The following is a 63,919-nucleotide window of genomic DNA, read 5'->3' as shown; positions in this document are numbered from 1 at the left end:
AAAAGTCTCTCACTTGCCATGCTTGTTGGTGGAGCACCAAGATAAATTCTCGCAGCTGCAGACAGCAAAGGAAGTCTGCCATGATTAGACTGCCACCAGGAAACTGGGTCTTCGCTTCATCTGATACAGTCCTTGTTGACATAAATTGCACACTACTGTTCAAATGGCGCAGGAGTACACTGCTTTGCATTAGATAAATAATGCAAACAGTCCCAGTATGATAAATCGAGGGTGCAAAACAGCTGAAACAACATACAGTGGATTTTTATGTGCACTACTGAAACGTTCAAGAGACTCTAATAGTTCTTTAATTTGCTTGATGCCACCAGTTGACGTTAAGTTTGACAGGTAATGTTTCAGTGTCTTACATGTTGGAAGTACAACAGAGATGCAGACACAGTCACTAGACACATGACGTGTCAGTTCCTCAAATGGTTGCAGAACTGATGCAATGTTCTGCATTAATTCCCACCAAGATGGAGTGACTGCAAATTTTTGGTTGATTGCTCCTCGCTCATGTACAGGACAATGCCACGCTTCTGCTCTAAAATGTTGAATTCCACCTTGTGACAACATCTTGAAGCAGTTTATGATCTGGCAATTTCACCTGCTGCTGCTATATCTGGGCAAGTCTGGCCGTGGCACTAGTGGAACGTTTGAAGTACACGACAATCTTCCTGGCAACAGAAATGAGACTGCTTACTGAATTCTCCACAAACAGAGAATCATGGAAGCACAGCAACTATGGGCATAACAACCAACACTTGCAAATTTAGCATCAGTCATAGCCTTTTAATTTTTTTTTGCATTGTATCGGAGACAAACATGGACTTGTTCTTTATGTATACCCCAGCGCTCTAACATCTCTGAAACTGTGCCTGCCAGTATTGTCAGCAGTATGTCTACCTGTAAGATTTTCACAGTGCAGTACAGCAAATTTGTAGCAGAAGTTTTCATCCAGCCAATGTCCTGTTAAGCTCATGAATGATTGTGTATTACATGGGGATGTCCAGGTGTCTGTCGTTAACGAAATACTCACAGCTCCTTGCAGCTGTTCTTCCTGGCAGACATCATTATACATATTAAGGATAACAGTCTCGGCAAGTATTTGCATGATGGAAGTTGGTATCGTGGTTCTAATGTAGCAATTGTTTGTTTGTGTCTTTCGGCTTTTCCCGGTTAGGGATCGCCACAGCGGAACTCTGGTCTGCTAATGATTGGTAGTGGATTTTTACGTACCGGGTTACCAGCCCTGACGCACAATCTTCAACGAAGGAATGCCCCATTCACGTATGCCTCCACACAGAAGACGCTCTAGCTGAGAATCGAACGGGACAACGTCTTGCTATGAGGCGACAACGCTACCGCAGCACTACCACCGCAGATGTGGTTCTAATGTAACAATAAGGTTCTTAAAGCCCTCATCTTCATCAATTGAGATTGGCTGCATTTCACAACTGCAGCGCAGACCTTTTGAGCTTCTGCACGGCCTTCCATTTTTTGGCTCTTTTTAATAACATCAAGCAGTGATGGCTGTAATAGTTTTGAACAACTTGTGAACAATGTATTTGGCAAAGCACAGCTGTCAGACGTCAACATGGCTTCTTTAACCACATTGTACTGCTCGGAATATTTATATCGCTTGTGGTTTAACAGCGCTGATGTTGTACATACCTTTGAAGATGACCCTGACCCATGAAAAATAACTGCAGAACAAATTATGCAGTCTGCCTTTGATTCATCTGCTTCATGATGTGTGAGTGAATGCATATATGACTGAGGAAGTGACTCTGTGTGTGAGAGAATGCATGTTGAGGAAGTGACTGGGTGTTTGACAGATCGAGAGAGAGAGAGAGAGTGAATACACGTATGAATGAGGAAGTGACTGTGAATCTTGATTACAGCATTTAATGGGTCCAAATCTTGGAATCACTGAACACGGAGAATCTTACCATAGCACCTTAATATGGTATATCACATGGGATATGCATCATAATTGCTGTTGCCAGGAGACACAGGGCAACCAAAGGAGACTGTGCAGCAGAAGGGGAACTGTAGAAAGGATGTCTTATATTCTGTCCAATGACAAATGTATAAAGTGTTCTTCTGTCCAATGACAAATGTATAACATGTTCTTCTATCAAACCTATAAGAGTAACTAATTTGTTTGGAGTGGTCTGGCTCTGTGGCATACAGGGATGAACCCCACTTACCGCTTGTAAGGGTGGAGATGTGCATACTTGTACGCAAATATGGAAAACACGATTTCCATGGTGGAGACTGGCTACTCTGACTAGCTACTGTGTGTGAGTGAGTGAGTGAGTGAGTGAGTGAGTGAGTGAGTGAGTGAGTGAGTGAGTGACACACACACACACACACACACACACACACACACACACACACACACACAGTGAGAGACACTTGATAATTTAAAATTCTAAAGACTAGATTACTAGAAATAAACCTCCTTTTGCACTGAAGATTTAACCATGCTTTAACAGGGGGCACTGGAGTAAATGAAGTCAAGAACTTTTTACCTGAACAAAACAGAAGGGGAGTCTCATTTGACTCTTGACCCAGCTGCGGACAATAGACTTGTCTTATCAGAGGAGACATTATGGGACTGACAGAATAAATACTGGTGTCCTCTACAGACCGCTTTATAAACATCTTCCAAGGCCAGTGGGGGAAGGGGGGGTACCTTGCTTAGCTCTGGGGTAATTCCAGACTGTTCCCAAGCAAAAACGTCACTAAATCTAGCAATTCGCTGAGGAAAAGTGAACACCTGTTTGGACTTAATTCTTTGGAAAATATACCTGAGCTCAAGACAGACTGGATTCCGTGTCAACTTGGAAACCATCATTGTCCTCATCAGATTCCTAAGCATCCAAATGGAGATGGTATCATATGTCTGGCAACAGTCTCTCTTACCACAAACTATTCCTGCACCTTAAAGGGTTTAGTGCTACCACACCGGACTTAGGTACTGGAACAGCCCTAGAAGATGCGTCTAAACTTTGTTTCACAGTGGCAGACTAAGCTACAGAGGGAGATGGAAGTGCTTTGCAGGGCAAGCAGTGTCCCCAACAAAATCACGAACCGTATGTTAAGGCATATATTTTTTTTCTTCTTTTTAGGCACAACTGTATTTCATGGGGAGTACCAGAGCTAGTATCCAACTAATCAAGGGACACCAACCGGAACAACAGTACTAGAAAATGTATCAAAATAATCACAACATTTTTAGTAATAAGTGTGCCCCCACACAATTAAACTTTGCAAAACTGTCTGAAATGTGCTTAGAATTCTTCTACAACTGACAGAAATTAAAGAATTTCCAGCACACAAAAGTCCAAACAGTAAAGCAACCAGTGTGCCAAACTAATGCTAAAAATTAGCTCCACATAGTTTAACCACAAACTGACATAAAATATTGTTCAACTGCAATTTAAATGACATTTTCTTGTAAGAGTAAAATCTCTGCAGTACACTCAAATAACTTAATTTGAGGTAAAATCATTATCCAATGTTAAAGATACGCAGAGCCATATACATAATAATTAATGTATAAATGCTGAGAAAAATCCAAGTTCTGCAAACATTTTCTTGTCACAAGAAGAAAATAAAGCACAGTAACAACAGTAAAGACAGGTGCAATTAATTTGTGGTTCTGTCTGCTGTTAGACACTAGGGGCGGTCTTGTGCATACAAACACTGCACTTCTTAGAGAATACTGAAAGTTTCCACAAGACAGAAGCCAAATAAACAGTGCTAGTGGTTACTGTCCCAGAAGTAACAGCTGGAGCAGTGACCTAAATAAAGAATGTTGTCCGTTACACATAGACCTACAGACACATGTAGAGAAATCCGGACACCCTGCAGGGATTTTATAAGATATCTTAACTTAAAGGTAGATATCTGTCATAGATCATTGGTGTTACTTCTGAGCCATCTTTTTACAGATTACAGGCAGTATTTCCAGCCACCTGGACTACTGACCAGACATGCTAATTTGCAGGTAACTCTTTATCCAAAGTGAAAACAAAGCAGCAGCAGAATGCAGAAGAGAGACCAAATAGCTAGCAATTGACAAATCACAAAACAGCTATATATAAAAAATGATTCTAGTGTTGAAACTCCTGTACCTCATAGTTACCCATATGATTCTTCCACATCCACAGTGACGATTACCCAATTAAAGCACGATACCTCTAAATACTGTCAAGCTCTTTTTTAAGCCACAGTTTTGGCAAGGTTAATGGTCAGCACCAAGAAGGCTAAAGGGACTCAGTTTGACACTGTCACTTGGGAAGGACGGTTCCAGCTCAGCAGACTTTTTTTGATTAGCAAAACCTGCAAGAACCACATGGTGAAGCCATCAGCTCTTAAGAGAGATTAGTTTGGGTTTGCATGATCACACAAGTCAATATTATAAACAGTACAAGTTCTGACATACAGGACATTGGATTCTATATCAGACTACATGGATGGCGACAGTTATGACATACATGTGAAGTCAAAATGCCACTAGAGATAACATGTCAAATGTTGCTCCATTTCTAAAACGTATATAAGGTTTGAGGAATGTGATGCTGCCTACTCATGACACAATGGCAAAAGCTCTGCCCATAGCTACATCGCATATTCAGTCTACCTGCTTGGTAGGTGGTGTTTTTTGTGTCCTTGAAATAATTAGCAACTGGCAGCATTATTTCTATCACCTATCCAAAACTTGTGCATTTCTGAAAACAGGCTGAGAAAATGTAGATGTATGTGGGTGAAGAAAGCATCGACAAGCATTGATATGAAACTACTTGGAATCCCTTAGACCCTAGTAGTATAGGCCAAGTTCTTGTGGGATACGATAGCTGTTGTCCACAAATGCATAACTAGACATGAAACAGGACCCCCACCCCAAGACAAATCAATGACTATCTCTGAATCAGGAGTTCACCTTACAAAAACTGCCTCTGGCACTAATGAAAGAAATCTCCTAAGTATAAAGGATGCAGTTCAGACTAGAGTCATATACAGAAAAGTGTAAGAGGCTTCAGCTGTAACTATGGCTGAAGTTGGAATGCTTAAGTGTGTGCCTCAATATCTGCAACATGCATACATACATAGTCTCAAATCTATTCATTTTGGTAGAAAAAGATGGTATGTCAGTTGTGGGGGGCCTCTGCCCATTTCCAAGCCCCCCTCTCCTGGCCAGAAATAAGAAGAAAAAAGACAAGACAAAATCAACTTCTGCTAAGAAGATTTTGCTTTTATGGCAATTAATGTGCTGAATACTCTGTCAGGCTTCCACTTTGAACTGCTCATTCATAGTCATGTACCTCCTCCTCCAGATGTCAGGGCACTAACAGTGCATGTACTCCATGAAATAGGTCAAAAGAAGAGATACATACCCATCAATTTCCTTGCAAAATGAAAATTAAAAAACACTGCTCCTAAGTATTGGTACAACAAAGTAGTATACAATCCAACATATTTATTGGTGTTGTAATACAGGTTTGAAAATGTGGCAGTGAGGATACCAGAATAGAGATAAAACTTATTTTGATAAAAACCCGAACATCTCGCAAAGAGTAAAAACGCTACGGTAATATTCAGGGTTCTAATCTGTCACCACAAAATTTTAATTATATATTTTTTATAGAGCAGATCATACTTTATTGCTGGCAACAGACAAAAATGTTAGTGAAAACATACAACCTGAATTTCTAGCAGATGTAGTGAAAATCTCCATTTTGCTCACTAGATATTTGCTTGAATAAATAATACCATTACAATGTTGACAAAACAACTCATCCCATCTGTCTACTGCATTTTTTGAGTACTCAGACCACCATATTTGCAAGTGGCAAAACATTCATACATTTTGGTCAGTAAAGAATACGCCATCACAGATTTAGAAAAAATGGGGTTAATCTAAGACATTACTTCATTCTAGTGGGTCAGAAAATAAGTATATGATGCATTAGATAACAAATAAAGACAAGAATACTTATAAGCATTTTCCACCATTTACTCTCATTATCAAAAATAGTTTTTCAATTCTTCTTGCAAAACAAAAACAGAACAAAAAATTAAGAACAGACAGGACAAAAACATCACATTTCTTTTTCCTATGGCTTAAAAAAACACTACCTGACGACATATTCACAGGAAATGACACCGACTATACTACAAAACTGAAGGAGGTGCCATCTGATCTGTGTAAGATTTACCTGCATTTTTACACACTAAGTGATTAACCATCATTGTACATGCTGTGTGCCAAATCAAAATGTTTTTAATAACAAGACGACAAAAGTCAGGGGCTTACTGCAGGTATTTAGATACCCCAAATATGCAACACATGACAAAATGACAAGAGACCCTTGGTCACATTCCATTTTAATTACAGTATAAAAGGTGTTCACAGACTTTTTTAGGGATAAGATGAGCACCTCAACAATTTACAGAGGTACTCCCGTCACACAATGTCCTGTGTTAGTCTGAAAAGTTAGCTGAGGGGGTTCCACAAAGTTTTACTGGATGCTTGTGTATATGCGACAAAATGGAAAATCTGAAAGTCAAACAACTGCTTAGCTTAAGGTACTTTTTTTCAGGAAAAATTGAAACTCTTCACTTATATGCCAACAAATACTTGCTTCTTTGTGTGTTCACCCATGAAAAAGAACAATATTTCTTACTGCCACAAACGGTCAACACTTTCAGATATAAATTAACAATCCTTTGAGCTCAAGGATGGCAAAATATTGAACCATACAAGAACTATATGTTGCAGATAAGTGGACTGTATCTGGGTAATATTTAATACTAAAAGTTATTATGACAGCCAAAAAATTTTTCCATCTGTAAGACCCATCTTAAGTGCTTCAACTGAGGTTAAACTAGAAAACAGTGCAAATCACATAGTCAACCCATTAATCCACTAGTTTTGCTCATATTCACTCATGTGGCACTGTACTCCCATCTATACTAGCTGCTTAATTTTAACGAACTTTCCGAGCGTTACATACATGATTCCACAGCAGACACACACACACACACACACACACACACACACACACACACACACACACACACACACACACACACACACACACCAAAAAAAAAAAAACTCTGTGCCATTCTGACAGACACATTTTACAATTAAAAAAGACAATGTAAGGGGCTTATGAAGAGAAGATGATGCATAAAAAGAGACCAACAACCTTTCAATTGTAAATTACTAACACACTTAAGAAATCTACAATAAAGACTTGTTTACTACCTCTCATTCACACCTTTATTTAACAATTTTCTGCACTCTTTTGTTTTCTGGAACCCTGACAAACTGTTTACAGTTACACTTTTATGCTTTTTCAAGTAATGGTATCACAGCAACACTCCCAAGCAAAAATGTAATACTGTACCTGTGATTTCTTTAAGCAGTCTGCTTTTCAACTAGTTATAGACTTTCTTCCATAAATTCAAAATGCTTCACAGAGTTTTCTTGCAAGACATCACATTTATAAAGACTACCATAACTGTTGTGGACCAAGAAAATAGATACCAATTCTTGTCAATCACCAATAAACATTTTGATTATGCACAAAGCATGACCAGGAAACAATGAGGTCACATTCTTTTCTGTCTTGCTAGAGATAATTCAGTTATATATCACTTGTATCGCTTCTTGCTTCCCTACCAGAATGAAACACCAGGTGCAAAATGCTCCAAGAACTTTCAAATGTTGGGCTGCAACCCATAATACAATAACCCTATCACATTCCCAAGCTGAACACAGAAAATGGTAATGAAATACTTGATACAAATGATCTATAACCAATAGTCAAAGCAATATTCTCTAAACAGAAACAAACCATAGCTGCCTGAAATAGTAGCTCTCCCTTAACAGTGAAAGAGAGGCTAAAGATCAACCTTAGCAGTCATATCTCAGATCTATAGCTTCATCCAAGTTATCATCATGTGCACTGGCAGCTAAAAATGTTACTGGTGACCCTGTCACACTGAGTACACTGGTACTTGTGCTCGCATTGCGCACTGCAATACTTGTCACATTAATGCCCAAAGTAAGCCTGGTTTGCTCCAAGGCCTTTTCTGGCACCGCAAATGCCTCTAGCTTTTTCTCACCATTGGCCATGTAAGAATTTTGGCATCCACGGCATATGCAGTCCAAACAGGCTTTGCGATTTGAGTAGCAGGGACAACGTTGGCCTCGACACGTAAGAACACTTGGATTTTGTGTTGCTCGCCCACACTTACACCCTTTCTTTTCTGGGGGCTTTTTATATACAGTTTTTGTAGGGCTTCCTGGCATAATATTATTGCTAGGAACTTTGTCCTTTATCTTATTGGTTTTCAAAGTCCCCGGTTTTGTCTTTGAGTGAGACTTTTTGACCCCATGCTCAACATTCTTTTTAATGCTTTTGCTGGGCAGAAACAGTGTTTTACTCAGTTTGGGAGTACCCCCATTTGGAACTGCAACAACAGGCTGTAGAGATACTTCAATTTCTTGTTTTTCAAGTGCAGGAACAGGTGTCAAATGTGGACTACAAAATATGCTAGAAATTGGTAAGGGCTGCACCTTTTCACTGTCACTTTCGGAGCGTGATCGTTTTCGATTAATTCGTGTTATTTTAGGTATAACCGCTGTACATGAAATTCCATGAGATGGGGCATTGCTAGAAACAAAAACACTGTTAAGAAGAAGAGGGGACAGCTTAGTATCACAGAAGGGTCCATTCTGTGCATCAGAGTCTAAATTAGACTGCAAATCAGTGACACATTCCTCAGAATTTGAAACAGTCTCTAGAGTCTGAAGAACTTCCTCAACGCTAAGTAACAATGGATCTTCTTGTTTGATGTCCCCACTAAACTGACATATATCACTGGTTGTTCTACAAGGTTCACTGGTGCAGACAGTCAATACAGGCTCGAGGCTGTTTGAAATATCTTCACTTAAGTCCTCACCAGTGCTACAGGAATCAACTGCATTTGTATTTTCAGGTGAACAAATATTTACAGAGAGGTCATCCACAGAGAGTCCATTACAATTAGGCAATCCATTAATACTAGAAGGGCCAATGTCAACATTTAATGTGCTATCAGGGATTTGAGATACACTGGTTTCCAATTCACAAACTGATTCAGATGTTGAAGGGACACAGGAATGTGCAATGTGTAATGCCGCTGTAGCTGAATGCTTCTCTCCCTCTTCATCAAAACATAGCCCCTCTTCTAGTAAAGGCAAAATATCAGAAGTGCCATCATGTGTCTTAAACAGGTGTTCCCCTAAAGGTGAGTGGGTAATATATTCACAGAGTTTTCTGTAACAGTTTACAAGAATGCTTAATTGCTTGTTTTCTTCAAAAAGGTCATAGTCCTTACACCAGCTGCACGATGGTTTCATCATCATCTTTTTGCCTTTGCAAGCTTTACAGACGTAGTGTTGACATGTTGAGTTTGTGGGAGCAATTGGATCTTGCAGCAGATTCCCTGAAATAGAGAAAGCATACACTTAAAAGACTGATAAGGCAGAAATGGTAAACAGATGAACACTCTAACCATTTATTATACACATCTAAAAATTCAAAATTCTGCTAATGTGTGGAGAGTTTTTTTTTTCCTGTTTCATTACTAGTTAGGAAACAATGTATTTTTTCACCTCACTGACACAGCATGTATTTGTATTGATGCTTAAACTATGGAGAAGTGATATGACCACCATTGGTCATAAAGAGAAACAGCAGAAATGTTAAATGCCCCAGGGGCTGGCAAATGAAAGTCGAGATAATAAACAAAAGTTACTCAATTGCTTTAGGTTTTAGGACTGCTTGGCATCTCCTGTAATCACACAATGTACTTCACTGCTCTCCCTCTTCAGATTATGAAGTTAGCAGTACTGATGTGAAAACATACATACTATATATATTATTATCTGCACACACACACACGGATATATGTATATATACGTATATACATATATATATATATATATATATATATATATATATATATATATATATATAAAATTATACGCAAGTATATGTTTATACAAGAAATTCTGTATTATAGACACGCGTGCTTACAGTCATATAGCCCATCAAAGGTAGCATATGCCCAGAAAAATGTCCTTAAGTCCCTATACTGAGCATATGCTGGGCTTTTTCAAAAAGGGAGAATATACTGATCGTCGCACATAAAAAAAATGTTTACTGGCAAACTACTGATACTGGAAAAGCTAAACAGTGAACCAGAGAGGGTAAATGACTAGGATAGTCTTGTCCAAAGGATGGAACATCAGATTCTTTGACAGACTTAAGAACAGACGCATCACCAACAAAAGCTAGAAACTCAATCAGATCTGCCCAAGCAAATAATGAGGTAAGAGAATGACTAAGATCTTTAAACTTCTGAGTGGATTTTGTAAACAGGCTAAACTATGGAAAAGCACAGTGAAGTCCAGTTTGCCACTTGTGAGCTACAACATCCCAGGGATGGGGTGATTACATCTCAGTGACGGCAGGAAGTAGAAGAAACCCCTCCACTTGGTGTTGTCAGGGAGGCAAAGAGGCCGCAGTAAGGTTACTCTCATTTTTGGAATGCATGCCCATCATCAAGAACTCACTGGGTAGGCAACTTTCTCAGCTTGTTTGCCAAAGAAATAGACTCCTCAGGAATATGAACTAGAAAAACGGCTCAGTGACATTACTCATTCTCACAGCTTCTTGGCAAAAGGGACAGGACTGACCACTCCCTGCTGACATAGCACATCACTACCATGTTATTCATGCGCTGCCAGAGCTCTCAACTGGGAGCAAGTCCCTAAAGGTTTACAAAGCTAGCATAACCGCCCTAATCTCGAGTACACTTATGTGAAGGGAACACTACAATAACAACTGGACATTCTGAACTGTTTCCTGAAAGGTCTGAGCACTATCACTGCAAGTCTTACTCTAGATTAAGTGGGTGTCCAGACTGACTAAGCATGTTGCTGATAAGATTTTGCTAGAGTCAGGAGACTTCCTTATAACACTAAGTGAACTGTTGAAAATGCAGCTAGGAAGCAACTGTCAAGATATGGGAACACTTTTCAGACTGCAGATTCAAATGTGTTGCAAAAGGCAAGCATTTGGAGAACACTCTGTGGGTTGTGGTGAGATCAAATGGCAGAGACCAGAAAGTACAGCTGTGTAAATAAACTTAGCAAAGCAGTAGATTTTCAAATATATCACTACTGCAGTATACTTAGCTGAATGGTTACAGCCTGCCAAAGATATAAAACAGCCACTCAGTCTTCCAAAACCCTGGGCTCCTTACACACATGCCCAGACTGTTGGCTGCATAAACTCCCGAGTGTAGAAAACTAGCAGCTTGGGCATGAAAAGTTTCAGGACTTTCTTGCTAGCTGAAAAAAAGACGAAGGGGCTACAGTATTGACAAGATAGGTGAAGATAGAAATAAATATACACATCCTTACCCCACCATAAACTTAAGGGGAAAGGAGGAATGGAGCAGCTAGTGGAGCAGTGATATATTTGAACATCTACTGTTAAGGCAAGTTTACTTAAACAATTGTACTATGTTCCATCACAATCAATGCTGCGGTAGCCTTAGCAGTACAGGTAGAATATCAAAGCTTATATAGTTTGAAAGAGAAAGGATGAGGATGAGGATGAGGATCAAGGGCCCCCCCCCCTAGGGAATGGTCCAAGCAAGCATAGTTCTGGACTTGGAAAAGGAATCTACACTGGACCAGGTAGCTTCCTCTAGAATGCAGCCAATGTCCAACCCTTACCAAAATGCCACAGAAGAAGCCAAAGCCCTCATAGAATGAGCCCCGACTCTCCCTAGAAGTGTCTGATTTTGGTGGAAAAAACAAAAGGAAATATCAAAGGACAACCATCTGCAAATAGTCTGTTTTGACACAGTTTGCCTTTTTTTCTTCATAAGAGATTAAACAGCTGTTCAGCTTTCCTGAAAGAATTTTGTTCTGTCAAAACACCTGAGCTGCCCATGCACACAGTATGAATACCACCTTCTCCCTGTTTTCTTAACTGCTTTAGCTTAATGTCAACGCTGAAATCGCTTTAAGCATAAGTGAGCCCTTCCTCTGTGAAACACCAGTTAGGGGTGACCCACAATAAGAGCTTGCAGCTCAAATAGCTCCGATATCTACAAGAAGATTATCAATAACACTGTTTTCCAAGTAATTAACAAAACCAGCCTGATAAGTTGGTTCAAAAGGAGGCAATGTTTCCAAGACAAAGTTAAGATTCCATGTAGATGCCGGCTATTTACCAGGTGGATGTGCATGTTAAATTCCTTTTGAAAATACCTTGACCAGAGAGTGTGATGAAAGGGGAGGATCCACGGGCAGACATGGTGAAATGGCCAAGGAATGAACCTTAGAAGACTATGAAAGGCCAAATGATAACAACTTGAACAAATGCTGCAAAACCAGATGTAAAGAAACCCCAAATGGGCTCTGGTTCTTAAGAGTTGCACCAACTAGCAAATCTTTTAAATATATCAAAAGGTTTCTTTCCTCCTTGAACACTTGCTGCTGAAAAAGGCATCTATTTTCCAGGCCTGTTTGTTAGGAATCCTGGAGCATTTTTTTTTTCAGTTGTCTGATTTGTAATGGGGAAAACAGATCTACTCGAGCGGGTACCCAAAAATGAATGGATTCCTGGAAAGATCCCCTTGTTCCATTTCCATTCATGATGGCTTATCCTGGTCCTGCTCAGCTTATCAGCCACAGCATGTATTCTTGTCTAATGTACATAGCATGCAAGGGTAAGGATTTGGTAAACCCCTGCATGTTTGTACCACATCACTGTGACACTGTAATCACCTGAGGGAGCCCTGGAAACCACAGATAATGGAGAAAATTGAGACAGCAAAAATAATAGCAAATACCTCTTTTACACTGATGTGCTTTGAACTGTTTGTTCTAAAGGTTTTGTACTTTTACCCCTTGTGGATACTGCTCCCATGCAAAAACTGTTAATGATTGAGTCAGTGTCTTCAAACAGAAGGAATGACCTGGATTCCAGGCTCTCTCCACCAAAGAAATTCTCTCTCTACTTTTTTTTAACCCAACAGTGGAATCTGAAATGTCAGGGAGTGAAGATGCTGGCACCAGAAACCACTGAACCTTAGGCATAAAAGAAGGATTGGTCCTGAGGGACACCCTGTCCGGGTAAAATATAATAAAAGGCTCCACTGCCATGAGAGCTTGTAGTTCTGAAACCCTTCTTGCTGAAGTGACTGCCAAAAGAAAAGCCGTTTTCCAAAATAAAAAATTTATATCCGCAGTAGTTGCTGGTTCAAAAGGAGGCAGGGTGAGCTTTTCCAGCACAAAATTGAGGTCACATGCAGGAGTTGGTGCTCTTCTGGGAGGCCTTACATTTTTGGCCCCTTTAAGATACCGTTTAAGCAGAGGGTGAGAAAAGAGGGGAGGCTCTGTGCTGTAATGAGCCGAGATGGCAGATGCATGGATTTTTATTGAAGAAAAAGAATGATAGGCCCTTGACAAGCATCTCAGTCAAATAGTGTAAAATCTGAGGAATATTGGGCTTTGCTGTGTCTATTCCTTGTGCTTGGTTCCAAGCACAGAATCTCTTCCATTTATCAGCATAAGATTTTCTAGTACTAGGCCTTCTGGCTTCCAAAATGACATCCATCACAGATTTACTGAGAGGTGTTGTTTGAATAATTAGTTGATTAGCCATGCTACAAGATTCAGAGTTTGGAGTTGAGTGTGCAGAATTTAATAGTTCTGCTGAGACAGCAGATGAGGTATTTGAGGCAAGTACCATGGAGGAAGGGGAGACATATTCCTTAGAAACGGGTACCAGTGCTGGTGGGGCCAGTCCGGAGCAATTAGGATCATTTTTGATTTTTCCTGTCTGACTTTCAGTAAGACCTTGGAGAGTAGAGGTAGAGGGGGAAAGGCATAGACTGATAGGTTTTTCCAACTGAAGAATAGAGCACCCACTTTCCATGCTTTTTTGTGAGGAGTTCTTGTGCAGAAGTTGTCCAACTGATAACTTTGGGGAGAGGCAAATAGATCTATGTCTGGGCTCCCCAATTTCTGTGTTAACATGCTGAAGATTTGTGGATCCAGTTTCCATTTGTGTGGGTCCATAAGATTTCTGCTTAAGTCGTCTGCCAGAGTATTTTGCTTTCCTGGCAGGAATTGAGCTTGAAGATGTATTTTGGTAAGTCAAGGCTGTGTTCCACAAAGCCATGGCAAGTCTGCAAAGGGGGTAGGAATGTGTACCCCCCTGCTTGTTTATGTACCACATAACTGTGGTGTCGTCCATCTTTATCCATCTTTATCAGTAGTTGTCCTGGGTGAAGTAAGTCAGTCCTTGAAGGCTGCCAGAGCATTCTGAACAGCTAGCTAGCATCTCTTTCTGGTTGATATGCAGATGCATTTGGTTTGGGCTCCATTGCCCTGAATGCATCTCCCTGCCAGGTGGGCCCCCCAAGCATAATCTGATGTGTCTGTAGTTAGGGTTTGGGTGGCAGGGGGTAGAGTGAATGACAGTCCCTTGTTTTGGAGACATGTCTCTGCCCACCAAAGGAACTCTTGTTGTAGGCAGGGAATGAGAAGAATCATTGTTTCCAGGCTGTGACAATGTTGACTCCATAAACTTTTTAGGTACCATTGAAGTTTCCTCATATGCAGTCTCGCATATGGAAGTAGTAGAATGCAGGATGCCATGAACCCCAAAGCCTGCAGAATTTGTCTTGCAGATAAAGTACAGTTGTGTACCTACCATAAATGTAGATGTTAGAGTGTATTCACTGTTGCAGACATTACTCTTGGGTTATCCTGCTGGCAGGCTACCCGCAGTCGGCCTAAATTCCAAAGTCCTGGTCTGGCGTTGGTTGCTGTCGCCTCTTCCCTGACGTCAGTGCGCCCAAAAGGGTAGGCTAAATATATTATGCCAATAAACATACGTGCAGTAAAGAAACATTTCCTTCATCCACAAGCAAATACACCACATAGGTTGTATAGAATAGAGATGTACAGATAAACCCCAGCAAAAGAAAGGGGGACGGAGGGAGGGTAACCTGGACTGCAACAGTGAATACACTCGAACATCTACATTTATGGGAGGTACACAACTGTACTATGTTCATCGTGTTTCACTGTTGCAGTCATTACTCCTGGGTTGAATCCCAAAGCTGAGGATGGGTGGCTGTACTAAATAGGATTAGGAGAGGCTATGAGGCCCTGCAGCACTGCAGTGGCAAAGCCTGCTCTGGATTTAGAGTAAAGAGGTAAGTGGTAGTGCTTTGCAAAAGTGTGCACTGAACTCCAAGTTGCAGCCTCTAAGATGTCTTTGGTTGGTGCTCCTCTGAGGAAGGCTGCTGAAGTGGCTGCTGCTCTGGTAGAATGAGGCCTAATGCCCTTAGGCACTGATTTGCCATGCTGAGAATAGCAGAAACGGATGCAATGACCTATCCATTTAGAAATAGTCTGCTTTGTGATAGCCCTTCCTTGAGATCCTGCAGCATATGACACTAAAAGTTGCTCAGTCTTTCTGAAAGCTTTAGTTCTGTCCAAATAGATGCGTAGCTGTCTGTGTATGTCCAAAGAATGCAGAAATTTCTCACCCTTGTTCTGTGGGTTTGGATAAAAGGTAGGCAAGTGAATGGTTTGGTTGAGGGCCACACTGGACACCACCTTAGGCATAAATGTTGGGTTTGTCCTCAGAGAAACCCTGTCTGGATGAAAAATGATAAAAGGTTCCACAGCTATGAGTGCTTGTAACTCCAAGACTCATCTTGCAGATGTTATTGCTAGGAGCAGAGCTGTTTTCCAGGATAAGAATTTTATATCAGCTGTTGAGGCTGGCTCAAAGGGAGGCAGTGTGGTGCAATCAGTATCATTTTTGGCTTCTCTTGTCTGACTTTTAGGAGTACCTTGGGAAGGAGAGGCAGTGGAGGAAAGGCATATACTGTTAGGTTTTTCCAGCTGAAGGATAGGGGGTCCACTCTCCATGCTTGTTTGTGATAAATCCTTGTGCAAAATCTCTGTAATTGGCAGTTGTGAGGGGAGGCAAATAGATCTATGTCTGGGCATCCCCATTTCCTTGTTATGCTGAAGACTTGTGGATCCAGTTTCCACTCGTGGGGATCCATGAGGTTCCTGCTTAGTTCATCTGCCAGAGTATTTGCTTTTCCTGGCAGGAATTGTGATTGCAGGTGAACTTGATAAGTCAATGATGTGTCCCACAAGGTCATTGCTTGTCTGCAGAGGGGGTAGGAATGTGTGCCTCCCTGCTTGTTTATGTACCACATGACCGTAGTACTGTCCGTCTTTATCAGTAGCTGTCCTGGATGAAGTAGGTCTTTGAAAGCTGTCAGGGCACTCTGAACAGCTAGCATCTATTTTTGCTTGATATGAAGATGCATCTGGCTTGCAAGCCATGTGCCCTGAATACAATTTTCCTGCCATATGGGTCCCCCAGGCATAATCTGATGCATCCGTTGTCAATGTCTGTCTGGCTGTGGGTAAAGTGAATGGCAGACCCTTGTTGTGGTGACAGGCGTGTTGCAGGCAGGGAATAAGGGTAATTACTGTCTCCAGGCTGTGGCACTGTTGAATCCAAACACTTTTTAGATACCATTGTAGTTTCCTCATATGCAGTCTGGCATATGGAATTAGTAGAATGCAGGATGCCATGAAGCCCAAGGCCGGCAGGATTTTCCTTGCAGATAACTGGGTCTTTGTTGCCTACTTTTTGAAGTAAGAAGTCAGTTGCCTTTGTTTGTCTGGCGTGAGATAAGCCATCTGGCCAGTTGTATTTAAGCTTGCACCCAGGAATATTATCTCTTGGGGGGGTACTAGCTTTGATTTAGTTTCGTTTACTGTGTACCCTAGGCAAATTAGTAATCTTTTTACAAACGCCAGATGCTTTAGAAGAATGTCTTTGTTCTCTGCTTGAATAAGGCAGTTGTCCAAGTAAGGATATATTTGAATTCCTCTGTCTGCAAAACACAATTACTGGTGTCAGGCATTTTGTGAAGACCCTGGGCGCAGTAGATAAGCCAAAGGGCAGTGCAGAGAATTGGTAGCGCATTGAGCCAGCTATGAATCTGAGGTATCTTCCACAAGATTGTCTGATTGGGACATGCAGGTATGCCTCTTTTGCAGGTATGCCTCTTTTAGGTCCAAAGTTATGAGCCAAGCCTTCTTGCCCAGCATGGGCAGTAGCTGCTGTAGAGTCAACATCTTGAATTTTGGGACCTCCAGAAACGTGTTTAGTACAGACAGGTCCCAGTATTGGTCTCCAGGTTTTGTCCTTTCTGGGCACCAAGAAAAGTCTTGAGTAAAATCCTTGCCCCTGCTCTTGTTGTGGTACTTGTTGAATGGCCCTCATGTCCATGAGGGCTGTAATTTGCTTTTGTGCCTCTGCCCACTGATTGTGTGGCAGGTCTGGCATACCTTTTGCCCTCGGTAGGGTGTGAAAATGGAACCTGTAGCCCTGGGACACTATGTTCAAGACCCATTTGTCTTGGGTAATCATTTGCCAATTTGGTGAAAAAAGTGCTAGTCTTCCCCCTAAGGGGGCTGCCAAAAGAAAAGTGCTTGGATCGGGCAGAGGAAAGTCATTGGGACTGTTTCCTGTAAGGTTGTGATTTGTCTTCTCCGCTTTTGGAGGTAGAAGCACCCCATTGTTTAGGCCTGTATGAGCCTTGGGGCTGAGATCTGCCTCTGGGATGTCTGTATCTGCCTCTTTGTGGCCTGTCCGACACTGGAAAGGACCAATTTTTGGAAGGCCAGTTCCTGCTAATCTGGGTGGCTGTACCTGTAAGAAATCCTCAACTGTCTGCATGGATTTCGCTTTATCCTCCATTTTCTTCAACACCTCTTCTGCTTTAGCACCAAACAAACAAAGTATCATGCTGTAATGGAGCATCTAGTAATTTTGCTTTAACATGATCAGGTAGATTCTGTTCCTTTAACCAAGCATGCCTTCTAATAACAGAACCTGTAACCACAGCCCTGCAAGAGGCCTCCAGTGAATCATAACCATATTGCAAAGTATGCTTTCCCACTTGTTCAGTTGCATGCAATAAATCCTGCATTTCCTTGTTCTCTGAACATTCAGAATTTGTCAACATTTTCTGTTTAAGCAGCGACATTAAGTATTGCTGATATTTAAGCATATGAAACTGACAATTTAAAGCCCTTACAGCCAAGGTAGCAGAAGTGTAAACTTTTTTCCCCCATCTGTCCAGTGGCCTAGAATCCCTATCAGAGGGGACAGGGTTTTTGCAGTGGAAGCTTTGACCCCTTTGGGACCCTGAGATATAGTTTCTGGGTCAGCAACGGGGTTTTTATATAGGAATTTATGAGAATCTGAGACCCTGTAGTATCTGTCAGGCTTAGCAGGTGCAGGAGGTAAAGAGTCAGGGGAGAGGCTGGACTCTGAAAATACATCATCTACAATATCTAGGACAGGTGGAATAGCAAGGGGTCTGTGCTGAGGTAATAGTAGAAAGTCCCGGAGCCTTTTCTTAGATTCTGAGTAATCTTGGCTCTCCCAGTGGAAATGCTCCCTCATGGTATGCAGCGTTTCCCCAAAAGAATAATCCTCAGGAGGAGAGGCTGAAGGAATGGATTCTTCAGCATCAGACTCCTCATAAGGAGGAATAGAATAATCCTGTTTAGAAGAGGAATCAGAGGAAATACAAACCTGGTCAGAAGAATCATATTTTGTCTCTTGCCTAGGCCTCATCAGGAGGGGGATGGGAACCCCTGATCAAAGTAATTAGGTCTTCGGCCATTTTAAGCATCTGTTTTTAGGCATGGAAGTCTTAGTAGGAGAATGCTGTACTTGTTTCTTTGTCTTTAGAGCTGCTTTAGTCTTTGTCTTTGAAGCTGAAGATGGTTTAACATACAACTGTGTAGGTCTGAAGCCACCCTCAGAAGCCGATGTCTGCTCAGCGGCTCCGGACCCATCTGAGGGAATGTTTTCCGAGTGTCCAATACCTTAAGTATCCAGAGGCCCAGTCGGCTCCACGTGGGAGTCAGAAGCGGCCTGTGGCTCTGAGGTAGCGGATGCAAGGGGCTGCGAAAGCACCTCACTGAGAACCGGCGACTGGCCTAGCAGAGGCCTCGCCGTCGGTTTTGGACCTCGGATGCCTATCCTTTTCCTTGCGTTTTTTGTAAACTCCGGTCGTCGGCTGTTCCGACGGCATTATATAAATTAAACCTTCGGCCAAAGTAATGAAATGCAAGATCGAACCGACGCTTAATAGTGCATTGGTTAAATCTAGCACAAAACCGACAGCTAGCAACGTTGTGGTCGGGGCCTAGGCAAGGAACACAGTAAGAGTGAAAATCCTTAAGAGGTATTTGCTTCCTACAAGAAATACAATTGTTAACTTTTTCTGACATCGGTCTGGAGCAGGAAAAAAAAAGTTTCCCCAACGGGGTACTTGGCTTTAATGAAGACTTCGGTTCTGAAATTCGGATTTGAAAATCTCAGGAGTCGGCCGACCGGCACTTGTGAACTGCTTTTGCTTCAGGCACCGTGCGGCAAGAAAGACTGAAGAAAATGGCATCGGCTCCATCTTTTATATCCCTGGCGCACTGACGTCAGGGAAGAGGCGACAGCAACAGACGCCGGACCAGGACTTAGGAATTCAGGCCGACTGCGGGTAGCCTGCCAGCAGGATAACCCAAGAGTAATGACTGCCACAGTGAAACACGATGAACATCTGGGTTTTTGTTGCCAGTTGTTTGAAGTATGTTGTCAGTTGCCTTTATTTGTCTGGCGTGAGGTAAGCCACCTGGGCAGTTGAATTCAAGCTTGCATTCAGGAATGTAATTATTTGTGAGGGTACCAGTTACGATTTCTTTTCGTTTATGGTATACCCCAGGCATGCTAGAAGCCTTTTTACAAATGCCAGATGTTGAAGAAGTTGTCCTTGTCCTCCGCTTGATTGAGACAATCGTCCAGATAAGGATAAATTTGAATGCTTCTTTGTCTGCAGAATGCAATTACTGGTGCCAGGCACTTTGTAAAGACCCTGGGCGCAGTAGATAAGTCAAAGGGCAGTGCAGAGAATTGGTAATGCAAAAAACCTGCTTTGAAGCGGAGGTATCTTCTGCATGATTCCCTTATTGGGATATGCAGGTATGCCTCTTAAGTCTAGAGTTTCTAACCAAGCATTCCTGCCTAGCGTAGGCAGTAGCTGTTGTAGTCAGCATTTTGAATTTTGGAATGTCCAGGAACGTGTTCAAAATCGATAAGTCCAGTATTAGACACCATGAATTGTCTTTTCTGGGTACCAGGAAAAGTCTTGAATAAAAACCTCATCCTTTTTCCTTTTCTGGTACTGGTTGAATAGCCCCCATATCCATGAGGGACCTGACTTGTTTCTGGGCCTCTGCCCACTTGTTTTGTGGCAGATCCGGCCATCCATTTGGAATTGGCAAAGTATGGAAATGAAATCTGTACCCCTGGGATACTATGTTTAATACCCACTTGTCCTGGGTAATTAACTGCCAATTTTGAGCATGAAGTGCTAGTTTGCCCCCCCAAGGGGGCTGCCAAAAGATAAGTGCTTGGTGATGGTAGAGGAAAGTCATCGAGACTGCTTACTGTAGGGTTGTGCTTTGTTTCCTCCATATTTGGAGGTGGAGGCACCCCATTGCTTTGACCTGTAAGAACCCTGCGATAGGTATCGTGAGCCTTTTGAGTGCCAGGATTTGCCCTGAGTGGCTCTGTTGGACACATGAAAGGACCAATTTTTAGCAGGCCAGTGCCTACTGAACCTGGGTGGCTGCACTTGCAAGAAATCTTTTACAGTCTGCATAGATTTAGCTTTGTCTTCCATTTTCTTTAAAACCTCTTCTGCCTTATTACAGAGTATCATGCTGCAAAGGGGCATCCAACCATTTAGCTTTAACATGATCAGGCAGATTTTGCTCCTTGAACCAGGCATGCCTTCTAATCACAGATCCAGTAACGGTGGCCCTACAAGAGGCCTCCAAGGAATCAAAACCACATTGCAAAGTATGCTTTCCAACCTGTTCTGCTGAATGCAATAATTCCTGTAACTCATTTTCCACACAATCAGAAAACATTTTCTGTTTCAGTAAGCCCATAACATGCTGTTGATATTTAAGCAAATGAAACTGGCAGTTTAAAGCTCTGATTGCCAAGGTTGCAGAAGTATAAACCTTCTTACCCAATCGATCCAGCGCCCTGGAATCTATCAGAAAGGGTAGGATTTTTGGTTTTGGCTGTAGAGGCCTTTACACCTTTGGGACCCTGAGAAATAGTTTCAGGGTCAGCAGCAGGATTTTTGAAAAGAAATTTGTGGGAGTCAGGAACCCTGTAATATCTGTCTGGCTTACTAGGAGCCGGAGGCAGGGAATCAGTAGCCATGCTCGATTCAGAGAACACATCATCAACAATGTCTAGTACAGGAGGTATTGACAAAGGCCTATGCTGAGGAAGAAGAAGGAAATCCCTAAGCCTCTTTTTTGATTCAGAGAAATCCTGACTTTCCCAGTGAAAAGAGTAATCCTCAGGAGGAGATGCAGAAGGGATGGATTCCTCTGCATCAGAATCCTCATAGGGTGGAATAGAAAATTCCTGATCAGAAGAGGAATCAGAAAAAATGGAAACCTGATCTGAAGATTCATAATCAGTACCTTGCCTAGGCCTCTTAGCAGGGGGGGGTTGGGAACCCCTGATCAAGGTAATTAAATCCTCAGCCATTTTGATAATCTGTTTTTTAGGCATGAGACCTGAGCATGTGGCTCATGCGTTGGTTTTTTTAGACACAGAAGTTGTTTTTGACCTTGTTTTTGTTGCTGGCGCTGGTTTAATATAAAAATGTTGAGGCCTGAAAACACCTTCAGAAGCCAGTGCCTGCTCAGCGGCTCCGGACCCATCCAAGGGAGAGACATCCACGGGTTCAATACTCTGAGAATGAGAATCTCACGGCATACCGGACTCCGAATGGGTCTCTGTAGAGGCCTGCGACTCAAAAGTAGCGGGTATCACGGGCTGCGAAGGCACCTCACTGAGTACCAGCGACTGGCTTAGGAGAAGCTTCGCCGGTTTTGGACCTCGACGGTCTATCTCTGTCTTTTTCTTTGCGCAGAGTGCTAACAGATGACATTTCAGGATAATTAAATCTTGCACCAAAATATTTAGAAGCAAAAATATACCAACGCTTAATAGTGCGTTGGGTTAAATCTAGCACAAAACCAACAGCAAGGCAAGTTGTGATCTGGGCCTACGCAAGGAATACAGTGCAAATGAAAATCCTTATGAGTTATTTGCTTCCCACAAGTAATGCAATTATTAACTTTTACTGACATCGGTAAGGAGCAAGAAAAAGTTTCCCCAACGGGGTACTTAGCTTTAGTTTGAAGACTTCGGTTCTGCAACACGAATATGAAAATTTCAGGAGTCGGCCGACCGGCACTTGCGAACTGCTTCTGCTTCGGGCACTGCACGGGAAGAAAGACTGAATAAAATGGCGTCAGCTGCATGTTTTATACCCCTGACGACCTGACGTCATGGAAGAGGAAACAGCAACCGACGCAGGACCCAAGACTTTGTTATTCAAGCCGACTGAAGGCAACCTGCCAGCAGACTACCCAAATGTAATGACTGCAACAGTGAAACATGAAGATCATCAGCACAAACTGTGCAGAGACAGGAGGATGAAGCAAGCTAGACTAAAACAAAAGTAAAGTAAAATTAACTAAACAATCTAACTCCTTAAAGAAATGGCATGGATGGACTACAGAACAGACTAACGTCTTTTAAGAAGGCAAACAGACATACTAAAAAAAACTGCATACCACTTAGCTTCAGAAGCAACAGAAGTTGATCACAGCTGAAAACAGGCCCTAGCCAGCTTGAACTATTGGTAAAACAAAGTGGCTGCAGGGCCCGGAAAAAGTTGTAGATGCAGACCTGACTAAATCTTGTTGCCTTTAGTCCCAATGTAAGAAAAAATAATGCAAAAAGCAAAAGCATCACAACTGATCTTAACCCAAAATTGCTGCCATGTTGAACAAGTATCTCTTCAATACGTTCATCAGGAAACGTGGTGTATGGTATGAAGCAGTTAAGACGTTCTTGCATAGCAAGGTTCCCCCCCTCCAAAGGAACTGCTGTATAGGGGGTCACCAGGCAGCACTTGCTGTACTGAATCAGAAAACTGCAAGGTATGTGATTCAGCAACAGAAAAAAAAAATGGAGCTAAAGAGGAAGCTCACATCGATACTGGCTATTTTATGCAGGGAAGAAGTCTGCAGACTCAGAATTGCAGTCAGCAACAAGAATGAAAGTTATGTACTTATTATAACAACAGACCCCTTTATTCCAGTCTGACACAATGTACAAGCCCGGATCCAGCAGAGAGAGTCCCATAGTCCAAAGCACCTTTAAGAAATTTTCCTTCTCATAACCCCCTGCCTCTTTAGTTACCTCAGATCTTGTTTGCTGCCTTAGTAGAAGTAGCTCGATCTGGATATCAGATAAGCCCCACCTCTAACTTTTATAAAAGGTATTTTTTGGACTTCCGTCATATTTTTAAATAGTTGTTTTGGTAGTATCAGTCATTAGCTACAACTTTTTCTCAAGTCTTTCTCCTTTTCAAGTCACTGACATTCTTTGCCATCTTTCTCCCTGTTAGTGTGTATTCTAACTGTAAACGGTTATAACATTTCTTCAATTTTAGTATTAATTGTCTGAAAAGAGTTGTTAGTGCTGTTTTATTACAGAACTGTGCATTTATTTTTTTTTTCTGATTCGTTGTTGGCTTTTCAGCTGTTAGTCAGTGTGTGCCTTTCCTACTGGATTTTGCCTTAAGCATATTTAAGCAATAATCCATGACTGTGTGTGGGTCAGTTGGTGTGGTTTGATCACAAGGGTGAAGCAAAGTAAATCAGGTAGGTTTCCATTTCTTTAGTTTTGCAGAATGTACTCATTTTGTATTGTACATTGCTCTGCTCCCCAGCATATCCAAACAGAAAGCCTGTCCGCACAATGATACTTCAGTGGCCAAACCTTTTTTCTATTGGTATATGCTCGATTTACAATGGGCGCGTTAGTTGGGCTGTCCAGTCAGTGTGCTCATTTTTGAATAGCAATGACCTGTTACTGTATAACTAAATTTAAATATGCCCTCATTGGATTGTGACATATGCTCTTTTAGATCCAGAGGTCTGGAGAATGGAATAAACATATAAAGACCTACTCCTGTCAGATCCAGAAACTCAAAAATAAAAATCTAAGAAATCTGACAAGGTCATGGATCCGGACTGGAAGAAATGGTCAGCCGAACTAATCGGCTCCATCTTCTGCCTCGAAGGCCCCAAGGTTTGAGGAGCACAGGGCTCATATCCCAACCTATAATCCTCTACCGGTTCCAGAGATTTTCCAGACTAAAACTATCCAAGATTCTCCGAACAAATGTCTGACAAAAAGGTGAACATTCTCTTTCCAGACCTTCCTCAGCTATGTCAATGTGATCATTCAGGTACTACAGAGGCACCTGTGAAGCTGCTTGATTTGCCTTATGCAGAAAGTCTTAAAGACCCACAATGAACTGGGGGAGGCGCATTCCTTCCCCTTCAGCTCCAAAGGTAGTTGGATCTATACACTTCACCCTATCCAGACCCCCTCACTGGTCAAACTTTCGGCTCTGGTTCTCTCGTAACTGATGTTCATGCTAGGGCATGTAACCCAGAGGTTCTTGTACTTCGCTATATCAACTCTGCACTCCCTGGAACACACTCCAGACTAGACAGAGAACTGCTTCTGCTTGATCAGATGAGAAGTGGCTCAAGAACCCATACAATGGATTGGACAGAGGAAGTAAAGAATCTATATTAACCATGAAGTGACTCCAGTCAGCGTGCCAACCAAATGGGGGGAGGGGGGTCCTCCCAAAGTCAGTAAAAACACAAAGGCTGATGTCAATTCCCAAACTCCAAAGCCCAAACGAAGGGTCCAGATGCCAGTATCCAGGATCAACAACAGAACAGGCAAGATAAACATTGACGCCACTACCAAGGTCAAAAGTTGTACACTAAACAGACATTTCAGTAGTCCAGACACATACGCCTGCAGGATTAGTTGAGGACTGCCTTTTTGGAACCAGAAACAGAAAGACTTTGAAGCTGTCAAAGAAGCTAGTCTCAGACCTGAAGAAGAAGTAGGCTTCTGGTAAGGGGTGACAATGACTGTACAAATGCGTAAACAATTCTTTGTCTTAAAGGAGTTAGGAAGAAAAATCTTCTGAAATATCATATTTGTATGGGAAATTAGCTTTCCTTGAATTGCATAGCATCTCTGCTTGTCCTGTGGAGGAATTCTCTCCACAGGGACACCTGTGGAACAGTCTGATAAGGTTTGCTACCTGAAAATAGTAACTGTGGTTAAAACCTCAGAAAAAAAATGCAACATAATAGTTTTCCCACATAAAGAGGAACATATCTGAACAAGGTACTTCCCCAAGTTAAACAATAAGCATAAAAAAATTGACTACAAACAACAAGAAAACATTAGCTAACATACCACAATACTCAACTAACATCTGCAAAATCCTAAGCTAAAAACAGCAATACTAATTCGATCAGGAGAATCAAAACTCATTGCTAACAAACACTTTTACACAATAAATCAAAAAAGCACCATGGAAAATGAAGATAATCTGAGTACATCATTTTGCAATGACATGTTAGACAATGAAGAGTAGCATTTTACATTGCGAAAAGGGGGTGGTACTAAGCAGCCACAGAAAGTTTGGCTTCCAGTGTTCTTAATGTCTGTAGCCTTAGCCAGTGTAATATAGAAGAGTGACCCACACTCAGACTTTGTCTGAATAGCATGAGTTGTTTGTAGGGAATTCTGCTCTGCAGAGCTCTATTTAAATTGCAATATCTAAAAGCTAACAGCTGTGCAGACAGTAGAGACTCCACACTCTCCCCACAAAACAGAACTTGATGATCAAGAACTTGCCCCTTGTATACAATACTAGCCTGAGGTTCTCTGTACTCTTTGGTAATAAAGAGAACTCTCAGCAAAACTTGGATCAATTACATCTGGAAGTTTTAAGACCTTTTTTTTTTATGTTTGCTTGTTTCTAATTGGGAGAGATGACCAGGAGAGGAAGGGAAGGGAAGACGAAGCAGGAGTGATGTGAAACAGAATTCTGTAACACTGGGACATACCTGCACTTACACATCTGTCCTAGGTTATAGACTTCTAAAGCAGGTAGACAGGTCAAAATTTAAAACCTAACTATTGCCACCAGGCCAGGTTTGACACAGGACAGGGTTAGGACCACTGGCATGTTGAAGAGGATGGACTCACTCATCCAGCCCTGTCATTGTGGAAAATTTATAAATTTCTTGTAGTGCACTGATCATGGTGATTACACTCCAAAATAGGTCAGTTAAGCATTAAAGTCGGGCAAGTCCCAAGCTAAACAATTGTTAAACACCCCCTACTTATTTTTTTAAGATTGGGTCCAACGCTAGACAATCAAACTTAGTAAATGACAGCAGCAGTACTGCTGTCCGAAGGGATAATGTGTCCCTTTCTCTTACAAACTTTAAAAAGTAGCTAAAATAATATGGTGTGTTCACTGGAAGTGTTTCCCCCCTAAAAGATATGAACTCAAACTCATATGTATGCCTTCAATCCTCTGTGATTTGTCAACCGCAGACTTTATGAGTAACAGAACAAATGAAGCAAGAATCTGTACCATTGAGAGCCATGAAAGATGACTGCAAAACGTAACGGAAAGCAATACCCTGACTTTGACAGCCTGCCCCCCCCCCCCCCCCCCCAAGTGCTTTACAGCTTTGAAAGCCATCAAAAAAGACTTACCCTATATTTTCCTTTTCTTGTAATTAGTAGTGCACGGAGCAGATAACGCTCCATGCACTACAAAAAATTATGATCTGGTCACCGATCAGAACCTATATTGTGTGCTCTTGACATGAATTTACTGGCACCTGTGTCTCAAACACATAATAAACAGGTTTGTTCAGAGATCCGATCATACTCCTCTATACCCGGGATGGGGATGTTAATCCTCTTCAACCAGAAGGGCATAGTACCAAGGGAGATTGCCTCAGTATACAAGTACTATAATTCAGAAATTCTGCTTACAAAGGAATGGCAACAAGAAAGTACATTTTCATAGACAGATACTTCAATCCAGCTTTAAAGACATGTTCAAAGCAAAGTTTTTTTTTTTTTGCACACAAGGTAGAAATCCTACATAGAAAAGTATGTCCTTGAAAGGTTGTTTCAGTTGGAACATACATTCAGGATAGCCCTGCAAAAGTTTGAAGGGGTGGGGCATTTCTGACATTCCCTCAGAGGAGGACATCAGAAAAAAGTAGTGCAATATTTTGCATTGGTCAATTATGGAAATGGGTTGCTGCAAGGCTTTGCCCAGAGACCGAAGAGCTTCCACACAACTGAAATTGAGGAACCACACATGGAGCATCAGTTAGCAAAAAATGAGCCTGTCTGCTAGAGAACAGGCCCCCTCAGGAATGCAAATGTTTACCAGAAAGTGAATGGTTAACATAACTCATTCCCACAAACTCAAAGCTTCTTAACAGATGGAAAGAGTGAGCTCACCCTGTCGGCTTATGCACCAAACTACAACCTTACTGTCAATGTGGACAGCAAGTGCACGCTTAAGCTAAGGAATTCTAGAATTCCTTCAGAGTTAGGAAGGCTGTCCTCCTCTCCAAAATATTTCAGTGCAGACTGGCTTCCACCTCTAATAATGAACCATGAACATTTGCCCCTAACAGTGCCTCCCCAAAAGATATGTCAGAAGCCACCAGAGGATAGGAATTTGGTATAAGCTGCCCAGGTGGAACGGGATGAATATCACAGTTAGGATAACTTTGTTATATTTTTCCCCAGTGAAATTTTCCAAAGCATGCAAAGGATCTGGCAACTGTACTTTAAGAGTCCAATGAAATACTCATGTAAAATCTAGCACGAGAGACCATATAAGAAAGGTACATACTTAATGTAACAAAGATCGAAGTTCCATCGTTATCATCTTCAGACAAATTCAAATCAGGCCAGCTATAAAAAGAAGTTATGTCTTACCATAACATTCCACCTGTGCTGTAGATCTTTATTCATTCCTTACTGTTAGGACCTCGGTTCCATCCTCGGAACCGATATGGCCGTTTCCCAGCTCACGCAAGCCAAAAACTCTCAGCTAAGAACCTATCCACGATGCCCCTCTCCTAGAGATACTCCAGATCGAGTTTGCCTACCCTAGATAAAAGATGTAGTAATAGGAAAAAAGTAGGCGGCTCTGTCTGAGCAAATACCCTAACCAGGAGTACCTAAAATCCACCAGGAGTCCAGGAAGTAAGGAATGAAAAAAGATCTACAACACAGATGTAACGTTATGGTAACACATAACTTCTCTATTTGATGATGTAAATCTTAATTCATTGCTTACTGTTAGGACCGAGTCCGCTGCGCATATATCATCCATAGAGGGTTGTCACCTCACAGATAGACGTTGTCCTGTTCGATTCTCAGCTAGAGCGTCTTCTGTGTGGAGACATGCGTGAATGGGCGTACCTTCATTGAAGGTTGTGTGTCAGGGCTGGCAACTCGGCACATAAAAATCTACTGCCAATCATTAGCGGACTGGAGTTCCGCTGTGGCGACCCCTAACCGGGAAAAGCCAAAAGACACAACAACAAGAGGCTCTGAAATGAAAAGCTATAGAGGTAGCCATATATCCAAACAACAACGAAGCTGTCTGTGCACATCAAGGGTATGCAAAAGGTATTCCCCTCTATTAGAATGCTTTGGGAAGAAAACAGGCAGGTCAATAGATTGGTTAATGGAAAAAACAGAAATGACCTTGGGCAAGAAGGAAGGGTCAATACGAAGGGACACCCTATCCATGTGAAGATAAAGTAAGGTTTGACACTCAAGGCCTGCAGCTCAGATACTATTCTCATTGAAGTGAGTGCTACTAGATGTATGGTTTTCCAAGACAAAAATTTCAAATAATATGAATCAAAGGGCTCAAAGGGAGAGCCTGTAAGAGATTGAAGCACCAGAGTCAAGTCCCAGGAATCTAAGGGAGGCTTGACAGGAGGTTTTACATGCAATACTCCCTTCAAAAAAGTTTTGCATAGGCTGTGTGACATAACTGAAGAATTTTCAAGACCATTATGAACATTGGAGATAGCTGCTAAATGTACAGTGATCGCTGAAGCTGAGGTTCCTGCATGCAGGAGAGTAGTCAGGTATTGCAGAATCAACCAGACTTGACGTGGCCAGTAGGGAGCAATGAGGATCACTTTGCTTTTCAACCTCTGAGCTTCCTGGAGAAATTTTGGAATGAGGGGAAACGGGGGAAAGGCATACAGAAGACCCGGGGTCCAACAGTGCGTTAGAGCATCCCTCGGTGGTTCCCCCTGAGGGGGGATCACGGCAAAATAGCTCCTGCATTTGTAATTCAGGCTTCCCCCAATGCTGGAAGATCCAAGCTGCAATTACAAGATTGAGGGACCATTCGTGAGGCATTAGGATGTTCCTGCTCAGGATTGTCCGCAATAAGGTTGGAACTCCCTGGAATATGTGTTGCTATAAGAAAGTGATTGGAAGCCATCACCCAGTGCCAAATCCTCATGGCTTCCCAACACAGGGGGACATGATCTGGTTCCGCCTTGCTTGTTGATATACCAGACGACTGACATGTCTGATTGAATTGCAATGGTCCCCGAAGGCAGAGATGCACGGAACGCTTGCAACACTAAGAGAACTACCCTCAGTTCCAGGACAATTATGTGCAAGTTGGCCTCGAGGGGGGGTCCAGGTGCCTTGGACAGTCTTTCCCTGGAAATGCCCCCCCCCACCCTAATAGGTGAAACGTCCATGGTCACTGTGGCCGTGGGTTGGGGAAGACAGAACGGTCGACACCAAAGATTCTTTTGTGGCTCCATCCACCATAGCATTTCCTTCTTGCAACGGTTTGTAAGGCGTATCATGTGGTTGAGTTAGCAATGACCATTGTGCGGAAAGGAGCCACTGCAGGAGTCTCATGTGCAATCTTGCCAGTGGTACTAACAAGAGTTGCAGTACAAGACGTGCTGGCACATAGGTCTGAGAAGAAGGTCTTGGATTTGGTGTCTCATTTTCAAAAGTCTGGGGGAGAAGCTTGACAGGATGTTGTGTCGAAGACCGCTCTAATAAATTCCAGTGTCTTTGTTAGGGACATTTGAGATTTGTCTTTGTAATCCCCTAGCGGACAGCGAAAACTTGAGTGTAAGAGAGGCTGCGGACTAGAGGATTGCTGGTCGGAGCAGTAAGGAGCCAATCGTCTAGATAGGGAAACACTTGGAATCCTTGTAGTCGAAGATGAGCTACCACAACTGCCATACATTTCGTGAATCTTCATCCTTCTATGTAATCCACCTAATTACTAAAGGGTTCGCATCTAGAAATAAAGAGGTTATAGTGCCCCTCTACTCTTCACTCATCAGACCCATCATAGAGTACAATGCCCCATTTGGGATGTACCTCACAAGACACTTCCAACAGCTGGAAAGACCACAAAAGTACCTCACCAAGAGGATTACTGGTCTCAAACATATGTCCTATGCAGCCCGACTGGAAAAACTCCAGCTGTACTCAGTGGCATATCGCTTACTCAGAGGTGATCTCTGCCTGACCTACAAAGCCATGTCCAACTCAGAATTGATGGACGTGCTCCACCTAAAGAAATCCAAGTCACTGCGAGCCACTCGCTCTAGTGAGCTAAACCTCGCCACAACAATAAATAGAACATGCTGGAGGGATAGATTCCCGTCACAGAGACTCCCCATGCTTTGGAACAAAATTCCTAACTACATTAGGCAGAGCCTCTCACTAACACTCTTCAAGAGAAACCTTGACGAGTGGATGGGTAACAGAAAATACACCCCTGGGATCACTTCAATGGCTCTTCTTGACAGAGGCTCAGTTAATTAATCAATGGGGCAGCGAAAGCTGACACACTCTGGCTAGGCTTATAAATGCCCTCGGGCAGATAGCCTATTACCTACATATGAACCTAAAACAAAATTTTTAAATTCAGAAGAAAATGGTCATAAAAACAACAAACTACTACTTAGCTTTGAGAGAGGCGGCTAACTCTTCTAACTAGGAACGCGGCAAACGAGATCTGGAGTATATAGGAGAGGGTCATTGTGGGTAGGTTCTTAGCTGAGAGTTTTTGGCTTGCGCGAGCTGGGAAACGGCTGTAACAGTTCAGAGGACGGAACCGAGGTCCTAACAGTAAGCAATGAATAAAGATTTACAACATAGGATAAACTATTCACATGCAACTAAAGCATCCCCCCTTTACCAATGCTCCTGTATACATGAGGCCACTACTAGGAATAAAAAATGAATTAATTTCCTTTGCATTTTTCCAATTAAGTGGAGATTTTTTCCCCCACTACAGAGCAGACAAGAAATAGGGTTTGTTTTTTTTTTACCTAGGGGAATCAGGCTGATGTCAATATTTTAAAAGGCATATGGACCAATGGTGCAATGACAGGGGGCTTTGGGCAGCTTGATCTTGGAATATGACATGTATTGATCTCACAAAAGTTATTTTAGCCGACTTAAAACTTTTAAAATTATAATACAAAACAAAATTAAAAGTATGCATCTCTGAAAAAACAGAAAAACATCAAGTCCAGAACAGAAAATGTTTATTTTTTTCTTAGCCAAATCTTCCAGTTCGCAAAAAAAATCAAAAGGAAAAACTGTGACTGTAACATGTTACTGACAAACAATGAAGCAGACACAAAGATACAGTAAATAGGCTTACAGAATAAATATGTACAAACAATCACAATAAGCAAAGAAGTCAAAGTGTTACAAAAACACATTCTATACATAATTAGAAATACAATTAGAAGCTCGCATTCCATTGGACCAGTCATCCTAACAGGTGTTTTCTATACAGAATTAAAGAAAACTTCATTAAAATATCTATGAATTACTCTAAACTGGTTAGCATGTGATGTGCCCTCGATACATGTCAAAAAACTGTGGTGGCATCAATTCACAATGGAGGTAGGGTCACTTCAAAATGGTAGGGTCAACCTACTTCTGTGACAAAAATCACTAAGTGTTCTGCATTGTTTTGCATCAGTTGCAACAGCAGTATTACTAAACATAATGGTAACTGTTATGCATGTTTTCTTTATGGAATTACTAATTTCCTAGCTGAAACAGTCAAAACAGCTTCCACTAGCATTCTGAAACTCAGCCTACCAGCATGCTTTGTTTCTGTGGAAACAGTCAATTAATTTATGTATTGTTTTCAGGTAACTAACCCAAGATATGACATTAGATGTGCTGTACATACCCCTAAACAGTCCAGAATGTCCCCGACTAGGCTTACACACACACCTTAACACGATGCCACTGCACACTTCATACATGATTCCTATCAATGTCTATATTCATGATCTGCTTCCAGCATTATCTACCTCCAAGTCACAAGCACAACGTTTACTGGTCCTCATCATCACAAAACATCCTGGACCAGATAGGTCCAATATGTTTAATCTTGAGTGTGCATTAATAGGGAACAGGTCCTAATGGCACTTGCTAAGGCCAAAAATACTGCTTCGGTGGGCCTCAACAATATCACATGTTGCCTAAAACAAGATCTAGCAGGATCAGTTGAGGCATTCAACTACAGCTTCAAAACAAGTTATGTACCAGGTGAACGGCACACAATGGTCATCCCTCATCATATGGATGAACCATCAAACGACCTCGGGAGTTACAGACCCAGTCTGACAAGTGTGATATGCAAAGCCATGGAACAAATTACCACGGAAATGATCAACAAGGACACTGCAACTTACAGGACACGGGACACCCCAGTCTGGCTTTGTTAAGGGAAGGTCTTGCCTACTCATCCTTGTAGACTTCTTTGAGAGGGTCACAAAGTCTATGGATGAGCGGAAAATGGTGCATACCCCCATACTTTGACCTGGCACAGGCATTTCCACTCAGGTATTGTGGACAAACTCACAACTATACCGACCACTCACTTCCACCCCTACATACCAAACAAAAACATTTTACTCTTACTGTTTTGAGGAGCAGTGCTATGTACAACAAACAGTGCACCTCTGTAAACCAACAGTAATAAGAGCAAGTGCACAAAATGAAAGTAATGCAGTCACCAATTCAAAAACATATACATTTACATTTCACTTAGTAATCAGCAGCAAAAAAAAAAAAAAAAAATTCTAGCAAAACCCTTACTAATGCCTTTCACAATGGTATGGAGAAAGCAACACAGCTTAATCAACATCGCTGTCATCTGAACTTCCTTGTAGAAGTCACAATATGGGGCAGCCTTGAAAGAATTTAGAACTTAAATAAGTTAAAGGGACAGTCCCAGGGATTTTTTGCTTCGATTCAGCCTTTGTTTACATTTCAGATTCGCCTTTTTGAGCATGCTCACCTTTGGCTGAGGGGATCAGGGAAGAATGCCTGAAGGAAGTTTCAAAGGTGTCAGCCAAATTCCATCTCAAATTGCAGTTGTACTGACAACAGCTCTCCTTGTGAGCCATTCATCAGTTTAATATGTGCATTTTACCCATTGAGAAAAGTAGCCTTTCAGGCATTTCATGACCCAACTGCTGATGCTACTCTAGAAAACACATCTGTAATGCAAGGCTTTTAAAGCAGTAGTAAAATTTTTATTTCTTTCATTTCATAGTTTTACTCTGCACTGATTGTGAATCCTGGCCATCTACAACAACTTTTTGACGCTGCTTCTACCTATAGAAAGCATCCAAGTCAGGCAAACGTGAAAACCATATTGCTCTTTCTTTCCCGTTTTACTGTACTCTGATTTTTGAACATGAGCCTGCTGCAGTGACTTCCTGACCTGCTAGTAATTCCATAGAAAGCAAGTGTGTGACAGAATGCTGAAGCATAAGTAGAGACGCACTTCTGTTTCTTTTTCAGCTTCTGGTTTGATTTCTTAGTACTATTAGACAAATGCACTTTTTTATGAGCGGGTTGCTTGTACATCTGTAAACGCACGAGTGATGCAAAACTTAAAAAAATAGTATACACTGATTGTCCCTTTTCCCTGGCACAGCTTTCTTTATTTTAAATATGAGCCAGGAGCTGGGGGCATAGTTCCCCAATCCAATGTAAAATCGGAGGAACACAAATCCAAAGATTAGTTTATCCTGGGAGCTGAAACAAGACTGAACTTAAAATTTACAGGATATTTAAAAGTAAAATGACACTGTGGGTGGGAATGAAAATGACGTGTCAAAGTGGGTGTGACTTCTGTCAGCTTAACTCGGACCCTAATTTTAAACACTGGGATTGTGAGTGTTCCTATTAGGGGGGAAAAAAAAAACACCGCAGCTTTCACACACTGAACTGACAGCCTCAGTGGAATCCCTTACATGACGAAGGTCAGAGAGCAATCCAGAAAGAAATACATGGAGGTGGAGCACTGCAGAAAGAAAAATAATGGTGGGGAGGGGGGGTCAAACACCAAGAAATGATTATGACAAAATCGGAGGAGGAGGCATTACAGCAGTAAAACCACCAAGGTAAGAACACCAACAAGTCACTTTGAAGTTAAGGTCACCCTTTTTTGAAACCTGCTTATCCTGACCTTAAAGAAATAAACACTACCCCATATAGAGAGAAAAACTGACAACAGCAATTAAACATTAATTTAGGTATACTTCAATGGTTAAAACACTAGTTAAGCAACAGAACAAAAAAGTCAAGTGTGGGGGCTCCTGCCCATCTATCATGAAAGAGCACCGGTAGTGGTGCCTAACATGGTTCTGTAGTAAGGCCACTTCGTTCTGCACTCAGCTTTGAAGATACAAAACTAAGAACTCAGCTAAGGATAATCAACTATGTTGGCGACTGCAAACTGTGCAACATAACTGCTTTGATAAAAGATACTGCATTCTCCAGAACAGTCTACAAAATATAGTGCACACCTGATGCTGTAACAAATGTAGCATCACCAGACTTGGCAAAAAATGATTACTAAATAAAACAGTTAACGCTCTTGAAAAAATCTACTTAAAGTGTTGACCAAAGTCAAGAAAGCCCATTCAGTAACCCATCTAACTCTAAAGGTTACACTGTGATCTCCTTAAAATGACACAGGTATCACCCCCATACCAAACCCAGATTGTAGCCTTCAAATAAGTCAAATAAAAGAATACGAAAAATCACAGGACTTAAAAATTTGAATTACTCATGAAAGTGTTCAGGAAATGCCATTATATTCTGTCCCTTAGAATTCAGGAAATGCCATTATATTTTGTCCCTTAGAATTCAGTCAAAAATTTCCACTACTTGGTCTACAAAACCATGCCGATTTCAGTTACATTTGAAAGTTTATGTATGGAATACAGTGCTGGGGGAGATCATGGAAAATAAAACAAGTATAAATAACACCAAAAGTTAAAAATTCATTACACCAGGCAACCAAGATTGACAGATAAGCTTATTTTTACCTATCTACTGCCTTCAGAAATAAACAGGACGCCAGTACTATACATACGCAAATATTTATAAAAATAAGACAATAGAAAATATCAATATAGTGTTAAGATTAACTTTTTTTTTAAGGATAGTAAGTCATAAGCTTGGCAAGTGAACCCATGAAACTAAGATGAAGACTGGTTAAAGTCTATACCTCGTGGAAACAAGGTACAGGTTTGAACCCATGAAACTAAGATGAAGACTGGTTAAAGTCTATACCTCGTGGAAACAAGGTACAGGTTTGAACCCATGAAACTAAGATGAAGACTGGTTAAAGTCTATACCTCGTGGAAACAAGGTACATGTTTGATAGCTAGACTTACAGTAGTCTGCAGACTGAAAGCCTAGCACTTAAAAATGAACCCATGCTGTCTTAGGTTGGAGAAAATTCCTTTGTTTAAAGGGCACTGGAAACGATTTCCAAGAACAGCAGATATGGCCTTCTCTCAGTAATTTACTAAAAAAGAAAACAGATAAGGCTAACTACCAGCCCTGGCACCAAAAAGGAATATATTTAATAGATCATAAGCTGGGGAGTTCACAGCTTTACTTTTTTTAAACGATTGGACAAGACAAAGTTCATGGTGTCTACAGTTCTGAAGATGCTGTAACTATACGTGATTGTCTGCAGTTCTGAAGATGCTGTAACTATACGTGATTATAACAGAATTATTGTAAAAGATCTCTAGCTGTGATAAAGTCCACATGGAGGCAGGGGGAGCTCAATGGAGTGTACTGCAGATAACACTGCCACCTTCACAACAGAAGATCTCTACATCGACCTCACACCAACACCTTCGACCATCTTATCTATTGATCAAATGGAGGCACACAACTGCTGTCAATCATATACCAGTCAACAATCCTGGAGGAACACATACATATGTATGTACACACACATGCTCATGTCTTATTTTTGATTTTTCTAACGCATAATATGTATAGGTTCATAGGGTGGTACTAAGCTATCGGCCCTAGGGCCAGTACAAGCCTAGCCATAACAGTTCCCCAGCTATTTCTTCCCAGAATGCTTACTTCCCTAGTCCCCTGTCTAGCAGGAAATTCACCCCAGTCAGTCACCCTATCTCCCATCCAATCTTCAAGGTTCCTTTTGAAGAGGGTCAAAGAGGCGCTCTGCTTGACATGTATGAGCCATCTATTCCAGAGTACAGGGAGTCTCTAGGACAGGAACCTATCCCTCCAGCATGTTTTGTTCATTGTGATGACCAGGTTTAAATCCCTGGAGCGTGTGGCTCTGAGGGATTGGGATTTCTTTAAGTGTAGCATGCCCAACAGCTCTGGGTTTGACATGGCCTTGTATGTTAGAGTAGACGATATGCGACAGTAGACTGGAGTTTTATTTAGACCGTCAGCATAGGACATCTGCTTTAGGCCTATGATTCTTTTAGGGAGGTATTTCTGCGGCCTTTCCAACTGTTTCAGATGTCTTGTGAAGTTCATACCAAACGGGGCGTTGTACTCTATAAATGGTCTAATGAGGGATGAGTACAGTGGGACAATGACTTCCTTTTTTTCTGGATGAAAAGCCCTTAGTGATGAGATGTGCCACACGGAAGGATTTTCTGACTGTTGTGGCGATGCAGTTATCGAAGGCGCGACCACTGTCCACCTGTGTCCCTAAGTACCTTATCACACTTTTGGTGTTCAGTGTACTGCCACTTGTGACAATTTATGGGTACATGGTTTTCCCAAAGGGGATAACTATACCTTTCTTGGCATTGAGCTTGATCCCATGCCTCTGGCACCAAGCATCTGTCTCTGTAAGGCCCTTTTGTAGAATATCCACATAATTTGGGGATTCGATAATGTCTCCCACTTGCAGTCATTTGCGAACTTTGTTAGCCAGAGTCCCTTAGTGTTGGCCTGTACTTCGGAGAAGTAGATGCCAAACAAGAGTGGTCCCAGGACTGACCCATGAGGTACTCTACTTGTCTGGAGCTGGATTTGTAGTCAGCTACTTTTACAGTGTGGGTTCTGTCAGTAAGCCAGTTGGCAACCCATCACTGTTTATACCCTTAATTTTTTCTTTCCACTATTGAAAAAAAATCAAGTAACGCAATGCATTTTTTGAAATATTTTTGTAAATATGAATTTTAAAATCTAAGTTTCACAAAACCTAAGAATCTCACGATCCTGCACAAGACAATACACAGTAAGCTTTGCTGAGATTCTAACATGCATGCTATTTGCTCACAAATCAGAAGCAAAGGTTCTAGATAAGGGACAGTTTTTAAATATTACTCTTAAAGGCCCTGTCAATTGTTCAGACTAAAGCACACTGGAATGGGCAGTAGAAGCCACGTTTTTGATGGGATGTCTGTACAGGAAATGCAAAATGTAATCAAACAAAAAAGGGCACAATGACAAAACTAAATAGCTAATCGGACCATCAACACTACTTTTTATTTTACCATTTCTAAAAGGTACTAATCTACTAGTAGAGTGTTGTTGTAAAACTAACAATAATTCTCAAATGTACACAATATTTTGCTTCATATTTCTGTCCTGCCCCTCATAAAATGCAGTCAATAATGCCAAATACTACTCCTATGAACCCATGTCATGGACCTCTCAACTGTCCCAATTTCTTAGCCTGAATTCCCTTTGTACATGATGTGCTTGTTTTTGAAGACATGCCTCTATTTTCACGCTGATTTACCTTTTAACACCTTTTCTGAATCCCCTCATTACACATAACTTTTGAAGCTGTCTAGTACACATAAAACCACACTACATGACCAACAAACTAGTGGCACCAATTATTTAAATAAACAGGACACAAATCATACATTTCTCTCTCTTTTTTAAGCACAACTTTCCTATCTTCCAATACATTTCATTAAATTCCACAGATATCACACAGTCTCTATGACAGCATTCTTATTTTTTCTACCCTTTTTACTCAGAGTAGTAGTCCACATTCCTACTGGAAACAGGAAGGTATTCATTTTTTGTGCCAATTAAACGTCCAGATTTTTGCCTGGATGCACCTACTTCTCAAGGGCCTTTGTACAGGTTGAGTGGGATGACTGCGACTGAAAAGGGTCTGCGGACCATCCCACCAACGTAGTAACTAAACAGTTAATAAACAGTCAATTACTTAAAGTACAAAAAAAAAACAGGATTGCATCAACATGCATTTTCCAGAATGCACACGAAACAGAGAAATGTCATTTTGTCTCATGCCCAAAACTACACGAAACAGTATGTCTTAATCTGAACAAATCGCCCAGTTTTATATATAACTAAATTCATCTAAAATGTTAATAGAACAAATTTTGCACTAACATGCATTTTTCTGAAAAATTAAAAGTATGAAACTGTAATACCAAACACCACTGACTGACTGTAAATCTCACTGATTTTTTTTTTTTTTGGTAAATCAGGTGGGGTCAGGGCAAAACCATGGAGGCAAAACTGGGGACAGTTATGCATCAAGGTTAAAACAAGTTATCTCAATGTGAACTGTGATGCCATACTAAGCAAGCCAAGCAAGTAATCAAACTTCCTTCTGTGATCCTAGGCTGGAGGAGGGAAAAGAAAGAAAAGCAAATGCATCAGTAGGTTCTCTCATTTACATGTCAGACTTGTGCACTTTTCTACAACCACCGTTTCAATAAACTACATGCAAAACGTTGGCATGGACACTATCTGCTAAAAATCCAAACTCTGCAAAAAACTGATCTGGCCATGACCAGCCAAATCAATGTTATAATACACAATGAATCTTCTGTACATCTCCCTCCCAAGTAAGCATGCCAAGTTTCTAGCTTTGCACTGGAATTAATAAATTAACACTGAAATACAATGAGCTACACTGCCTCTACTGTACCAAATTCAGAAGCCAACATCCAAGTGAATACTAGTTCATTCAGAGAAGTATTGGATTTAAAAATAATAAATAATAAAATGTAATAGGTTCATAGGTTGGTACTAGGCTATTGGCCCTAAGGCCTATGCAAGCCTAGCCATAACAATTCCCTGGAAATTTTTTCCCACAATATTTACTTCTCTGGGCCCCTGTCTAGCAGGGCGACTGACATGATCCCTGGGGTGAATTTCCTATCTCCCATCCAATTAAGGTTCCTTTTGAAGAGGGCCAATGAGGTGCTCTGCTTGACATGTATGGGCAGTCTATTCCAGAGTATGGGGAGTCTCTGGGTCAGGAACCTATCCCTCCAGCATGTTTTGTTCATTGTGATGATAAGGTTTAGATCCCTGGAGCGTGTGGCTCTGAGGGATTGGGATTTCTTTAAGTGGAGCATGGCCAACAGCTCAGGGTTTGACATGGCCTTGTACGTTAAGCAGAGATCGCCTCCGAGTAGATGATATGCCACAGAGTATAGCTGGAGTTTTTTTTTTAGACTGTCAGCATATGGCATCTGCTTTAGGCTTGTGATTCTTTTAGTGAGGTATTTATGTGAGGTACATACCAAATGGGGCATTATACTCTATAATGGGTCTAATGAGGGACGAGTACAGTGGGACAATGACCTCCTTTCTTCTGGATGAAAAGCCCTTAGTGATGAGATGTGCCACGTAGAAGGATTTCCTGACTGTTGTGGCAATGTGTTTATCGAAAGTGAGACCACTGTCCACTTGTGTCCCTAAGTCTCTCATCACACTTGCGATGTTTAGTGTCCTGCAACATATGTGGTAGTTCATGGGTACATGTTTTTTTCCAAAGGGGGTGACTATACATTTCTTGGCATTAAGCTTGAGCCCATGGCTCTGGCACCAGGCATCTGTTTCTGTAAGGCCCTTTTGTAGAATATCCACATCATTTGAGGATTCAATAATGGCTCCCTAGCCAGAGTCCCTTAATGTTGGCCTGTACTTCAGAGAAGTAGATGCCAAACAAGAGTGGTCCCAGGGATGAACCCTGAGGTACCCCACTTGTCACAAGCTTGATTTGGAGTTGGCTACTTTTACAGTCTGGGTTCTGTCAGTAAGCCAGTTGGCAACCCATCGAGTGACTTGGGGATTTATGCCCAGCTTAGTAAGTTTATCTTACTGGGGATGGTGTTGAAGGCCTTAGCGAGGTCCAGATAGGCTGTGTGGACCTCCTTACCCTCCTCCACAGCCCTGGAGACCGATTCGAAGAAGTCAATCAGATTCAGGAGACAAGATCGACCCTTCAAAAACCCAAACTGGGTGGGGTCCAGTGTCTGGAGGTTGCCAATGTCTTTGTTTATAAGTTCCATGATAATGCGTTCCATGCCCTTTGCAGATCAGGCTTGTCAGACTGATGGGACGGTAGTTCCCGGGATCCAAGGTGGATCCTCCCTTGTGGAGCGGGATAACTGTAGCTGTGCACCACTCAAATGGGCACGAAGCCTGAGGTGAGGCTATGATTAAACATGACACTTAGGTGGGGTGCCAGTTCATTTTGTAGTTCATGTAGTACACAGCCTGGGATGTCATCTGGTCCCATGGATGCTGTATTCTTAGCTTTGGAGAGTGCTGTTTCTACCGGTGTGGCTGTGATTATCGGAATTTGGCAATCTTTTGGTATTAAGATGGGCCCCTTAGGGGGTGAGAGGGGAGTGAAGTTGGCACTAAAATCGATCTGCCAGGATATTGGCAATATCCTTGGGATCAGTATATTTAATGCCATTCTGTTGTAGTTCAGAGCAGATCTGAGCATTGCCATTTAGATTCTTGACATAACTATAGAATGCCTTGTGGTTGTCTTTGGAATCTTTGGCAATTTTATTTTCGTAACTAGCTGTTTAAACAACTGTACTAACCATTAAATCAAAACAGATCAATCTGCTAAACACCATTCACCTAAACAATATATAAATAAAATGCAATGCAATGAACCTTGCCGCACACAATTCACTTAAATACCGTTTATGCGAATTGCAAAGCAGAATCAGTGTAATGGGGCAAAATGTCAAGCCAAACGATCAGTCAATTTCCATACCAATTACAAGACTATTATTATTCAGTAGACTTCTTCAGAATAAAGATATGAAACACAAACGGCTCAACTACAACCTGAATCCACACCCCTCATATTTCCACCTTATACCTTTGCTCTGTTCTTCATAAAATGTATGTTTGGCTGGCAAATCACTGAAAAATTATGTCACTAAAAATTATGGACTTTTGCGTTTCAGACTTCTCTTTCAAAAATTCGTACTAAAGCAAAATAGGTTATTCTGGCAACTTTATAAAGTAAAATGTGTGTTTATACAAATCGTGATACGTTCATAACGAAGAAAAAAATCCACAAAATACTGCACTAAGTGTAACAACAACACAATCAAATTTACTTGTTGAGGTAATGTGGCGTGTAACCCTAAAGTGTGTATTTTAATACTTTTTTTGCATCCGAATAGGCCATGGAAAAAGTACTTCTATACAACAAATACGACCTAACTGCTTTTCAAAGAAACCAAATTAATTAAATAAAAGTGCCAAAAAATCTGAAGACAATGCGACCTGCTCACCACAAACACAACAAGCGAGTGACTGTCTGAAAAAGGGTAACAGCCTGTTGATCTCGGTAAACGGCTGCGAACTGCCAGCATCACAGTCCATCACTAAACGGCTCACAGAAATGTAGAGAGCTGTCGCATTCACCGGGTTCATCTCCAGACTTCAATGGTATGGAATCCAGGGCTAGGAAGCACAACTTCACTCCCTTCCAATTAGCTGGCTTGGAGCTCCAAACTGCCTAAAAAACAGGCGGGAGGATATGCGCTAAACAGACGAGGTCCAGCATGCAAAGGTTGAACTCACAGATCCAGCGTCTTGATCCTACGGTCTGGCTACCGAAATAGATGCAAGGAATACTGAGTACAAGGAAAAGTAACACAAATCCAAATCTCTGCGTTCCTCACTCGAGGAAAGCAAAATGAAATATTTATCTCAAAATAATCAACGAAGAAGCACCTTTTCAACACATAACATCGGCGCGACGGCCGACCGACACGAATGCCTCACATCAGGTGACAGAGTGCAGCCTCATTCCTCAATATTTTAAATCCTGAAAGCAATGCTTTGACAGCCGGCCCTCAGACACCTCTTCCTTCGTTCTGCGATGCGATCTTGTTCTACTGCTAGATGCTGCAGCGTTTCACTTTATCAATAACCGCCTCCTCCACGGCACCCATCCAAACAGCCAAATGAGGACCACTAGCAGCTTTCTTCCTCCACAGCTGCTGCCGGCGCAGTGAAGATGCCAGCAGGCCGCGCTCTCCTCCTCTACCCCCTTTCAATAACGATGATGCGCAAATTTGGTCTTTCAGTATTCCATGTTTTACACCCAGTACCAACAATCGGTGTAATCAAAAGCATCCACAAGCCCACTATATGCACGGTTGTCCACTCCAAACTACCCCTTGTACATGGGAATCAATTGCGGCCCAAAGCTTTCCTATCTTGCAAGACTTTACATCACAGTAGGCCGCAACGTTGTGTTTACACCGGCTATCCGTCATTAGCAGTTTTCGGTGTCACCCAACTCACGCATAACTTGCTCTGGTTTCACACAGACATGGCTACTTTCCCACGCTAAAGACTGCTAAGTATTCCAACCGTCCGTGTTTACGTAAATATCGGTCTCGCTGTGGTTGTAGTTTTGCCTCTGGTAACCCACCTTCGGTCGTTCTCTGAAAGAGGCGTGGTTTGCAGGTTTTGTCGTCAGCTACTGCGATAGATGGTTTCTGGCGAGAACGCTGAACGCGATTTGGCTCACGACAAGGGGCTAATTTAACGAATACGCAGTTGTTATAATGTTTTTGTTGTTCGTCAACACATATGTTTGAATGCGAGAAGTGATCCTGTTAAGTGTATCTCATTGCGAGTAACGTTCCTCGTTTGGGAGCTAAAAATCCTGCGTTCTTTGCAGTCCCATATTGAAAGGGTCTGTCACATATTAAGGGGTTAGGAATTGTTTAAGTGTTGTCCTGGGTAAGTGGTACCGAATCGTAGAAAGTAATCAAGTAATCTTTATAAGCAAAAAGTAATATAGTTTAACCAGTATGTGAGCTTCCTAGTTGACTTGTCAGTAAGCGGTCCATGTTTTTGCCCATTTGTCCCACATTATGAGAGGTAGTATTCCTCATTTTTGAGAAGGAAGGTTGAAAGCTACGTTCTGCACATTTATTTATTGTTATAGAAACCTTCCATATTTTAATGTTACGGTAGGGGCCCAAAAGCACTGTTCGAGTCACACTTCTCAAATGTTGGTTTAAGAGTTTTGTGCTATCCCTAATATAAAGATTGTGTAGTACAGTGCAAAAAAAAACGCGAGCGTTACTAAAGTTACAATCTTCTCTTACTTAAAAATGATAATCTCATATCCTTCAACCGCGTTATTACAAACACACTCACTCTAGGAAATAAACATTTCCCCACTATTCTTAAACCACCTTTGTCCAATCACTTTTACAAGTATCAGCTATCCGATGAAATTGGTAGGAATAAGAGGAAAACAGTCTAATACCAATTCTGACAAACTCAAACCCCACAACTGGAACCATATACTTTCCTAAGTTGACCCCAATGCAGCAGCCATTAGCCTAACCACCGTTCTTGTCCAGCTGCGAGACAAATTCTTCCTAGTTATCTACAGGTTTTATAAATCCACCAAGACAGAATGGCTATCCACTAAACTGAAACATTTCCAAATTCAAACATGGCAAAAATGGAAAGAAACTGCCACAACTGAGAAACAAGCCTGAGCCTCTTTTATAACCTTACAAAACCTAGCCAAGCAGTCCATCCAAAGGCATAAAAGCAATCTCCAAGCAAAGAAGCAAATCACTCTTGTCCCCTAAATACATTTGGAAAGAAGTTAGCCTTTTTACAGGAAAAAAACTTCGTCATGACACCTTGTCTACTAACACTATTCAGTATGGCACAGCAAAACACTCCCTAGATTTCCTTAAAGAATGTAGTAATCTCCCATCAATAACCCCCCCACAGATCATGAATTACCCACGCCACCACCATTCAACCTCCTTCCATTCCACTTCACTGCATACAACCCAAGGAAGTCTCTCATCTATTCAAAAATATTCCCACTGACACTCCTGGATCTGACAAAATAAACCTCTTGTTCATGTATCACTGCAGGGATCACTTGTGTCTTTCTCTCATCCATATTTTATGTATGTATATATATATAAAATATTTTTTCCCGGTTAGGGGTTGCCACAGCGGAACTCCAGTCTGCTAATGATTGGCAGTGGATTTTTTTACAGTGCCGAGTTGCCAGCCCGACACCCAGCCTTCAAAGAAGGCACACCCGTTCACGCATGCACCTACTGCATGTTTTTAAACGTCACTTGACCATGGGGAGGACATGCAGACTCCACGTAGAAGGCACTCCAGCCGAGAATCGAACACTTCAGACTTAAAAACAGAATCCTTCCATTCAGAATTTGCTCCTGTTATCAAAGGTATACCACAAGTATCCATTCTTGCTCCCTCCTTTTCTCCATATTCATTAATAAACTTCCTTGTGACCCCCCCCGATATGTTACTCATCATTTCCAAAGTCCAATATGTTAATTTGCCAGTCAAGTCACTCATGCCAGTATTCAATTCAGCTGCAGTCAGACTTCCACCAAATGACTGATAAACATAAACTAATTTTTAAACCCTCTAAGACCAAAACTATGATTTTTGGGAACTCTACAGAAAATTCACCAAGTACTTGACTCTTTATCTTTGTTTCTATGATATAGTTGTGTAAGTCAATCTCCACCTTCAAATACCTAGGATTGTGGCTTGATAAGTCTCTAAACTTCCATTTCCACATAGACAGAACAAGAGCAAATATAAGCTTCCTCCTCTTTTGGGCCAAAAATATTTCCCCTTTTCTATCTCAGTCAGCCAGAGCAGCCATCAGCAAAGGAGTTCTCTCTCAGCTAGAATATGGATTACACATTCTCGCATCTGCCTTCACAAAAGACATGACCACAATCCAGACAGTCTCCTATAGCATCTGCCAATTTATTATAAACTTACTCATTTGTGAGCATCACTGTATCACCCTAAAAAAATGGCTACCCATAAAACAAAGATCTAACTTACTGTTAGGATCCAACTCTACAAACTACTCTGATTCCAGACATTTAGTCCTCTTGTAGGTAAACTTCATGAAAAAAATATACATACAACCTGAGACACTGCTCACAGGCACACTTACTCTTTTTACCCCTTGAGCCAAATGTTACAGCACTGCACATACACTCTTTGGCAAGCTCTCTCCATCAACCTAAAGGGAATCAATACTTACTACAAATTCAGAATGCAATGCAAAAAAATAAAAAAAAAATGTCTTTATTCAAGCTAAATGCTCCTGCTTCAACACAAGACTTGTCACCTACACATTATCCCTGTCTCCTTTCCTCTTCTCTTATCCTGTCACATCATTTTTGAAGGATGACTCACAGTAGAAATTAATGTAAATATTGTACAATATATATATATAGGTTTTCTGTGTAACTAATATGAATTATTTTGTTATTGCTTACATTTCTGCCTTTTTTGTTAACGAAATGTTTTGTGTTTCACCCAGGCTGAGCCTTAAATTAGTCAGTATTAATAAATGCACTATACCCTAGTAAAGAATAAATAAATAAATAAATAAAATTAATTACTTCATTAAGTAATTAATTACTCAGTCAATCAATTCATTTTATTTTCTTCTTTCAACAAAGTCAGTAGGACCAGTACTTAAAAGTGCCCCAGTGTAAGGTTTTGTCTGTGACTACAATTTACTTTCAAGGTGTAGTCAACCCTCAATGGTGGATCCAGAATAGACATGGATGGAGGAGTTACTGCTGACCAAATATGAATTTTAGTAATTGTTCAAGTACTACATAATCCCTTTTTTGGTACACTCAACCTCTTTTTTTCATATTCTATATATTTAGAAATCAGATATGAAGCTGCAAATTGCAAATTACAGAAAACACGTAAATTTTGTACAAACATTACAGGCGTAAGATGGAATCCATAATACTAGGCATTACATTTAGCCCAGGATGATAATTCTTCCTTGCCCTCTGATCTCCCACACCATATGGATGACTTCGTTCTTGTATTTATACACATTATCTTATTCTTCAGCTTTTTACTCCATCTTTTCAATACACTGTAATTGGCCAAGACTGCACTGAGATTATTGAATTAAGCTGGGGGCTGCTAGGACCCAAGAATCGAAAGGGGGGTTAAATATTCTGAGGTACATTTTAGAGCCTTTTTCCAACCGTGTGATCCAATAATGGAGTGAACAAAAATCTGGACTAAGGAAAAAAACAGTCTCTCTTTCTTTCAAGGAAGAAATAAGTTGTGCCCAAGGTTTAATTCAAATCTACTAAAATAGTATTTCCCAATAAACCAAGAAAACTTTATGATTAAAGGAAGATAATTTTGGCCAAAAGTAAGAAGAGTAATTCCCAGAATAACAGAGCACTCATCAATGAAATAAACAGACAACTCAGGAACTTAATAAAATCCACCAAAGGCAAGTTTGAGGCTAAAATAGCTACTGAGGCCAAAGACGATCAAAAGACCTTTTATAGTCATGTTCACAAGCTCAGAAGCACAATGCAGCAATGCAGTGAGCTGATTGTGTATGATGTTACTTACACTAAGGCTGAAGACATAACTAACCAATTGGCCAATTAATTTTGTTCATACTCTATCTCTGTCTCTCCTCCATCTATCCCACAAGATATACCTGAATCTGAATCACCTCCAGCTATCACAAAAGACCAAGTCCTGAAAGTGCTATCAAAAGCTAAAAATACTACATCGATGGGTCCTGACAGTAATCCCTGGATGCATCTTAAATAGCATGAAGCACCATTTAGCCACCCCCCCACCCTCAATAACATTGTTGAACCTCAGCCTCTATACAGATTTTGTACCAAGTGATTGGAGAGCTGCTACAGTTATTCTCCTACATAAGGGAGGACTTTCCACAGACTCAGACAATTACAGACCCATAAATCTGACCAGCCTCATATTCAAATCCATAGAAAGACTTAATCATAAGACTTATCAAAAAGGAAATAGTGAATCTCCCAACACTGGATCTATCTCAGTTTGGATTCTTCAAAGGCAGGTCATGCTTATTCAGTCTGGTGGACTTCTTTGAAAATGTCACTAAGGCAATGGATGAAGGTAAACAGTACATATTGCTTACCTCAACCTGGCCAAGGCTTTTTACACAATCTCCCACTCAGACATAATAGAAGAGTTAAATAAACTGTGAATATCCCGCTACATCACCCACTGGATTGCCAACTGGCTCAGAGATAAGACACAGGAGATCAAAATAGCTACCTCCACAAAAAGTCCCCCAGGATTCAGTGCTGTACCAGAGACCTCTCCTGTTTGGAATCTATTTTTGTAAAGTAAAAGCCAATAGCAAAGGGCTCTCGCTAACTAGGCTTGCAAATGACTGCAAACTTCGAGCACTTATTGAATCCCCAAATGATTTAGCCATCCTGCATGAAGGTTTGCCCCAAACAAATAACTGGTGCCAGAATCATGGACTGAAACTAAATGTCAATAAAATGTATTATCATATCCTTTGGGAAGTCAATGTACCCAATGGATCTACCACATTGACAATATGCCACTGATAGTTGACCCAGTTGTTTGTGATCTGGGAACTTATGTATACAGTGACCTAACTTGTGACCAACATGTGTCCACTGCTGTAAGAAGGTCCTAATATATTGTGCAACGAAAAAGCAAAGGGACTTTGACTAGGTGTAGAAATGCCATTACTCCTCTTTACTCAGTCCTCATTATGCCAGTCAGGGAGTATAATGGCTGCTTGCCCAAACTTCATGAAGATAGCCATGTTCTGTGTATCCCATGTCAGACTTGGATAAAAGTGAACAAAAACTGCCACAATAACAGTTCATCTTTATACTGATATCTGTTTACCACCTGTCCCCAAAGAATAGCCATGTGGAAACATGTCTGATATCTTAATGTGAAAAAAAAATAATGATCACAGTAATATAAGTCTAGCATGCTGATCCTAGACATTACAGTGCCTCCAGACAAGCTATAACAACTTTCTTTGTAAACATCTGATGTCTGATTGTGAGAAAAGTTAAATAAATAAAGTTCATACTGTCCAGAGCACTCAAATAAGCTATAGCAACGTTCTATGCCAAACAGGGCTGATAGACTAGGTGAGGTCCAGAGTTGAGGTTTGAAGATCCCCCCCCCCCACTAAGCTTGTGTCAAAATACATTTTTCCTTATTTCTGAAAGACAATTAGTTGCTAACCTATGTGTGTGACTGTTAATGTTATGTGTATCATAGATAAAATTGGTGGTATTTTTTCACATACACAGACACTCAATCACTCAATGACACTGCTCCTGACAAGCCAGGTCTATCATAAGATGCAAGAGTGTACTCACACTTGCATTCACACACACACACACACACACACACACACACACACACACACACACACACACACCCCACTTGCCTACAGGCAGACTGAGTGGATGCCAGTTCACCTATGACATTTTTTGGGGTATTGGTTTGTTTGTGTCTTTCGGCTTTTCCCGTTTAGGGGTCGCCACAGCGGAACTCCGGTCCGCTAATGTAGAAAACACAATTTGACAAAACCAAAACCGAGGCAAAGAAGACATGCAGACTCCAGAAAGAAGGGACCACAACTAATAACTCAACCAGAAAACCAAGCACAATGAGATGGCAACAATACTTGCTGCACCACTGTGCCAGTGATTGGTTGCTTTCATATAAAATATGATTGAAAGTGAAATAAATTATGATCAACTTGTTACTATCCGATACACTGCAGCAGCACTCCCTACATACATAAACACAAATAAGTCATAGCAAAACTCATTTTACACAATTTCAGTAAATACAATATATTGTGTGACATTTCTCTCGTCAAGCCAAATTAATTGCTGTTTAACTATGATCAAACAACAGCAGGGGTGCCACCTTAATCCAAAGAGAGAGCCAGCATACCCATCATCTAATTTATTTACTGTGTACACCTCAGACGTCTGACTTGGGATTTAAAAAAAATGACTGTGATAAAGTAGTCCAACTTGCATTACACAAATATATGCTAGTTTTGCAAAGTCAAATTAATGCAGTAATGTAGTGAGGGTGAGTCAAAGGAGCAAGTGCCCCAGGTGCAAAATGCCAGAGGATGCAATCAAATAGTTCATGCAGCTTTTTGATGTATTAAAATGCTGATACAGAAAGGCAATTCAGCTTTTTTTTCCTCTCAGTTGAAGAGTTGAGGGGGCCTTGAAGAATCTGTAGGAAGTCAACTGGTTTAAAAACACCAATCAGCTTTTTACAGTTTGGTGATGTCCTTATGTCTTTTTTAGTTTTGCTCTTCTGTCAGAAGAGCTGAAGGGGGGGATCATGGATTGGTTGCTGTAGAAGTCAATGTACCAATCAATTTTCTACAGTCAAAAAAGTCCTTTTTTTTCTTTTTGCTCTTCACTCAAACAGCAGGAGGGGGTGGACTGGCTGCTGTAGCTTTGTATAGTATTCACAATTCCTTTTTTTTTTTTTTTGCTCTTCAGTCAAAAAGCTGAGGGGGTGGATGAATGGATGGATTTTTTTTTTTTTTTTTTTGCTCTTCACTCAAAGAGCTTGGGGGCATGTATTTGGCTGCTGCAGAAATCCCAGCCAAAATCAGCTATCTGCAGTAAGCTATAGTCCTTTTTTATTCTTTTTTTTTCACTCCTCACTCGAACATCAAGAAAGAAGAGTACTAGATGAGCCAGCTACAGCACTGGATTAATGAATATTTAACTTCATTATGGTAATCAGATTCAGTCACTCTAATAGAACAGCAGTGTCTGTAGTCGGTAATTATAGCCACTTTGTTAATTGTGTACATCTCAAGTTTCTGATTGTGGTAAAAATCAAAATAGTAAGAACAGTGTTATACTACAATTCTGTACAGCTGTCAGATCTGAACAAGACTCAGACATACTAAATATTCAAGCAAATCTGATTGAGGCATAATTTCTATGCACATACATATCAACACCAAGTCACCAATTCCTCTGTCAATATACATTGTCCACAGTCACTGCTGTAACGTGAAACACCTAGAAAAAGTACATCTACTGAAAATGTGGAGTTATTGAAAAAGAATTAATATACCATGTCATACATTAAAAGGTACAGCAACATTTAAAATCCAATCCCTGTCTCAGTTCCACTATAAAGACACACCCCATATTCCACACAGATTGCCTCAACAATAGAAACTGTGGAGTCTATATTAGTTCATCGACAGCTTAGGTTGTAGAATTTGTAATGATCGACACCTAAGCGTCAAACTTGCAAAATTGCAAACAGCCATGTAAGCAAATTCTTTCCCCGGGAAAGAATTCAATAGGCCATCTGCGAACTAAATTAAGTTTTCAACCTAAATAAAGTGGCGAGCTTTGCCCCCCACACCCCCCGACGTGGGCGGCTGTGCCCCCCACACCCCCCTAACTAAATATACCAACTCCGAGATTGCTCCACATTGCCGAAAGGGCAAATCCCTGATAACGGCCAAGTGACTTCTTTCCCGAGGAACAAATTTGCTTAAATGACCATTCGCGATTTTGCAAGTTCGACGCTTAGGTGTCGATCATTACAGATTCAACAACCTAAGCTGTCGATGAACTAATATAAACTCAAACTGTGCTCAGGTAGATGGCAAATGCTGGAGGTGTAATGGGGAAGAAACAGGTACCTGGGAGCATATGTTCTCAGAATGTAATGAGTTGGCAGATTTAAAAAATTCCCTACAGATTTCTCTGTTAGGAATATTGGGTGAGCAATGACTGTAACTAGGGAAATTATTTTTTGAGCTGGGATACAAGATCTGAAATACCTAGACATAGTAAGGACTTGTTAAATTTAATTCTGGTGGCTGTCAAAAAATATTTACTAGAAAATGAAAATCTAAATCAGCTATGTCTGAAGTTGTGAATATTGTAACAGAGATAAAAGAACAGGAAGTGGGATCCTCAGAAAATGGTAGGAGTAAATTACATAGAAAAAAATGGAAAATACAGGAGCAGTACATACAGAAAAGTGTTTTGAAGGAGGAATGAGGTTTAAGAAAATACAGGAATTAATTTATGTAAGGTTGTTTTGCTTATATGATATATAACATTATATGTGATGTATAATGTTTGCAATGTGAACTTGTTAATATGGTTTGATTATTAAACCAAGTAAAAGCCAGCAAAGGTACACAAAAGAACTATAAACTCCAAACAAGTACCCTTGACAGGAAAATACAGCAGTCAATTGTTCTTTGATGCAAAAATCCAAGTTTAATTCACACAAGCAACTTCCAAGGTTTAAAATCTGATGGTCTGCTTTAACTAGACGAAAACACTGAGTTGGTGAAGGGCGTTTATGTGCCTTTATGTGCTTTGATTTTAAATCTTGGAAGCTGCTTGTGTGAATTAAACTTGGATTTTTGCATCAAAGAACAATTGACTGCTGTATTTTCCTGACAAGGGTACTTGTTTGGAGTTTATGGTTTGATTATTTGTATATAAATGTAAGTTTGCCTATGCCACAAGCGATAATTCAATAAAAGTGTTTAAGAAAAACAACAGAAACTGCATATCTGAATATGTATGAACACAATAAATCCAGTCTAACCTCTAATGGATCTTTTTGCTCATAACAGCCTTGCACCCTGCTTCAGAGCCATATTTGTAAATGAAGAGTTGCTGAATTTCTGTAAAGGGATCATTCCTCCCATCTTTGCAGAAACACCCAAACAATAAAGTTATTCAGTTTTGAACATTACATTGTGTTATGAACTCACAGATACAGTCTTTTCAGATATTTTGAAGTAGCAAAGGATTACCTTACATGCAAACTGTAATGCCTATGCTAAGTTGCATCAAAGTTAAGTTTTCAGACTATGTGAAAAAAAATCTGGACACCTAGTTAGCATAAAATTTGCATGCAGAATAGCATATAACATCTCCCATTTACTTCAGGATTGTGAAGGATGCTACTAAACAACAAGTGTAAAACACACTGACATTGACAAAATGACAGAAAAACATAAGCGTATTATCATACCTTTTTTGTGAGATTAAAATATTGCATAAAAATCTTCCTTATATGTTTCAATATATATGTCTTTTATTTACATGGAGTATACATTAGTTTTAAAGCAACCAATATCAGTCATTTTCTTTACCAACTTTAATTAAGTTTTAAACCCGGGTATCTACTTGTCATAAAATGTAAGGGCAGTGCATACTGTAACAAAACTTACTAAAAAACTGCTGAGATGTCATAGAATGAAAAACAGTAAGAAACAACATTTTAAAGGTATTGTTTTCTTTCCAAGGAGTCCTTACATATTACTTAGTGGTTAAGTTGTTTTTATTGCATTTTTATTACTTCTGAATTTCCTTGGCTATTGTTGACTACTTTATATTATTTGTTTACATGAAACAAATATTTTTATTAGCTGCTGGTTTTCTATATATTGAAGTATTTGTGTGGATATCTGTATTTCTGAAGAAGTTCTTTTTACATTAAAGAACGAAACAGCTCAACACCAGTGTAGCTGTTAGTTTTTTGTTCACCTTGGAGAAGAAAGTGTTTTTTTTATAGGTTCATAGGTGGCCCTAGGGCCTATATAAGCCTAGCCAAAAAGGTACCCTGGCTTTCGCCACCCAAGAAAATTATTTTCCTGCGCCCCTGTCGAGCAGAGCCACAGAAGTGATCCCCGGGGTGAATTTCTTATTTCCCATCCAATCATCAAGATTGTTCTTGAAGAGTGCTAATGAGGAGCTTTGTTTGATATAGATAGGTAGTTTATTTCAGAGTATGGGAAGTCTCTGGGGCAGAAATCTATCCCTTCAGCATGTTCTGTTTATTGTGGTGACAAGGTTTATGTCCCTAGAGCGTGTAGCTTGGAGGGATTGGGATTTCTTTAGGTGGAGCATGTCCAATAGCTCTGGGTTTGACATAACTTTGTATGTTAGGCAGAGATCGCCTCTGAGTAGGCAATATGCGACAGAGTAAAGCTAGAGTTTTTTAAGATGGTCTGCGTAGGGCATCTGTTTGAGGCCGGTAATCCTTTTTGTGTGGTATTTCTGCGGCCTTTCCAGTTGTTGTAGATGTCTTGTGAGGTACATACCAAAAGGGGCATTGTACTCTATAATGGGTCTAATGAGTGATGAGTAGAGGGGAACAATTACCTCTTTTTTCCTGGATGAGAAACCTTTTGTGATGGGGTGTGCCACGTAGAAGGATTTTCTGACTACTGTGGCGATGTGATTATCAAAGGAGAGACTACTGTCCACCTGTGTTCCAAGGTCCCTTATCACATTGTCGGTCTTAAGTAGACTACTGTCTATGTGGTAGCTCATGGGTACAGAGTTTTTACCAAAAGGGATGACAATGCACTTTTTGGCATTGAGCTTGAGGCCATGGCTTTGACACCAGGCATCTGTCTCAGTGAGGCCCTTTTGTAGGATGTCTACGTTGTTAGGAGTTTCGATTGTGGCTCCTAGTTTGCAGTCATCTGCAAACTTCATTAGCCAAAAACCTTCTGTGTTAGCCTGTACATCAGAGAAGTAGATACCAAACAGGAGAGGACCCAGGACTGAACCTGGTGGTACTCCACTTGTCACTGGTCTGAAGTCAGATTTGGAGTCTGCTACTTTCACAGTGTGGATTCTGTCAGTGAGCCAGTTGGCAACCCGTCTTGTGACATAGGTATTTATACCTAGTTTAGTGAGTTTATCTATAATTCCAGAGCGGGGGAATCTAGATAGGCTGTGTGAACCACCTTACCCTCATCTACGGCTTTAGTGACTGCTTCAAAGAAGTCTATCAGGTTTAGGAGACAGGATCTGCCTTTTACAAACCCAAACGGGTGGGGTCCAGAGTTTGGAGATTACCAATGTCTTTGTTTATAAGTTCCATGATGATACATTCCACAGCCTTGCAAACCAGGCTTGTCAGGCTAATGGGGTGGTAGTTCCCAGGGTCTGTGGTTGATCCCCCTTTGTGGAGTGGGATAACCGTCACTGTGCGCCATTCAGTGGGCACAAAGCCTGAGGTGAGGCTATGATTGAACATGGTACTTAGGTGGGGTGGCAGTTCGTTCTGTAGTTCATGTAGAACATAGCCTGGGATGTTGTCAGGTCCCATGGATACTGTGTTCTTGGCTTTGGAGAGTGTGGTTTTTACCTGTACAGTCATAATTACAGGAACTTTGCATTCTTCCGGTATAGAGATGGGTCCTTTAGGGGGTGAGGGAGGGGTAAAGATATCACTGAACCTATCTGCCAGGATGTTGGCAATATCAGTTGGTTCTGTATATTTAGTGCCATTGTGCTGTAACTCAAAGCAGATATGAGTGTTGCCACTGAGATTCTTGATATAGCTATAGATTGCTTTGTGGTTGTCTTTAGAAACAGTGGCAATTTTGTTTTTGTAATTAGCTTTGGAGGATTTTATGAGGGATTTCAGCTTCTTACTGAGGCTGACCAGGGAGTTCCTCCAATCATGGGATTTTACTCTTTTTTGCAGCAGTTTCTTTCTTCTGTTGTAGAGCTTATTTATGGCAGGGGACCACCAGATTGGCTTCCTTTTTTTTGAGGATAGCATCTTGGTTCTGTTAGGGATAGCACGATCCATGCACTCGTGTAAGTGCTTATAAAGTGCATTTGTGTAGGATTCAGCAGTTGTACTTATATTGTTCATCTGCATGAGTGTCATGAAGTTTGCCACTTCTGTCTTAAGAAGCGTGAAGTTGGCTTTGGAGAAATTTTTTATGGTGGTTTCCCTAATGGGGGGTGGGGGTGGGATGTGGATGTCTAGTGTGATTAGCTTGTGGTCGGATCTGACCAACGAGGAATTGACCTCTGGTGTGGAACACCGGTCGCCCATGTTGGTAATGACCAGGTCTAGATAAGTTGATTCAAGGCGTTGGAATTTATGAATTCCAGAAAATGCTGAGCAAAAGAGTTGGTACATGAGTAGTTTTCACAGTTAATGGTGGGGTAGTTGAAATCGCCCATTATTAGGGTGTTAGGTTGTACCCTAATATTTTCCAATGTATCAAGAAATGTGGAGTGGGAATCCTTGGGCGTGGTGGGGGATCTGTAGCAAGCTACAATTTGGATTGCGGTCTTACCCAGAGTTAGTTGCACTTGGATAATCTCGGATACATTATGCTGAGCAACTAGCCTGGAGGTGTGGATATCCTTAATGAATCGATCCAGGTAAGGTGGCTGAAAGGTGTGGTATGAATTATAGCCTGGTAATGCAGGGGTGCTCTCAGGAGGTCCCAGGTCTCTGTCACTGCACAGATGTCGATGTTCTCCAGTTTAAGGAGTGCCTCAAGTGAGTACATTTTGAGGTTTAGACTTCTAGCAGTGAGTAGCATTAACCTCAGATTTTGCTTGCTTGTACCTGTTATGGTAGTGAATTTGTCATTTGAACCTTGCCTAAAAAGGGCACTATATGGGGTGGCAAGAGCCTTAGCCAGTATCCGGAATCCCAAGGGTGACAGTTGCAGGCCATCTCTGGCAAAGCATCGTGGTCTGTCGATCATGTCATCCCAGGAAGACAGATATTGGATCCCTTTAGAATGACACCAGAAGCTTAGCCATTGTCTTCATTCCCATGTTTTTTTAATATATATATATATATATATATATATATATATATATATATATATATATATATATATATAGGTCTACTTCACATGACTGACAGTACATTTGATCGACATTCATTTGACCAAGACCAAAACACCTAAAGTTCAAAACACCTAAAACCCATTTGATCGACACTGTAAACACTGACACGTGAAATTCTCCACTGTAGCGCGATCCAGGAGTTAGTATATATATTAGTATATATAGTTGGGGAGGGGTGACAGACATTTAAAACAGACACATGGATACTTAAAACTGAAATGACTAACTCTTTGCAGAAAACAATATTTATCTAAACTATGTGGGGGGGGCTATGCCATATCACATATATATATATATATATATATATATATATATATATATATATGCATATATATATATATATGTATATATATATATATATATATATATATATATATATATATATATATATATATACCTCTACTTCTCAACCTCTATGCTCAAGAACTCGGGACAAAGACTGAAAATTATGGACAATTTTAAAATATTACTGTAATTCACTTGTTTTACATCATCATGCATTTCTTGGACAATAAAAAGTATGAAACTCTAATGACTGACTTTGTTGACTGACTATTGTCTTCAGTAATTTACCATAAAATGTTATGAGGTGCAGAACAAAAATATAAGGTAAAAACATGGACATTCTGAAAACTTCTGCTCATTTGAGAGGTATGCTGAACCATGGCATCAGCCCATCTTTGCCTATTTCAGAAAAAGAAAGCAAAACACTCTCGTAACCCCTTAAAATACTTCTCTTCTCTCTCACTGATCTTAACTTGAGAAACCTCATTAAATTTTGTTTGATGAAAGAGGATGACTTAGGTGTGCAGCTACTCTAGTTATAAAGCAGCAAGCTAATTTAGACAGCAAGTACCTTATGCAAAGCATAAACATGCACAGACTTTTCATTTTGAATGTAATAGAAATGGTGTGGGGGCAGACGGAACAATCTAAGCTTAAAAATCCAAGTTTATCAATAAATGCAATACACTTGAAATATATTCCTTAGAGCAAATCTGCATTATCTTTCATTTTGTCTTTCTGTTCTAGTGGCATATTATTTTGTAGCTGCAAAGTTCCTTTTATTCAAGGGATAACATTACTTTCCACTGTAGTACCATAACTTCAGATTCAGAACTGGTAACATGGCTTCTAAACATGACTGGATTGTTATGATCAGCTGACAAGGAACTAACTGATCCTTACAGTCCAGCTGTGTTTCAGGAGTCATACTGCCTAGGTTATAAAATGTTTGGCTCAGGGGAAGTTTTTACTCAACTGAGTATATTTGTTTCTGAGTATTTCTCAGAAACATTATGCCCAGAATACTTCTGAAACTGTGTGCCACATAGACCTATCAAATAGCTTGCTAAGAGTTATGAATAACCCTCTAAAAACAATCTTTGTTATAATTGTAGGAGGCAGCTGAAATTATATGTATATTTAATAATTACATAGGTAGCAACCTCTAAAGAAATGTATACATTTTTAAATGCAAAGCAGGTAGGGGTAATGATATGACATTGGAAGTAAAAACAAATTGAACATTTCTGCCTACACTCATGTTGTTTTTGTTCATAATTCTAGAGATAGATTGAGAGCCGTGGGGTAAGTGTTAACTAAGAAGTACACAGACTTCGCATGACCACTAGATTTGAGAAATGTGTAATGAAAAGCCTTGCTCTGAAAAATTAATGACATCACCTATACTAAAGTGGTTGATCCGCAGTGGTACAGCAGTAGCATTGTTGCCTCACAGCAAGAGGTTCTCCCGTTTGATTTTTGGCTGGAGTGCAGGGAGTGCTTTCTGTGTGGAGTCTGCATGTCCTCCCCATGGTCGAGTGGCATTCCGAAAGAAATGCGTCAAGCTGGCAACTTGGCACTGTAAAAATCTACTGCCAATCATTAGCGGACCAGAGTTCCGCTGTGGCGACCCCTAACCGGGAAAAGCCGAAAGACAAACAACAACAACCTATACTAAAGTGGTTATATAGGGAAAAAAAAGAATAAACACAAGTTATGTTTTGTAACAGAAATGTAATATAAGGCTGCAGCTTCAAAAATTGTCACTGAGGCCTTAATCTAGTCTATAAACTAAACTTATGTTTAGAGGGAGTGAGTTCCATATTAACACACCTCTAAACTATTAAGTTTGCATGTAGTAGTAGAAAACATCACTACATTAAAAAAGGAATTCAATACAGGCAGATATACCAAAATGCACAATATAGAAACTTTGCTAACTGCTCTAAAAATATTCTTATTATACCATACATACCAACAAGAATTCTGTGATCCACACAAATTCTTTCTAAGCATACACAAAGCTAGGAATTTAGCAGGCAAAGCCCTATATGGCAACCAGATCTCCAGAATATGGAACTCACACTTCTAAACCTAAGTCTCAGTGGCAACCGTTCTTATTCAAAATATAACTGAAATTGTACCTAATGGGCACATGGCTATGTTCTTGTAAGAAACCAGGATAATCCCAGTATAGCCCTCCCTTTACTTTACTTTCTGACATCATCACTTATATTGACAACAGGTAAACCTGTTGGGATAATCAAAGGAGTGATTTGTGTAAATATATTGTACATAATAATTTTTTTTGTAAATTGTTATATCCATTATAACTATCCCTATACTAACTAACTCTAATTCCACTGAAATGGAAAGAGGTTTTACCTTTATGTTCTGTTGTTCCCATTCTACATTCTTCTTTTTGCTCAATACATAAATATGATTAGATATGCACATTACCATCAACAAGTTGCATGGATTCTTGTACTTTTTTATTCTATTTCATGTATTATTTTAAGTTTCTGTTTTTACAGCTCTGTTTCATATATTATTGTAACTCTGGTGCTTTTTTCCCCAGACCACCACTCTAAAGGGGTCTCAGACCCAGTCAGATGTTTCTGGTAAATGGAAATAGATATAGGTAGATAGATAGATAGATAGATAGATAGATAGATAGATAGATAGATAGATAGATAGATAGATAAATAGATAGACGGATAGATGTTTCTCACCTTTGGTCACTGTCTGGTTATTGGCTAGACATGTGATAATCAGGAGTTGGGGGGTTGTTATAATGGCTAATGCATTTACCTCAGAGTCTCAAAGTACAGTATCCAATTCTCACCTTTGAAATGGAAATTGGCTAGGCTTAAAATGGCTTACAAGGGCAGTTAACCTAGTGCTTACTAATGATAGATAGATAGCTAGATAGATAGATGAATAAGTAAATAAATATGTTAATAAATAAATAAAGTTGCTGATTTAAAAGTATGTATTCCATATGACCACATTGATTTCAGCAGGATGTTTTTGTTTACTTCTGCCCACATCTCAAAGAGATAAAGTTGTAGGTAAATTAGCTGTCCTCCAAATTGCCTGTATAAGTGTGTGAACTGAATGAGTAAATGAGAGAGAGAGAGAGTGTGTGTGTGTGTGTGTGTGCGTGTGTGTGTGTGTGTGTGTGTGTGTGTGTGTGAATTCATAATGAATATCCTTGTAGTGTACTGGCACCTCATCCAGAATTAGTTGTCTACATTATGCCAGCTTGGCACCAAGAAAAGTTCCTGCTCCCCCCATGACCCCATGACCCTGAATAAGATAAAACAGGTATCAGTAAATAAATAAATGACTAGAAAGAAGTACATGAACTCCATTTGTGATTTAAAAGAAGCACAGCAAATCTTGTCCTGGGTGCTTCTGATTGGTTTTATCATTGCCTAAAATTGTTAACCAAGTTCTGTTTCTGTAGATGAAGCAAAGCTTTCTCACTCCATAAGTACAATAAATAAACTACACAATGAGTGTTAAAAGAAATGGTTGCAGAAGTTCATTTATTGTCAGATTATGTCACAAAAGAAGATTTTTCAGCCAAATAGTTCATAATGATGATGAGTGATTAATAATTTGTTTAATCATAATGATGAGATTTACAGTTAAATGCTATCATAATGATTAAATAGACCATATCATTGTTGTTATTGTAGAAATAAGGTATGAACAATATTTGTGTTATTGTAGGATTTAGTTATGGCTGGACTTAGATTAGTCATGAGGCAGAGTGTAAGACGCCAAATGCTTCACCGAGAGGACCAAATAGTCATGCCATGGATTAAAAAAATCCCACACTGACTCAAACGCTCTCATGCTTTATCCCTGTTATACAAATAGTTTGGTTTATTTTTCGTTTAGTTCACACTCCAGTTCTGAACTAGAACCCCAACCCATCTTTTCTTCTCAGGAGCAGCACGAGTGAAGATTCCTGTTACATCCAGTAATACAAAACTATTCCTGCCAGAAACAGTGACATATACACTGCACTCATTTACCAGGTAATGTGTTTATTCAGTTGATATGGTTAACAAGAGTACATCATGAATGATTTTGAATAAAGTCTTTCAGTCAGCTGCAAAATCCTTTGCTTATATTTTCTATAAAGCAAATCCAGTGAAACGTATGAATGCAAGTATGTGCATAGAATTATGTGGTCATCAGTGTATTGTACCACATAGGTACTGCTTACCTGTGTTATGTCTGCATGGGAAAAGTCACTACATTGTACTTAATTTTCAGAATCTCTCACTGACAGCAGTTTTTCATTCCAGCCAATCAAAGCTATAAGCATGCAGTTGTAAAAGATGTATGATGCTTTGTAATTTGCAAACATCAACCATTTTATTACATTTAATGTCATGTGTTTTTACATTTTCAGTGTCAAGTCTGATGATGTAGCCATTCATTTTGCCCCTTTGTCACACACTTTGTCATGTATTTTGATGGAGAAAGTCGGGAGCTGTAATAAAACCACAAGCATGCTGTTTCACCCTTCCTACAGAGGGGATTCCACATGGTGGTATTACTTTATGTCTTCAGTGATGTTTCAGATTCTGTTTGCTTGAAACGTATGGCATAGATAGTGTTCCCTAACTGGAATTTTGGAATTAATTCATATACATCTAAAACTTGGAAAGTCAAAAGTAAAGGATTAAAGTTCTGAAAGTAGTCAAGTTTTATTTATTTATTTTTTATTTATCCTTTGTTGAATGGGTTAGTCCCATTATTTTCAGGGAAACCCATGATAGCATTTATACTACTATGGGAAATTTTGCCAGAACACCATGGAATTTCCCCTACTCATCATTGTTGCAAGTGGGACCCATTTTGGAGGAGCAGGCACAGAAGTGGCCCAGGGAAACAGGGAGGCAGATAAAGAGAGAAGGAGATGATGGAGTGGTGAAAGAAATGGAGGAGAAAGCAAATATTGAGACCAGAGAATGTGTGCAGGATTCTGAGGAAATGTTTCAAAGATGAAGATAAGTCAGTAAATGATGGATGTATAATTACAACCCTTCAGTTGTGAAGTTGTAGGATGATTTACTTAAAGAAATGGTGGTGCAGAGTGCACTAGAAAATGAAGGAGATGATTCCTGGGTTGACATTATGGAGAAAATACAAACTGAGGATGCAGAGACAATCCTGAAGAACATTGGTGGTATGGAAAATAAAACATATGTTGAGAAACTAAAAGAAGAAAATAGTGGAGTAGCAGAAAAGAAGGCAGAAGAAAATGAAAAATGGAAGAATGTGTTAAGGATTCAAAGTAAAGAAGACAAAGAAATGGACTGCTATGAAGTGTGGGACAATTTTATAGCTCTTTTGGGTTTAAAAGCATATGAGGTAAGAGCATTTATTTTTATTAACAAAGAGACATTTTGTGACATTATATTTGAGACTATTTTTTCAATTAATTTTTTTCTTGGTGAATATGAAATAAAGATGGACTGAAACCCATGGAATATTTATGTGATAAAAGCATTTAACAGGGAAACAAAAAAGAAAATTCATGTGCAACTTTGTACAGAGGTAGAAAAATAGATCTTGAAAGGGCATTTGTAAAGAAGTACTGGACATTGCAAAAGTTTATGACAAAAGGAGTTTATGGACTGGTGGCTGGAATTGTAATATTGTGTTAAAAATAGAAAGAGAACAAATATATGTATACCAAGCATGATACATGTGGAGGGGAATAGGGGTGTCATAAAATACTGAAGACAACCCAAAACATGTTTTGTTTTTGTTTTTTGATAAGTAACTGTGTCAAAAGAAAGGTTATATTTGTGGGGAAATGGATCATAATGCAAACAATGTGAATTAGCATGTTATAAATGAAACAAAATTGGACATTTATGGATGATTGCAAAAATGAAAACAGTAAGAAAAAAGAAAGAGAAGAAAATGAACAAAGAGTAGACATTTGAGAAGTAGTAGAAATAGATGAGAAAAAATAATAAAGATGACATAGAAGAAGTTTCAGAAATAAGTGATGAATAAGACATAAATTGGGAGGTAAAATAAAAAAAAAAATTCCATTGGTAAAAGGGTAAAAAACAGAAAAAGAAAATTTAAAAGGATAAATGCAAAAAAAAAAAAAAAGAAATGAAATGGATGAAAAAGAATATATACAGCTAAAGATTGGAAGTTGGTATAATGGTTAAGTGTCTGAATGACAGACAAAAGGTACAGTGTTTGATTCTCACCTTTGTGAGGGACAATGGCTAGGCTTAGAATGACCTGATAAGAAAGCTAGCCTAGTAATTAGCTATGAACTTATGAAACCATGAATCTAAGGAAAATGGAAAATGAAAATTTTAGAGTACATTCTGTAAATGTGAATAGTATTAAGAAAATAGTAAAAACAATAGGGATTTTGAAGTGGTGTAATACATGTGATATAGATGTAATTATTTTAGAAGACACAATTTTTAACAGATGAAGAAAGATTACAAACATAGAAACTATGGGGAGGAAAGAAAATCAGGAATTTAGGAAGTGAAAAAATGTTCTGGAATAGCTATATTCTGTATAAATACAGTAAAGTTATTAGATATAACTTTAGCAAAAATGTCAAGATTAACTATTTTAGATTTAAAATAGATGAAACAAGTATATAGAATTATAACATTTTAGGCATATACTAATCATAAAAAAGGAAAAGCTTATTTCATCAGATTTTATACTATGTAGTTATAAATATAAATATTATAATAACCGGATATTTTAATTGTTATTTAAGAGGCAATTGCAAAAGAATGGAATGATATAATAAAAATGTTAGAAGTTATAAGATGTGGTAAGTTAAAATTTTGAGGCAAAAATTCATGGACTTATAAAAGGGGTATGTATAGAACTGAAATAGATTTTTTTTATAGTCTAAGAAAGATTTTCTGATTATATTGCAATATGGCTAGAGATAAAGGAAAATAAGGAATATAAAAAAATAAGCAAAGGAATAAAAATGATACATGAGAAAGCATGGAATAAAGAAGGAAATATATTAATAATACAGTTATGGAAAGGTCATATTAGTATGAGAACATTTTATAAAAATCAGTCTGAATGGTGGATGGCATTTAAGGAAAATGTAATTTTTTTTACAGTGGCAATATTATGTGCAAAAAGTAGGGGAAGAAAATTATAAAATACATATAGTGATGCACTGGAAGATTT

The 63,919-nt window shown here is 40.1% G+C and overlaps 2 protein-coding genes across 4 annotated transcripts in view; both read right to left on the bottom strand.

Moving 5' to 3' along the window:
* LOC122801247 (serine/threonine-protein phosphatase 2A regulatory subunit B'' subunit alpha-like) overlaps window positions 1-142 on the bottom strand; it is a 139,279-nt gene extending 139,137 nt beyond the window's left edge. The window contains exon 1 of the mRNA XM_044070800.1: window positions 14-142. Coding sequence (XP_043926735.1) covers window positions 14-142 — 129 coding nt within the window. The remainder of the gene's footprint in view (window positions 1-13) is intronic.
* A 5,872-nt stretch (window positions 143-6,014) lies between these two features.
* On the bottom strand, window positions 6,015-43,358 carry MSL2 (MSL complex subunit 2). Of its 3 annotated transcripts, none has more exons than XM_044070353.1 (2): window positions 42,119-43,358; window positions 6,015-9,510 (listed from the first exon to the last, which is right to left on the bottom strand). In XM_044070353.1, exons 1-2 carry the CDS (start codon window positions 42,258-42,260, stop codon window positions 7,934-7,936), a joined length of 1,719 nt encoding a protein of 572 aa, XP_043926288.1. In that variant the 5' UTR covers window positions 42,261-43,358; the 3' UTR covers window positions 6,015-7,933. The 3 variants fall into 3 exon arrangements, with proteins under 3 accessions (XP_043926288.1, XP_043926289.1, XP_043926290.1); XM_044070354.1 differs by having other exon boundaries at window positions 42,564-43,358; XM_044070355.1 differs by having other exon boundaries at window positions 43,270-43,349.
* Window positions 43,359-63,919: the final 20,561 nt, after the last annotated feature.

This window comes from Protopterus annectens, chromosome 4.part1 (genome assembly GCF_019279795.1).
Source record: "Protopterus annectens isolate FY-2018-M chromosome 4.part1, PAN1.0, whole genome shotgun sequence".
Taxonomy (NCBI): Eukaryota; Metazoa; Chordata; order Ceratodontiformes; family Protopteridae; genus Protopterus; species Protopterus annectens.
The sequence above is the reverse complement of the archived record's forward strand: the minus strand, read 5'-3'. Positions and strand labels throughout refer to the sequence as shown.

What these genes read in the sequence shown, in the direction of transcription:
- MSL2 (XM_044070353.1), bottom strand. Translation starts at nt 42,260, where the DNA reads ATGAACCCGGTGAATGCGACAGCTCTCTACATTTCTGTGAGCCGTTTA. An exon ending in ACTCGCTTGTTGTGTTTGTG is followed by an intron (nt 9,511 to 42,118) that starts GTGAGCAGGTCG and finishes TCTCTATTTCAG; the next exon opens with GGAATCTGCTGCAAGATCCA.